The 72,089-nt window shown below is 45.0% G+C and overlaps 1 protein-coding gene across 1 annotated transcript; it reads left to right on the forward strand.

The window, feature by feature from the left end:
• Positions 1-18,394: 18,394 nt before the first annotated feature.
• CLXN (calaxin) lies at positions 18,395-34,322 on the forward strand. Its single transcript, XM_062189601.1, has 7 exons — positions 18,395-18,517; positions 23,500-23,658; positions 24,312-24,416; positions 25,709-25,860; positions 26,135-26,239; positions 29,133-29,218; positions 34,258-34,322. The coding sequence occupies exons 1-6, from the start codon at positions 18,460-18,462 to the stop codon at positions 29,190-29,192; spliced, it is 639 nt and encodes a 212-aa protein (XP_062045585.1). The 5' UTR covers positions 18,395-18,459; the 3' UTR covers positions 29,193-29,218; positions 34,258-34,322.
• Positions 34,323-72,089: the final 37,767 nt, after the last annotated feature.

Below are 72,089 nucleotides of genomic sequence, written 5' to 3' on the forward strand. Positions count from 1 at the left end.
GCAAAAACATAAGACACTGAGGCATAAGTTTTTTAAAGTATAAAATATTACAGAGAGAATTAAAGAAGACTAACACAAAAGGGTTATTCCAGGTAAATGCTTCATAAGATTCAATGTTGCTATGGTCTCAGTTTCCTTAAAATTAGCCAATAGATTTGACGCTATCTCAATCATAACTACAGCAGGTTTTTCACATAAAAACTGACAAATTGACTCCACAACTGATTTTGAAATGAAAGTACACTCAATCACATTGCTCACTAAGGAATAATTTTTAGTGAGATCAACAATAACATTTAAACTTTTTATTTCTAGCTTTGTCATATTTCCACGTGTATGTTTTATGATGTACAAACACATTAATATAAAATAAATGTCTATGAACATGCATAAGTATCTGAACAATATATTTGGAAGTGTGGGCACTTTGTTTCTCAAAGGGATGTCAAGGAAACCATAAAAGTGTGGAGACCCAGAACAATTTTAAATGCTGAAAAGTATATTAAGGCAGCTTTTCATGAGACTATCATAAATTAGAGAATTATTATTATTCCATTACAACTTCCAAAAACCTCAGGCTTCAAGCACCTAACATGTAGTTCTCCTTTTTAAAACATAATGGGAATTTGCTTCTGGCTCAAGTGGAATAACAGGGATCAGATGTGCCCTCCTGACTGACTTAAATGAGCAGAAAAGCAGGCAAAATGCATCCAAAATGCTTCAGGCTTTGGACAGGAAACAGCAGAGGATACTGGTTCCAGGGAGAAGGCAAACAAAGGGCTGAACCCTACTATGGTCACAGCTCACTCCTTAGCGATAGTTCCCTGGCCAAAGTGCAAGGGCAGGCAGGGCTCTCTGTGAGTCGAGCCACAGATTGACTCTGGAGCCCAGGATGGCTAGAAGTTGGGAAAAGTACTGCAGATAAGTAGGTCACTTTGGTTTTTGTCTGACTCTTGATCTGTACAAGCAGGATAGTGAATTATCCAGGACTGCGAAAACAAGTATCAAAAAAAGACAGTAAGGGGCCAGCACTGTGGTGCAGTGGGTTAACGCCTTGGCCTGAAGCACTGGTATCCCATATGGGTGCTGGTTCGAGACCCAGCTGCTCCATTTCCTGTCCAGCTCTCTGCTATGGCCTGGGGAAGTAGTGGAAGATGGCCCAAGTCCTTGGGCCCTGCACCCACATGGGAGACCCGGAAGAAGCTCCTGGCTCCTGGCTTCGGATCTGCACAGCTCTGGCCATTGCGGCCATTTGGGAAGTGAACCATCGGATGGAAGACACCCCCCCCCCCCGCCTCTCCTCTCTCTGTATAACTCTGACTTTCAAATAAATAAATAAATATTTAAAAAAGACAGCAAAAGCAGAGCTCATGCAAGGTTAAGAGTATTTCATGGTCTCACAATACCTCACCAAATGAACTTTAACTGGGGCATCAGCTGGAGTCCTTGCAGCAGCATCACCTTGCAGTGGCAGAATATTTGCTCTAAATAAAGAACTGCTTTGGATTTATTCCAGCAAGGTATCAAAGAAAGTTACAAAGAATCCAACAGATTCCAAGTAACATAACTGGATGCAAGAACAAAATCCAACCCCATTTAAAATAAACGGAAAAGCCAGCATAAAAATAATAAAAGATTCACAACAGTTAGCATCTACTCAAATTGACTGGAAATGAAAATAAAAACATAACATAGCAGTTACAGGAGGCACATTTACTTTGAACTTAGAGGGAAACCTAGAATATTAAAATCTCGCATAGAAAAAAGGAAGTATCTCTTATCAACATTTAAGTTTTACCAAGAAAACTAGAAAAATAAGAGCAGAGTAGATCCTTATTAAGAAGGAAGAATGAAACAATAGAGTTGGAAGCAGAAATTATTGGAACAGGAAATAAAAAGACAATAGAGGAAATCAAAGAAACCGAATGTTAGTTCTTTGAAAAAGTTAATGGAAATGATAAACCTCTAAGAAGAGTGACTGTGAAGAAAGAGACACAGATTATCACTAATACAGATTAAAAAGGAGACATCACTATAGATCCTACATTCATTAAAAGGGCAATATTGCTATGTTATGAACAATTTTATGCCAATAAGCTTTACACCTTATGTGAAATGGACAAATTGCTTAACACACTCAAACTACAAAAGCTCATTGAGAAGCAAACAGATAGCCTGAAGTATCCTACATCTATGTGTTAAAAATTGAAGTTTTGGTTTAAAATCTCCCTATAAGAAACTTTGGGATCAAATTTTGTCAACCATGTAAGGAAGAAATCATTCCAGTTCTACATAAACATTTACAATAAATAGAAATCAAAGGAACACTTCTAAAATCATCTTATGAGGTCACCTTCAACACGATACTAAAGCCTATTATGTTACAAGAAAACCAAACTGTAAACTGTACTTCTCAAGGAGACAGGTGCAAATATTAACAAAAATACAGCAAAACTGTAAGCAGGTGTTTAGCCTAGTAGTTAAGATGCCCATGTCTCCTATCAGAGTACCTGGGGTTGACTCCTGGCTCTGACTCCTGACTCCAACTTTCTGCTAATACAGACTCTGCTATGCAGCTCCCTGCCGCCCGCATGGGATTGAGTCCCTGGCTTCCAGCTTTGGTCGCAGTCACTGTGGGCATCGGGCATCTGAGTAATGGAACAGCAGATTGGATAAATCTGTGTGTGTGTGTGTTTGTGTGTGGATGTGAGTGTGTGTGTGTGTGTGTGTCTCACTCTCTCAATTCTCTGGCTTTCTAACTCTCCAATAAGTAAAAATTTGCTACATATATATTTTTAATTGAACACAAGACTGTATAAACAGGATAACACATTATGACCAAGTATTTAGTTTAGTAATACAATGTTGTTTTTACATTAAAAGATTAATCAATGTGATATTTTATATCAGCAGACAAAAAGAGAAAAAACTTATGATCATTTCAATCCATATAGGAAAAACATGAAGAATTTAACATTTGTTCATGATAAAAAGTATCAATAAAATAATAATGGATGGGATCTTTTTTTTTTTTTTTTTGACAGGCAGAGTGGACAGTGAGAGAGATAGAGACAGAAAGAAAGGTCTTCCTTTACCGTTGGTTCACCCTCCAATGGCTGCTGTGGCCGGCGCACCGCGCTGATCCAAAGCCAGGAGCCAGGTGCTTCTCCTGGTCTCCCATGGGGTGCAGGGCCCAAGCACTTGGGCCATCCTCCACTGCACTCCCGGGCCATAGCAGAGAGCTGGCCTGGAAGAGGGGCAACCGGGACAGAATCTGGCACCCCGGCCAGAACTAGAACCCGGTGTGCCAGAGCTGCAAGCAGAGGATTAGCCTATTGAGCCGCACCACCGGCCACGGATAGGATCTTACTCATATTTATAAACACTATAATGAAAAATCTAAGCCTAATTAAAAAAAATTCCTTCCCTTCTTCTCCCAAAAATAAGATGGCCAGGACGACTATGCAACACTTCTACTCAACGTTGTATCACAGGTTGTAGCCAGGATAACAAAAGAAGACAAAAACAAAAGGGATACAGTTTGAATAAAAGAAATAAAACTACCTTTTTACTTGTAGACAATATCAACAATACAGGGAATTTTTAGTAGTATAAAAGAATTTAATTGGAGGAATATGTGAGTTGAGCACAGTTCCCGAACATATAATCAATATACAAATAACAATTATGTTTCTGGTACTATCAAAGAACAAATAAGTCTGCTGAATATTGCATTCATATCAGCATGAATAACTCAGGAATATATGTAACAAAAGGTGTGTATGCCTGTGTATTTAAACATTAAAACTATGTTCAGAGAAACTATGACTTCAATAAATGAATATAGATATATACCATATCCCTGGACTATAAAATTCAATATTGCTACAATGTCAATTCTGTCTGAATTATTACATATATATAATGCAATCCAAATCAAAATGTCAGCAAGCATTTTTGAAGAAATTGAAAAGCTGATTCTAAAATTTGTATGCAATAAAAAAAGGTTTCTATAATCAAAACATTTTTTAGAAAATAACTACCCTAAATAATTTATACTATCTGATTTAAAGACTCACAATGAAACTACCAAAATCAGTATAGTGTGATAATGGCATAGGATAGGCATAGAGATCAATGGAACAAATAGACACCCCAAAACTAAACCCACACTTACATTTCAATTGACAAAAATGTCAATATGGAAATGGAAATGGAAAGTGGATCACCTTTTATTTAAAGTATTTAATAAGCATCAACATTTACTTCAACATATACAAAAGTTTTGTGTATGGACCAGAGATCTAATTCTAAGAGAGATTCTCTACCCACTGGTTCAATATACAAAGGGCAGCAACAGCCAGGGCTGGGCCAGGCTGAAGCCAGGCACCAGGAACTTCTTGCATATCTACTACATGAGTGACAGAGGTCCATGTGCTTGGGCCATCTTGCACTGCCTTCCCAGGGAGCTGGGCCAGAAGCAAAGCAGCCAGGACTTGAACTGGCACTTACATGGAATGCCCAGCATCACAAGCTGTGGCTCAACCTCTTGTGATTCTTTGGGATTTGGGTAAAAATCTTAAAAATAATTGTAGTGCATGTTGAAGTTTAAAATATGGGAAAAGATGGTGTATTTATTTTCCATTCCGTATTACAATTTACCATAAGTCTAGCAGCTTATAACAACTTCTGCTGATTAACCCATGTCCTGGTAGGCTCATCTGGGTTCTTTGCTCAGGATTTCATGAAACCAAAGCCAAAGTGTCAGCCACTTGGAAGCTGCAGGCAGTGGGGGTGGGGAGTCTGCTTCCAGGCACAGCCACGTTGTTGAAGAATTAGTTTCCCTGTGGCTGGAGGGCTGACTTGGTCATTTCCCGGACGTGCAGTCAGTAATGGCCTATTCAGTCCTTCCTGTGCTTTTCATCTCTCTGATCATGCAATGGCAGGTAATGGACCTATCAGGACAAACTCCTTATTTTAAAACCAATTGATTAGTAACCCGAATGACATCAACAGTCAAGGTATTGTAAGGTAACATGGGGCCTGACACCTCTCTGTTCTCCCCACTCCCCCAGAGGTCCCATTCTTTCATAATAATACACATCACATCTTCTCTCATCATCACATCAGAATATGTGAACAAAACAAGCCCCCCACACTTTAGCTTTTAGAAAGTGTTGCGTGGACTAGCAAATCCCAGGGGCCGAGCTCCTTGGTGTCAACAATGCACGGAGCACAGTCCTCCCAGACTCACATACACACTTTCCATTTTACCCATGTTCCAACATGGAAGGTCAGTGCCCCCCATGCCAGAGCAGTCATAATTCACTGGAGCCTCACATGGCTCACTTGGCTCACAGTGGGCTCCCAGAACTGTTATTACGGATGAATGAATGAACGCGACCAGTGTAACACATGGAAACTACTGCCAAAATTTGTATCACATTGTAGGGAACCAGACCGGAGGAACCGTGCCCCTAAGATGGCGCCGACTCCCTGCTTCCGGGTTCTTCCTCATCTCAGGGAGTTCCCGCTCTTGCTCGCTCCTTCCCGCCTTAGATTTCCCGCTCTAGCTCGCTCCTTCCCGCCTTGCCACGAGATTGTCCTATCCCCGCGCTTCTAGCCTATCACCTGATTTGTGACGTGTATTGTGCATATAAACCCTTGCTACGCGGGTGTAAGGGAAGTTCCTGCCCAGAAGAGATCGAAGCTGGATCTCCTGCTTGCCGAGCAATAAAGGAACCCCGTGCAAAGTGTTCGGTCTCTGTCTCTTGCTGGACGAGGACGGCGCCGAGCAGCTGGTGGCCCGTACGGGGAACTTCCTCTACGTTGCCCGGTAAGTAGAAGGTAAGCGAGGTCAGTCTTACCGTCTGGGCCCCGCGAGTGAGGTATATCTCGTGGTTGGAGGGTGGACGCACCCTAAGATAGCGGACGTGTTTCCCCGCTTTAAACTGAAAGAATAGCGGACGTGTTTCCCCGCTTTAAACTGAAAGAATAGCAGACTTGTTCCCCCGCTTTAAACTGAAAATAAGATAGCGGACGTGTCTTCCCGCTTTAAACTGAAAATGGGAAATTCATCTAGCCATTCAATGTTGCTTAATCCGTTAAAAGCATTATTGCGTAGCAAAGGGATTAAGGTTTCTAAGACCACACTTGTCAGGTTCCTTGGAAGTGTTGATTTCTTTGCGCCGTGGCTCACCCACGAGGGCCAAATAACTCTTGAGTCTTGGGAGAAATTAGGAAAGGATCTCCGGCGCACAGTTAACGATCCCCAGGAACCCGATATCGACCCCGTTGTTCTCCCCTTATGGGAACTACTGCGGGCGTGCCTCCAAGAGGAGAGGTCGGTGGGAGCGGACCGCCCGACTCTTACGGCGGTTCGCGAGGCTCTCGAGGAAGTTCGTTCTCAGAGCTCGGACGGCGCCCGGGACCTCATACAATTTAAGGACACGGGATGCCAGACTTCCTCACTGGCCTCAGGCTCCGAATGTGGCTCCGCCTCCTCTGAGTCTGAGGGGGAAGGGGACGGCGATCCTAAATCCCCGCCTCCTACGTATGCGCAGCTGCGGCAAAAGTTAAAAGATGCCTGTTTACGCCCTCTAGTGCCTACGGCTCCTCCTATCGATGTCGTGCCCGCCCATCAGATTAAAGACGCAGCGCCTCCTACTGGCGGTCATGTAGGCGTGCCTCAGCCCCATCTAACACCCGTGCCGCCATGGCCATTAAACGTCCCAAATGTGCCACCTTTTTCAGGCAGACAGTTTCATCAACAAGCCTGGAAACAGTTGCGAACTGGCGCTCCCGCTGCCCCCGCTCAGGCTTACCCTGTTTTGGCTTTGGGCACGCGAGAGGCCCGGCACGAACCATTGGACATGACAGTATTAAAACAACTTAAGGCTGCGGTCCATGACTATGGACCCACAGCCCCATTCACATTGTCACTCCTTGAATCAGTCGGCCAGTCCATTTTAACACCTAGCGACTGGACCCAATTGGCTCGGGCCTGTTTAAGTCCAGGCGGCTTTCTTTTGTGGCAATCTATGAATACAGAGTGCTGTCATGACCAGGCAGATGAAAATGCTGAGGACGGCCACCCTACGTGGAATGCTGATATGCTTTTAGGGCGTGGACCTTATCAGGCTGACCAGACCCAATTCCCTAGACAAGTATACAGGCAAATTTCCAACTGTGCCCAACGTGCGTGGAGGCAGGCGTCCAATCCAAGTGACTCAGCTAGCCACCTCACCAAGATCGTTCAGGGCACGGCCGAACCCTTCGCTGATTTTGTCGCTCGCATACTTGAGGCTGCGTCGCGTATTTTCCCTTCCGAGGTTGACGTTCAGCCACTGGTCAAACAAATTATTTTTGAGCAGGCTAATAAAGAGTGCAAAAACATTCTTCGACAATATAGACATAAATCTCTGGACTCCTGGTTAAAATACTGCAGAGATACCGGTGGGCCACTTACTAATGCGGGCCTAGCTGCGATGCTGGCAAAAGTCAAAGAAAACAGTCCAAAATCTAAATCGACCCGACCCCCCATATCTTCAGGACTTTGCTTCCAATGTCATCAACCGGGTCACAGAAAACGCGATTGCCCCAATCTCAGCCATGGGTATTCCACGGCACAGCCTTCAGGCATAGAGCCTTGTCGCCGTTGCCGCAAGGGCCCTCATAGGGCAGAGGTATGCCGTTCTGCTTTCGATATCGATGGCAACCCACTTACAGGTAGCGCCCAGGGGCCAAAAAACGGCCAGAGGGGGCTCCCCAACCCAGCGAGGAGCCCCCAAAATCAAATCTACTCTCAGGTTCCACCTCCCGTGTCTGCGCTACACCCAGTGCACCCTCAGCCCGTGCCACTCACGGGTCCGCAGGCCTGGACCTCCGCGCCACCTCCCCTCTCCTCTTAACTCCGGAGATGGGGGTACAATTAGTGGAGAGCGACTGCTCCGGTCCTCTGCCCCCGGATTCGGTTGGATTAGTGTTGGGTCGGTCCTCCGCCGCCCTCCGAGGGCTAGCTGTGATCCCCGGGGTAGTTGACTCTGATTTCACTGGTAAAGTAAAGATCATGGTTCAGGCCCCTCAGGGACCTTTAGTAATCAATCCTGGAGACCGTATCGCACAAATGTTATTACTGCCCAGTCTTCACTCTTTAATCCCAGCTAAAAACCACGTTCGCGGCGCTGGTAACTTTGGGTCCTCTGGCATTAATTTTACCGGCTTACATATGCTTTTAAATGAACGTCCCACTTTAGTGTTGCAGATTAATGGCAAGGACATTAAGGGACTTTTAGACACAGGAGCCGACAAATCCATTATAGCAACAAAGGACTGGCCTAGTACATGGCCTACAAATGTGGCGGAACAAACCTTGCAAGGACTTGGTTTTGCTCATTTCCCAAAAATCAGTGCAGCCTTGTTGTCATGGCAGGATAGCGAGGGTCATAGAGGACAGTTTTCTCCATTCATTTTACCTCTACCCATTTCCCTTTGGGGGAGAGACGTCCTGGCCGAAATGGATGTTGCTTTGGTCACCACTTCCCCTGCAGTACGATCTATGCTACAAAATATGGGTTACGTCCCAGGCAAGGGACTCGGTGTCCAGCTCCAGGGCCACCCTTCCCCCATTGAGCCAAAACAAAGACCAAGTAAAGTTGGCCTGGGTTTTTCCTAGGGGTCACTGTTTCGCCTCCTAAACCAGTGGAGCCTTTACCCATCTCGTGGCTAACGGACGTACCCGTCTGGGTTCCACAGTGGCCCCTATCTCAGGAGAAACTGGAGGCAGTCAACACTCTGGTCTTGGAGCAGGTCAACGCTGGTCATTTGATCCCATCCACCTCTCCATGGAATACGCCTATTTTTGCCATCCGCAAAAAATTAGGTCAATGGAGACTCTTACATGATCTTAGGGCAGTCAACGCACAGATGCAGCCTATGGGCCCTGTGCAACGTGGTCTTCCTCTGCTTTCGGCACTTCCCAACCAATGGCCTGTTATTGTAATAGATCTTAAGGATTGTTTCTTTTCCATTCCATTGGACAAAAAGGATACCCCACGTTTTGCTTTTACTGTCCCCACCCAGAACCAGGAACAACCGGACAAGCGTTGGGAGTGGACAGTCTTGCCTCAGGGTATGACTAATAGCCCCACCATGTGTCAAGTCTATGTAGCCCAAGTACTAAAACCTCTTAGAGACCGATATTCCGACTGCAGGTGCCTACATTATATGGACGACCTACTGTGTGCAGCCCCCACAGCAGAGAGGCTCCTGGCCTTATACAGTACACTCCAACAAGTGCTGGAAGGGGCAGGGCTGCATATTGCACCTAATAAGGTGCAATTGTCGTCTGTAGTTTCTTATCTTGGGGCTATAGTCGCCCCTACTCAAATTAGACCTCAAAAAATTCAAATAAAAATCAATGCTATCTCCACTCTAAATGACTTACAAAAACTTTTAGGGGATATCAATTGGATTAGGCCCTACCTTAACATTCCTAATGCTGCATTGCAGCCCCTCTTTAATATACTTAAAGGAGACCCGGATCTTGCTTCCCCCCGAACCTTCACCTCTGAGGCCAAACAAGCACTGTCAATTGTCAACGATGCCCTTAGTAAAGCTGCCCTAAAACGTTGGGACCCTGCGGGAGACCTTACTCTTTGGGTCCTCGACACCCTTAAACAGCCCACCGCGGTCCTATGGCAGGATGGGCCTCTCCTCTGGATCCATCCCTCAATGTCATCTACTAGATCTATTAGTTACTATCCCGTGGCAGTGGCGGAGATAACTCTCCTAGCCATTCAGAGGGCTATCCAACATTTTGGACGCGAACCATCCACCATTGTTGTCCCCTATTCCATGGAACAGGTACGTGTGCTAATCGCTTGTACTGATGCTTGGGCGGTTTTAGTCTGCTCCACTTCCGCAACTATTACAAACAGAACACCCTCTGATCCTTTGCTAACCTTTGTTCAGTCTCACCCAGTTATTTTTCCAAAGTCCACATCCCAAAAGCCCTTACAGGGAGCCCCAGTAGTGTATACCGACGGTTCTAAAACAGGAGTCGGTGCATATGTTGTTTCAGGATCTGTGCCAAAAACATTCCAATTCGCTACTAACTCCCCCCAGGTAACTGAACTTCTTATAGTTAACCAAGTCTTCTCTGATTTCCCCGGACCTGTCAATATTGTGTCTGATTCACGCTATGTGGTTAATTCTGTGTCTATCCTTGAGGCCGCAGGACTAGTCAATTCTTCATCCTCCGTAGCGACAGTTTTCCTCACCCTGCAAAAATCTATTTGGAATCGGTCTGCTCCTTTCTTTATTACTCATATTAGAGCTCATTCTTCCTTACCTGGACCCATGACCACAGGCAATGCTATAGCTGATCAAGCCACACGCCCCATTTGGATACTCCAATTTTCTTCCCCAGAAGAGCAGGCTATCCAGTTTCATTCAGAGTTCCATGTAAACGCAAAAACCCTTGCCGCCAAATTCGGTCTTTCTCGTGCTGCCGCTCGCGATATTGTTCGCCATTGTGCCGCATGCCCTACTTTAACCCCTGTGCCTTCGGTGGGGGTTAATCCCCGAGGATTACTACCAGGACATATCTGGCAGATGGATGTCACCCACATATCCGAGTTTGGGACCTTAAAGTATGTTCATGTGTCAGTTGACACCTGTTCCCAAGTAATTTTTGCTTCTCTGGAGACGGGTGAGCGTACCACCCATGTCATTAATCACTGCCTTGCTGCATGGGCAGCCTGGGGCAAACCAAAAACTTTAAAAACAGATAATGGTCCTGCATACACAAGTAAATCATTCCAAGATTTCTGCACCCGTATGCAGGTACAACATAAAACTGGAATCCCTTATAACCCTCAGGGACAGGCCATAATTGAAAGGGCTCATCGAACCCTCAAGGCTTTTCTCTTAAAACAAAAGGAGGGAATTGCCACGGGCAAAACCCCTCGAATGCGCCTCTCCCTTGCACTGTTTACTATAAACTTTTTGAATTTGACAGATCATTCTATGTCCCCCGCTGAGAGACACATGTTAAAGGAGCCATCTTCACGAGGCTATGTCCGTTGGAAAGATGTCCTCACGGGAAAGTGGTACGGCCCGGATCCGGTATTATGCTGGAACCGAGGCGCGGTCTGTGTCTTCCCACAGGAATCTGGAAGAGAACCTCTCTGGATACCGGAAAGATTGGTCAGAAAAACAGCCCCGCCGCCACAAGATACACCTCTATCACCTACGGACGACATCTCCCCCGAGATAACCGAGATTACCACGCTCTCACAGGACGACAAATTGCAACAAAACAACGAGACGTCCCTGTGTACTTCGCTGGGTGAGCTCCTTCATCAACAACAAGTTGGAGAGCGTCAGACATCAGTTCCGCGCGGCAGCGTATGCTGCTCTCCATCACCGTGATCCGGATGCATATGCCATGCTGGCTCGCATGACTTATGACCGGGTCCATACCAGCGATTAAAACCCTCGTCCCCCCATCCCTACTCACGCCTCACATATGGACAATGCCTCCATCAGGCACACACCTTCCTCGAGTTGTCTTGTTCCCCCTCTCATTCATTGGGCTGTATCACCCATCCCTGACGGGGAGCGAAAACTGGGTATGCGAGACCAAAGGTACTGCAGCAGGAGTCCACCCGGGGGTTCCGGGGGTCCTGGGAGAGCATATGCATATGCATGCAGGTTCAATTCCCAGCCTGCCCCAGCAAAAGGGAATAAAAACTGATCCCTAACGGAGACATCAGGGGTTGTGGCCAGGCCCTTGAAGTTCCGTAACTAACGGATCACAAGCACGCTGGGTATGCACCTCTACTCTCTGCCTAGTAAATATTCTCCCGGCCCTCATGAGCCAGGGCCGTCGGGGATGTGATTTGTGCAAAAACAAAAGGAGGGAGATGTAGGGAACCAGACCGGAGGAACCGTGCCCCTAAGATGGCGCCGACTCCCTGCTTCCGGGTTCTTCCTCATCTCAGGGAGTTCCCGCTCTTGCTCGCTCCTTCCCGCCTTAGATTTCCCGCTCTAGCTCGCTCCTTCCCGCCTTGCCACGAGATTGTCCTATCCCCGCGCTTCTAGCCTATCACCTGATTTGTGACGTGTATTGTGCATATAAACCCTTGCTACGCGGGTGTAAGGGAAGTTCCTGCCCAGAAGAGATCGAAGCTGGATCTCCTGCTTGCCGAGCAATAAAGGAACCCCGTGCAAAGTGTTCGGTCTCTGTCTCTTGCTGGACGAGGACGGCGCCGAGCATCACATTAAAAAAAAAGCTTTTCCTGAAACAGGCTGAGGTGATATTCACAAATATGAAGACAATAGCATTGACAAAAACCTTTCTGCAACTGAGTGTGAAATAACCTTTTCTGATTTTCTGAAATTTTTAGCGTTACAAAGAAAATGCCCTAAATGTAAACTCCCTGTTAGAAATTCCAAGCAGAGCCAAGAAGATGGTTTTCTGTAAACACAGTTGCATTTCTCACTTGTTAGACAAGGGTGTTCTGAATGGCTTCGTAGGCAACATTAATTTTAATGAGAGGCTGAAAAAAAAAATCTCAACAGACTTTGTAGATGGCAGCCTCCTGGGGCAATGAGAACAGAGCAGCGCCTGCTCCAGATACAGCCATTTGGTATTCCCCACCAGCACGGAGAAAGCTGAAACAAAAACATCCCAAATTGCTTCCTATAGCACACCATAAATCTACAGTGGGAATCACGGGGAATTTGAATGACTGAAGGATAATGTAGCCATGTTAAATTTGCAGATAAAATCTTGGCTTTGCTTAACCAATTTGAAATGTTGAGCAAATATGAAAAGATACAACCAAGCATGGATATGAAATTTCAGGTTTTTGTGGGTCAAAATGGTCAACAGTTGACATTTTCATCAGGTTCAACCCAGGGAGGGAGCAGTGAGAGTGTATGGATGCCAACTTTACTTTTGTTTTCCAGAATCACAAAGCTTGACAGACCCTTAAAGAAAATGAAATCCAACTTTCTCATTTGAAAACTCATGCTAATAGGAGTCAAGGTAAATAAAAGTATTTAAAAACTCTCCAATATCACTGAAATAATAAGCTGGAAACGAATTTCATACTGCTATGAGGGAGTGCCCACAGCAGGAGTGACTCTGAGTGATTCCAAGTTCCCAGCGAACCCCATGATCTAATACAGCCACTTGAGCTCCAGACTTTACATATACAGAGGCTGATCAGAAATCTTTTCAAGCTTGGCAGAGGCCAGATTTTGAAGAACTGTAGAACCAGTGCTGTGGGCATGAACTTTAACTTGCAGGCATTGGGAAGCAGGAGGAAGCCACGGATGGAATATTCTGGCAATCCTGTGGATAGTTTTAGGAAGCACAGGATGGAAGACGAAGGGCTAATGCAGAAATGAGGCAGGAGCAAAGAGGATGGATCAAAGCAAGAGCTACAGCAGCAACAGCAGCTAGCATCACCACAGTCTGAGATGGGTAGATGGGAAGAAAGGATAGAGCTACTATGTTACGGAAAAGCAACTCAGGAGCACCAGGATGGTGATTTCCTTCCAGTTGAATGAGTGATAGGAAATGGAGAGTTTTTGTTGTAGAACATCTACACAAGTGGATTTAGAGAAAAAAGGTGAAGTCACGACTCTGTGCAAAGACAAGGCAGTGCTGTGGCCCTGTGGATTAAGCCACCAATTGTGATGCCAGCATCTCATATTGGAGCACTGGCTCGAGTCCCATGAGAAGCAGTGGAAGATGGCTCATGGGTCCCTGTCACACATGTGGGAGATCCAGATGGAGTTCCAGGATTCTTGCTTTGGCCTGGCACAGCCTGGGGCTTTGCATCCATTTGAGTAGTGAACAACTGGATGGAGGAGCTCTCTTTTTCCCTCTCTCTCTTTCGCTCTCTCTCTCCCCATAACTCTGTCTTTTGAATGAATGAATGAATGTATAAATAAATGTTTTTTAAAAAGTAAAATGGAACACAAAAGACAAATGTTCACAAATGAAAAGGAGTTCTGTTGAACATGGCTGGAAAGGTTAGAGAGAGCTGGGCTAAGAAATGAAGTCTCATAAAAGGGTAGGATTGTTTGAGGGAATTCTGGGGTTCTCATTTCGTAGAGTGACCAACACTACAGAGTTGGGGAAATGATTCGAAAGGCCTGGATGCAAGTACTCTGACAAGGCACTTCCAGGTCAGCAATGGCCAAGAGGTCCAGGAAGGGCCTGGTCTGGCCTGTGGGTGAGTCTGTGTCCTACTCTGTAGGGTAGGTGTGTGGTGCCACAGAGTTCCCAGGTGAGAGGCAGAATGGACAAGGCCCCTGTCAGTCAGAAAGGAACAGAAGTCTGCCATACCCAGGGTAGCTCTGCACCTACCGCAGTGGCCACGACCCTGAGTGCACATGTTCACAACCCAAGGTTCTATGGATTAGGCCCAGTGAGCGCTGCAGAATTTCTTGGTCAGCTCTTTGGGGCCTAGAGGAGCCAGATTCTGTCCACATGCCACCTGTGTACACTATTACTACCACAACAATTACTCAGCACAGCCACATCTTAATGTACAATTCTGCAAATTACATGTAAAATATAAAAATCACCACCTTAGGGCCAGCGCCTCAGCTCACTTGGCTAATCCTCCACCTGCGGTGCCAGCATCCAGGGTTCTAGTCCCGGCTGGGTCGCCGGATTCTGTCCTGGTTGCTCCTCTTCCAGTCCAACTCCATTTGGCCCGGGAAGGCAGTGGAGGATGGCCCAAGTGCTTGGGTCCTGCACCTGCATGGGAGACCAGGAGGAAGCACCTGGCTCCTGGCTTCGGGTTGGCGCAGCGTGCTGGCTGTAGCGGCCATTTGGGGGGTCAACCAATGGAAAAGGAAGACCTTTCTCTCTGTCTCTCTCTGTCTAACTCTGCCTGTCCAAAAAAAAAAAAAAAAATCATCATCACCTTAGGAAACCCTAGGCATTTGCTTATCCACTGTTCACTTGACTATGCCTAAAACAAAAGTCTTGAAAGATGCTACCACTGGTGATAGTATTTGGGGAGAAAGTTCAGTGAAAGGAACTCTTCTCTACTGTCCAGGTCCTTTTAAAGTCCCCACTGTGAACTCTGTGCACCCTCCCTCTGTAGTGCTCCTCACCATCTATGGGGCTTTTGCACAGCCAGTGCTGTGGGGGAACTGAGGCCCAACTTATCCCTGCAGGGGCCAGTCCCCTCTTACCCATTCTCCATTAATACACACTGTCCAACACAGGTGGTGTTGTCAAACTTCAGAGGAACAGATAGAAGATGGAAAGATACAGAAACGCAGTGATTAAAATAGACTTAGAGAAAGAGAGAGAGGCTTCATGCAATGTATAGTCTCCTGTGGAGAAGGAATTAGGAAAAGCAAATTAAATTGTTCCCTAAAAGGCAAATGGTCCAAAGGTCCCTAGGGAGAGAATGACTGGTAGGAAGGGATTCCCTTGGCATCAGGAAGCTGAGAGAGCTCTTTGAACAGATGCATTGTGCTGGGCTGGGGTGAGGTCTACGCAAAAGGTTTGAGGAAGATGGGTTCAGTGGGTTTGAAGGGCAGAGAGAAGCTTGTCACTGTCAAGTTACTGCAAAGGGGAAAGTGGCCAGAGATAGCAGTGGACACTCCACTTGCAAACAGTTGGCTAAACTTCACTCTGCGTTTTCATCGGTATGTCTATACAATAAAATTATCGAAATTGAATTTAAATTACATAGATAAAAAACCTTTCTATTTTCCCTTTACCAAAGTAATTTCATAATAGATTTGTAATATACTTGGAAATCAACTCTATGATGTCATTTCCTAAACAACTTCCAAATGCCTTCATCATAAAAAGTCCACGTTAAATAAAACGCTCTCATGAAGTCAAGGTCCAAGCTGTTTGTCATGGCAACATTCCAGTGAATAGCAAGTCAAAGGGAAGATTGTTTGGCACACAAAATTAAAGGAAACATTATAGCATTAACAATCACTTTGATGTACTTTAGTATTGACAAAAGTATCCATCTCTAAGTTGCTTAAATTTTGCAAAATTTTATGATCATTTCACACACAGTAAAATTTGTGTACAAAATGAATTAAATACAATTTGTTATTATTCCATTATTGGTTGATTTGATATGAGGTAACCGTACAGCCTTAATTGCCTTACTTCTAAGAAAGCCCTTGGGGGAAAGCAATCCCGTGTCTACTCAGCACTAGAGCTCAAAACTACAAACGAAATTTCAACTTGCCTTGAAATGTGATCATCCAACTCTATGAGACCTACAACTTGTGGCCGAAGTCTAAAAATATCAAGTTCCCAAACTTTGCAAGAACACAATGAAAGCTCTGAAGTTCACTCATAGGTTGACAAAACACGCCTCAAATAAATACTATGCTCTCTCAGACAAGGATTCCCAAGATCATGCAGTGGGCCCCCTCTCTTAGAGCAGTGACCTTTGCATGGCAATGCATTTGGGCTTTTTGCTTTTCCTTCAGTTGCCAAAAGAAGAGCACAGAAGAAAGGACCTTATAAGAGGCAAGTTGGTCACCACGACAAGAAATTTGTGCCTATGTTAATCTCAACAGTCTGTGATATTGCCCCCTACTATAGTGTCCCCACTATAAGGCAACATAGCAGATGTGTCCACAGGCCTGAAGCTTGTGAAGTGGTAAGATCCACACACCTGTAGATGTTCCCCCGCAAGAGCCCAGTGTTTGCTTCTTCTTCCCAAGCCGACACACCTTCCGTGTGCTCACCGCCAGTGGAGACCTGCTCACTCGCCCTGTCAGCAGGGCGAGCATTTAGCACACATCACCAGTGGTTCTTAACAGATTTACCAGCTGGAGATGGGAGAGGGCACATAGCTCCTATTATTGACTGACAACTCTTTTGGCTTCCTGCCTCTGGAAATCAGCACTAAAAGACTCTCTTCAAATTAAACATTTACTACAAGTCTGGAATCTAACAAAATCCACTAGGGGTTCACAAGTAAGTATGTTTAGATTATGTCCAGTCCTTCTCATTTGCTCTCTACCATTTATTTCACGGTTGCTGGACAAGTGGACCCATAGGATTACTGTTTAACCAGAGGCCTGTTGTAAACTCATAATCACGATCATTTCATATTGCTTAGCGGGTCTCAGGGAGTTTGCTTTAGAGTAATACAGCCCCTTCCTTCCCCAAGCATCCACAGCCCTGGTTTCATTCCTTCATTCCTCAAATAAATGAAACAGCAAAGGAAAATCAGAGACCTCAACATTGGAACTATTTCATTGGGGATTATTACTCCTGGTTGGTAGATTTCTGCCCTCAGTCTAAAGGTGACAGTATATACACTATAAAAGAGTTACATTCCCAAGGCATCTGCCCCACAAGAGTTTAACAGGCAGGCAATCTGGAGAACACTGCAGTTTCTGTGCCCCGTCCGAGTTAGACACGCCTTTCTCACTGCTGTCTTGAAGAGGATATCCCATCTGTGGTTAAGAAAAAGCAGCAAATCCTCCCATACTGCAGATAGAAGGACTATCCTTTGTTGGTAGGCGCAGAATCTGTCTTTAAAAGAGAAAAGGATCATGTTGACCAGGATAGTTTCCAGAAAAGCAAGGCTGGGCGATCCCTCACACTCAAGTGGCCCTTGTCAGCCTGTTTTTCAATTTGGAAGACTGTCCCTTTACTTCATTGTAAAACTGCCAGTGGCTTCGCCTATGTTCCACGTCCCACGAATGAGATGGGGGTAGAACCAGAGAACCATCCTGCTCCCGTGGCCTCTGGCTCTCAGAAACCTCATCAGATGCTGGAAGATATCACGTTAAGACTCCTTCCTGGCACTGTAGCACAAAGGCTCATAACCTAATAGAAGGCGCAGAAGCTCCTCGTCCTCTTGCACAAGGCCAGGAAAAACAACCTGTAAGTTTACACACCTGCTGTTAACTGTAAGGCTCCTTGCAAGACCTCCTCCAGGTCTCCCTGAAGACTGAAGCCTCCCCTATACATGTGACTTTCACTATCCAAAACATCCCTCGCACAGAGCGCACACGGTAATGATCCCTTACGCTAACGTCAAACAAAGGGGCTCTGAACCCAAAAAAAAAAAAAAAAAACCAGTGAAAACTGCAAATTAAAATTCCAGCGTTAGCAATCAAAAGGCAGTACCTAAGGCTCGCTTAGTGGGGCCGCGCGCACGCGCCAAGGGCTCTGGTCTGCAAACCAATCAGCGACAGGCCCAGTCGTTGCCATGGCTACATAGCCTAGTGGGCGTGTCTGTGGCAAGTGCGCCTCAAACCGGGAGCCAATCAACGGTCGGTCCAGACGTTGCCATGGCCACGTTGTTTGTTAGGACTGCGCAAGCGCTCACACAGAGAGAGCCGGCGGCTCCAGCCCCTGCACTAGCTAGGGTCAGGGTGGCCGCGTCCTAAGGCAGGAACTATTGCGACCAGATCCGCTGAGCGCCCGGCATGAACCGCAAGAAGCTGCAGAAGTTGACGGACACCCTAACTAAAAATTGCAAGCATTGTAAGTAAGAACCACGTGCTGGACAAGCCGAGTTCTGGGCCTGCTCCCCATCTTTGCCTATGTGAGGATGGAGCGCCGTCCACTCCGCAGCTGAAGAAGTCTGGAAGGGAGCCCCGGGGTGCTGGTTTCTTGGGGTGGGCACCCACTCCCGGGGTCTCAGGAATCCATATACATCCTACACTCCCCTACATGCACTTACTTGCTTCTCAAAGCCCCATCTTAATTTTATTTCGCATTATAGAACGTGACACGTGTGCCCACAAGACATGTGCTTTTAGCTCCAGGCAGGTTGTAAAATAAGTACTAAAAATCACCAGACTGGAGAACAGTGGCACAACTGAGGTAGACCACGGCCCCTCACCCTGCAGGTCCAAGTTCTGGAGGCTCACCAAGAGACCCTCAGGAGAAATGGTTTTCTCAGCGACACAGACATCTGCGTCTCAGAGCAAGAACACTGTGAGTCCAAAAGAAGGTGACAACTGAGAAAAATAAAACTCCAGCATTGGCAATCTAAACGCAGTGCCCGGCTGGAAACCAAAGGACTAGCAATGCTAAACACAAGGGGACGAATCAGCTTCCGCCTGTAGCCTTCCACTGTGTTGCTGGGAGTGGGCTGCTAAGTTAAAGGAGACCTTACAAAGGTCACTTTTCAGAGATAGAGCACTTGAACAGGGCAGTTCTGGAATCTCAGAGGCAACTTGATGATTGTATTCAGACTGAAAAACAGAACTGTGCCCGGGCAAGGGAGTCATGATTGGTTTAGATGAGGAAGATACTGTGTGGCAAGCAAGTTTAGAAGTTGTGTACTGGTTGCAGAACTGTGGGCCACTTAAGGGCACAGAAGAAGCCATGAGTCCCAGGACAGTCCTGCTGTGCAGAGGAGGAGTGCGCATGTTTTCCTGTAGTTCTACAGATGACAGGTCTGGTTCCTTCTTAGTCATCATTAGCATCTCATGCAATGAGCAGTGAGAAATGCCCACTTCATGGGGTGGTGTCATAAAGAAAGCCATGGTGCACATAAACATCTTACAATTCTTAGAAAAAGGGTATTCTATAAGATGTTTTCCTTTTTTTTTTTTTTTTTTTTTTTTTTTTTTTTTGACAGGCAGAGTGGATAGTGAGAGAGACAGAGAGAAAGGTCTTCCTTTTGCCGTTGGTTCACCCTCCAATGGCCACCTCGGTAGGTGCGCTGCGGCCGGTGCACTACGCTGATCCGAAGCCAGGAGCCAGGTGCTTCTCCTGGTCTCCCATGGGGTGCAGGGCCCAAGCACTTGGGCCATCCTCTACTGCACTCCCCGGCCACAGCAGAGAGCTGGCCTGGAAGAGAGGCAACCGGGACAGGATCGGTGCCCCAACCGGGACTAGAACCGGGTGTGCCGGTGCCGCAAGGCGGAGGATTAGCCTAGTGAGCCGCGGCGCCGGCCGTTTTTCTGGTTTTTATGATCTGATGAGTGTTTTGTTCTATTATTTTTCTTAAAGCACTTTCATTTCTGGAAAAACACCAGATATTTTTCAAATATCTGGTAAACATTTTTGATAAATACTCACAAGCAATGCAACAACTGCTGTATATAATACTGAATTTGACTTAGTCTCTATTTCAAGTTTGCAGTGCATTGTCAGCAAACATTCTGTGAACAATTGAAAGATGCACTTTTTAAAAAAGATTTATTTATTTGAAAGTCAGAGTTACACACAGAGAGAGAAAGAGAGGCAGAGAGAGCGAGACAGAGAGAGAGAGGTCTTCCATCCATTGGTTCACTCCCCAAATGGCCACAACAGCCAGAGCTGCACCAATCTGAAGCCAGGGCCAGAAGCTTCTCCTGGTCTCCCATGTGAGTGCAGAGGCCCAAGGACTTGGGCCATCTTCTACTGCTTTCCCAGGCCATAGCAGAGAGCTGGATCAGAAGTAAGGCAGCCAGGACTCGAACCGGAGCCCATATGGGATGCCGGCGCTGCAGGCAGTGGCTTTACTTGCTAAATCACAGCACCAGCCTCAATGAGCATATATTTTTAAAGAAAAGTGAAAACAAAGCAGGAAAGAGTCAACTCTTTTGATTTTTGTCCTTACATAAAATTTATAAGCTGAGCCTTAAGAACTTTTATGATTATGAGTAAAAAATAACAGTTGTACTGTAGACATAGTTAGAAGTCATTATAATAATTTTAAATTTTCCTAGAGAACTTTTCCCCTAAAGTCAGTTTCTTCTCAGTTGCAAATGGCCATGCCACCAGGATGGAATGGAAATGGATCAGTTTTGTGGTATCGGAGAATGGACCTCAGGTGGGCCTCTGGCTAATCTGCCATTCCACTGATAGGATAGAGCGTTCCTGGACACAGAAAAGCCATGCCTGGATATCCCTTAATTTTGCTTATCCTTGTTTTCTAGAACCTAAGAAGCATTTCAGCAAAAGTCATTTTCTTTTGGCTGACTTTTGATCTATGGGTTATGAAGTAATGCTCTTTAGTTTTTACTTCAGCTGAGATGGAGAAATGTGTCATCGAGGACATCATTCTTCATGCAGGATTTTCATCCCCAAACACTAATGCATTTTGTTGGTGTTGGTCCAGTTTTGTTTCTCTGTGTGGTTTAATATGTAAATATATATACACATAATGTATCATTTTCATCATCTTAAGTGTGGCATTAAATATAGTAATTTCCCTTACCCTCTGTGAATATGTTCCAAGACCACCATACATTCCCTGAAACCATGGTTAGTATCAATCTCTGAATATGCTATATTTTTACCAGTACATCCCTGTGATAAAGTTTGCTGTAAATTAAGCACATGAAGGGATTAACAATGATAACTAATACAAAAATAGAATGATCACTCTAATACAGCAGTGTACTACAATGAGGGGTATTTAAATTTAGGAATTGTTTATTTCTGGAGTTTTCCATTTAAAATTTCTGATCATGGTTAAAAATGGGTAACTGAAACTGTGCGCAGTGATGCCATGGGCAGGAGGGAACTACTGTTCATTCACACTGTCATGTAACCGTCACCACCATCTACCTCTAGGACCTTCCCTCTTTCGCAAATGTAAGTCGGCACCCATTACACTCTAACTCTCCACTCACTCCTCACAACCCTGGTAACCAACATTCTACTTTCTGTCTCTATAAACTTGACTACTCTAGGTACCGCATATAAGTGAAATCATTCAGTATTTGTCATTTTGTGTCTGTTTTATTTCACTTGGCATAATGTCCATAAATGTTCATCCACATTGTAGCATGTGCCCTTCATCTTTAAGGCTGAATAATATTCTGCTGTGTGAATGCACCACATTTTCTTTAGTCATTCATCAATCACTGATCCCAGGATGCTTCTATCTTTTGGTTATTGAGGTTTATGCTACTGTGAACATTATACAAGTATCTGAGATCCTGATTTCAGTCTTTTAAAATACATATTTGGAATTGCTGAATGATGTGATAATTCTTTGTTTAATTTTTTGAGGAACTATCATATTGTTTTCCACAGTAGGGAACGGTTCTTTTAAAATCATAACCATTACATTCTTTTGTTTATATACTAAATCTTTCCTTTTCCAAAGTTTTCAATCTTGCTCTTTTTTAAAAAAAAGTTTTATTTAAGTTTTGCAAGTTTCATGTATTTCATATATACAGATTTGGGAACGTAATGATATTTTTCCATCCTACCCCTGCTCCCACCCATGCTCCAGCCTTGCTCTTTTTTTTTTTTTTTTTTTTTTTGACAGGCAGAGTTACACAGTGAGAGAGAGAGACAGAGAGAAAGGTCTTCCTTCCATTGGTTCACCCCCCAAAATGACCGCTACCAACCTTGCTCTTAAAATGTGGCTCTCCCAACAAGGAATTACACTCAAGCCCAGCCTGTCCTGAGGATGAGGTGTGACTTTGCCACTCTTGTGCAGTGTCTTGTCTTACATTACACAGATTTTGCCCATTTTTTTTTAAATAATAATTTTGTCTGGTTTTGAAACAAAATTCCCCCACACCTATACTTCATATTTAGAATCACTTTTATGTTCTTAATGCCAGGCAATAACCCTTCCACCTACATACCTCAAATGGCAGTTGGAACACAAATAATTAACTCGGTGTTTATAAACACCACCCTTTATACAATTATGTGTGCGGGCAAGTAGCTGTGTGTCTATCTATCCGTCAAGTGAAAACGTTCTTGCCCCGGAGTACTACTGAATGGTTATATGTTAATTTTCAAAATCTAGCTTGTGAATTCACTAAGGTTATAGTAAAATAAAAATTTTTAATTAGATCTCAGGAGTTCAGAATCTATTTCCAATGAAAAGTGAACTTGTAGAGCTCATGAACACTATAATCAAAATGCTGTAGAAATTGTTACCTTTTATTTTATTATATTTTTAAGATTTATTTGTTTATTTACTTGAAAGGCAGAGTTACTTAGAGAGAGGGAGAGACAGAGAGTGAGAGATCCTCCATCCACTGGTTCACTCCCCAAATGTTCTGAACAGCCAGGACTAGACCAAGCTGAACCCATGAACCAGGAGCTTCATTCAGGCCTCCCATGTGGGTATCAGGGTCCCAAGCACTTGGACTGTCCTCTATAGACTACATGGGCACATTAGGAGATGGGTGAGAACAAGCACACATGTAAGGTGTTGCAGGCGGTTGCTTAACCAGCTCTAATGGCCCTGTAAAGTTTAGATTGACACCACAATCTTTATTCAGGTGTCTTGTCTAATATTATTTTTTCAGAGCATTTGTTTACTTGCATCTATTTCATATCCAATTCCTATTAGGAGGGAATACTACTTCGTTTATTTTAGTGGATAACAAAGCGTTGCTATCTTCTATTATCGATCAAGAATCTCAACACAGGAGAGATTTCTGTTCACAGCTACATATGTGATATCATTGATTCTGTTTGTCTATAAATTCAGTAATGTAAAACTGGTGAGGACTTAAAGATGCTTTGTGTCATATCTTAATTTTATTTATTCACAGTTAATAAATTTGAAGTAAGCTGTCTTATAAAGCTTTTCTATAACTTGGTGGGAGATGTGGCAGAGCGACCAGGTGCAGTCACTGGATTAGATCGTAATGCCTTTCGCAACATCCTGTATGTGACATTTGGGATGACAGATGACATGATTATGGACAGAGGTAAGAGACAGCAAGTTTGAGGTAGCTACATCCAGCCACAAAAGTTGGGGAAATCATATTCTTGATAGAAAACTTAATTCACTTGAATATAAAAAGTTAATTCTGCAAAGAAAATAGAAAAGGAGGAAGTATCCTCTATTTTATGCATTTAAGAAGGAAACAAAATCAGATTAACTAGGTATCCCTAACATTGTATCAGAAAATAAAAATATTTCTATTTCTAATAAGTAAGCATAATAATAAATAGGTTGCAAAGGACATTTGAATTCCCTTACCCACAGAAAATATTCCAACAAAAATTAAGACACAATTCCTTCAGTTAAGTAATAGCAGTACTTTGCTTAAGTAACAAAAATACAAATTACTTATTACATCCAAACATCTAATATAATTCACATATTTAATATTCCAATATATGTTATTAATAAATAATTAATGTATTTAGATATCCAACTGTTCTTTGATCTCAAAACACAGAGAAAATTTAAATGTTTAAATGAAAGAGGTTTCTGTGTCTCTGTTTCTTAGTGTCCTCCTGTATCAAGTGAGGACATTGGACCACCTGATCTTGAAATGCTCTCTGAATTTTAAAAGTGATACTAATGTGGACTCAGTACTGAGAATTGTGATGTTGCACATCTCTCTTTCTTTAGTATTCCGAGGTTTTGATAAGGACAACGATGGCTGTGTAAATGTATCAGAGTGGGTTAATGGATTATCACTGTTTCTTCGAGGATCTTTGGAAGAAAAAATGAGATGTAAGATTGCAGTCATCCTATTGGTTGTACATTGTAATTAATATATCTAGAATATTTAAATCAATGCCCTCTAATCCAGTCAATGAAGTAAGTTTGATTGTAGAGTATCTGGTTGTTCAGTTGACTGGAATCCCCAGTAGCTTCTTATATGGAGTGAATTCAGGTCAACAGAGTTGAAAGAAAATTAGTGGAAAGGAAAACCAACAATTTTGAGGAATAATTTATGCTAAAAATATATATTACTAGATATGCTAATTATATGTGTATCCATTTGTGTATTATGCATTTTATATATTTAATTACTTGAGTTGAAACCATGAAACCAGAGCATTGATTCAAATGTTCTGTTTACAGTCTTGATTCTCAATGAATTCTGATGAATGCTACATATTTCAGTAAGTTTTCCAAGAGTTTCAAGATAAAAAGCTATTGTTTCCTGGTATGCTTTTTCATAGATGAGTGTAAGGAAACCATTTCTAAGAATTTTTGAACTGTATTCAACCAGTGAACCAGTGTACATTAACATTTGTTGTGAAAATCAGATTGTGCCAAGCGTTGTGGGGTTGATAAAGCATCAACAAGATGGAAATGTCAGGGCCGGCACTGTGGCGCAGCGGGTTAAAGCCCTGGCCTGAAGTGCTGGCATCCCATATGGACGCTGGTTCTAGTCTTGGCTGCTCCTCTTCCGATCCAGCTCTCTGCTATGACTTGGGAAAGCAGTAGAAGATGGCCCAATGCTTGAGCTCCTGTACCCACGTGGGAGACCCAGAAGAAGCCCCTGGCTCCTGGTTTTGGATTGTCGCAGCTCCAGCCCTTGTGGCCATCTGGAAAGTGAACCAGCAGATGAAGGACCTCTCTTTTCTCTCTATTTCTACCTCTCTCTGTAACTCTCACTTTCAAATAAATAAAATAAATCTTTAAAAATAATTTCTAAAAAGATGGAAATGTGCCTGAGGAATGTATCTAAGAAAATATTATTTTAGTGATACTATTAAATTTATAATTTATTGATTGATTGATCTGAAAGGCAAAGAGAAATGATCAACTTCTCTTTGACAGTTTCACTCTCCAGATGCCCACAACTGCCGGGGCTCAGTCTGGGTGTCTCACATGGATGGCAATGACACAAATGCTTGAACCATTATGAGCTGCCCGCTAGAGTGCACTTTAGCAGGAAGCTAGAATTGGGAATGGAATCAGTACTTGAACCAGGCATTGTAGAACTTGTCCCAAGCAGCACCTTAACTCTTGCACCCAACATCACCCCTTGCTTGCTTTGTTTTGTTTTAAAGATTGCTTTGAAGTGTTTGATTTGAATGGAGATGGATTCATTTCAAAGGAGGAAATGTTTCACATGCTGAAGAACAGCCTTCTCAAACAGCCATCAGAGGAAGATCCTGATGAAGGAATTAAAGATTTGGTTGAAACAACACTTAAGAAAATGGTAATTCCAGATGATTTAGAGTCTGATGTTGAAATATATAAGACAGATAAGGGATGGAAATAAGAATTCAAATTATAATTTTCAGTTTCTTATTTAGTTAACTGAAACAATTGAATTTATCTTTATTATAATGATTTTCCATTTTACTGTCTAATCTCATTTGCTGGCACTCTTCTACTATTAGCACTTGACAATTAAAAGAATATTTATTTTGCTAAGTATTTGTATGTTAACTGGTGCATTGCTGGTCCCCTCATCCCCACACTGGCCCCAGGACCATGATCACGATGGGAAGCTGTCTTTTGCAGACTATGAAAAGGCTGTGAGAGAAGAAACCCTTCTGTTGGAAGCTTTTGGACCATGTTTACCTGATCCAAAGGTAGTGATACCACTTTCTCTGAACCATTCCCAACATATAATCTAGGAGAAACCACAGGGAACTTTTTATTTAATTTTGTAAATTTCTATTTATTTTATTTGAAAGACAGAGACAAAGAGCTCCCATTTGCTGAATCACTTCCCAAATGCCTGCAACAGCCAGGGCTAGGCCAGATCAAAATCAGGAGCCCAGAACTCAAGCCAGGTTTCTCACATGGGTGTTATGGACCCAAGTACTTTAGCTGTCAACGACTGCCTCCCAGGATGTGCATCAGCAGGAAAGTAGATTGGAGAGCCAGACTCAAACTCAAGTCTTCCAATATGCACATCCCAAGTAGCATCTTACCTGCTTCACCAAATTTCTGCCCTTGCCCATAGCATTCTGGTTTCATTCTGGTGGGTGATAAAGTCTACTGAGGAAGAACCTGCTGGTTTATATCACAGTACTTTTGTAGCCCAGTATTGGTTTTTTTTTTTTTTCGTTATTAACTCATTCATTCATGTTAGAAATAATTAATGAGGCTTAGTGTCCGCCAGAAGCACAGATGAAAGGCTCTGTGACTATCCTTAACGGCTCGGATTTGCCTGGGAAAATGCAACATAAAAACAATTACACAACAGTGTGATAAGTGGTATTATAATGATATGTAATGACTTTTATGGTGCTTCAGCTATGCCAGGCAATGTCATAAGCACTCTGCGATATATCACCTCATTTAATCCTTTTAACAATCCTGTGAAGCAGGTAGTACTAAGTGGAGGCTCAGAGAGTCGAAGCAGCTTGTCCAAGTTCACTCGCTAATGGGTGGCATCCCTGGGTCCCATGGTGCTGAGTCCACAGAGATATAGGTAGTGTTGTGAGAGTAGAGCAGACGGGCACCTAAACCAGCTGTCTGGAATTGTTGGTAGGACATGGAAGGCTTGTAGGAAGAACTGGGTTTCGAAGGTCAATATGACCTGGTCAAAGTGGGCGAGAATAATCTAAGCAAAAGGAATGGTGGATATCCACAGAAGGAGAGAGGGAGGAGGAGAGAGAGCAAGAAAGAGATGCAAGTCAGTCTGTATCAGGAGGGCACACGGTGTGGGATGTGGCTGGTGATGAGGTTATGGGTGTGCGGAAGGACCAAGCCCTGAGAGCTTGATACTTGCTTTTTGTCATGAAGGTGATAAGCATTCACTGGGGGATTTAAGGCAGGTGGAGTGATCTGTATGTAAATATAACTCGTCTAGTTTGTATCTCCAGATGCCTACTGAACATGTCCATCTTGATGGTCACAACTAACTCTCACTTTCCTCCTAAACATTCTTCTCCCTGAGTTACCCCCGGTCTGAATAAATGGTATGCTCACACACTCAGTCACATAGTCAAAAACCTAGGAGCCATCATTAATTTCTATCTTGTAGCATGATTAGCTACTCCTCCAAAATATATACTCAAATATAACCTCTTCTGCACACATCTGTTGGCTACTAACCTACATCAAGCTGCCTTGATGTGTCACCTAGCGCAGACCATCAGCTTTCCTGCTTCCACTGTTAGTCAAAGGTAAATGCTGCCATGCCTTGCTCAAAACCCTCCAGTGAGTTCTGAAGTTGATACAGTGAGCCCTTTCGCTCCATCCACATCTCTTACCATCTCTCTTTCTCTCGCTGCTGGAGCTGTGTCAGCCATCTTGCTCTGCCTCCATCCGTGCCATTGCACTTGCTGCTACATCTGTCCAGAAGTCCTTTCCCCAGACCCTCATATGTCTCAGTCTCTCATTTCCTCCATCTCCACTCAAAGGCCACCTCCTCATAGAGCCTCATCTTGACTCTTCCCCCAACCTTGTATTACTTTTCTTCTCAGTTATTTTCATTACCTAAGTATATTTACTATCTTCTGCCTCACTACATAGATGTAAGCTCCCTGAGGTCAAGAGCTTGGTCCTCATTTCAGTGTATTTCCCTACAGCCTTTGAGTAGATGCCTAGTGATGGGTAGGTGGATGGATGGATGCATGGATGGATGGATGGATGGACTGAGTGCCTGGTGGGGAGTTCTGGAAATCTTCTCAAGATCTACTTCATTATTTACATTTACCCAACACATTGAAATTCTTCCTTCTCTAATTAAATCTTACCATTCACCTTTAAAATGTTTTCAGATTGTTCCATCCAAAAAGTGCAAAGGAGAGAGAAAATAAAAGGAGAAAACAAGAGAGGAGAAGGGGGGTGAAAGAGAGAAAGGGTGGAAAGGACATTACCTTAATTCAATATCGACTGCTGTTTTCTGTCAATGACTTTCTTCTCACAATCAAGTGTCTTGAAAAATTATCCAGATGTAAAACCTGTAGTACCACCTTCTCACCCACCCCTGAATCTACTACTGTCAAAGTCACCCCAACTTCCTTGTTAAAAAATCTCACAAATGCTCTTGGGTTCTTGTCTGATGGGATCTCATCCCTTCCTCACCCTCCCTACCTTTAGCTCTCAGACTGATTTCTGCTATTTAAGGAAGCAACTTTGCCCCCCACCTAGGCCTGGCTGTGTCCTCATTCATCCTGCTTTACTCCTGAGTCCACCTTGTGCTGAGAGTCATTGCAGCTCTCACTGCACTAACTTAGGCTCCCAGTCTCCGGCCAGTGTCCCCACTCACCTGGGGTTCCTGGAGGCCTAGAGCAGGTGCTTGTGGTCTTGTTCCTCTTTGTGGCTCAAAACCAAGCACTTTGCTTGGAATGTAATCAGAGCTGATGAGATCTGTGTGTGAAAAAATGCATAAAATCCATAAGGTCTTGTTGCCGGCTCTCCCTCAGCTCCCCTGTGTCTCTCCATATCACACTAAGGAGCATACATAACATTTTGTGTAGTTCTGTCTTTTTTAGAAATCATACTGAGTTGGACACTTTTATTTTACAGAGCCAGATGGAATTTGAAGCGCAAGTGTTCAAAGATCCAAATGAATTCAGTGATATGTGAATGTCTAAATGTCTGTGTTGTCTCAAGTGAGTAAAAAAAAAAAAAGGCACATATGCGTTGTTTTTTTTTTTATTTTTTTATTTTTTGCTTGGCTCAGAAAGATGATGCTGAATTTTGTGTTTGGGGGTGAGAGGTGAGATTCACTTACACATTTGATTTAACTCTGGTGTGAAGTGCAAGTAAAATATTCATACATGGAATGCAAGAAGCTCCTCATCAGATGTTGTTGAGTTTGGCAAGACACATTACCATCACTAGAGGTGTTCCAGCACAGGGACAATCCTTGTAAACACATAACTGTCAGAAAACATCTGGATTCAGTCAGTGAATGGACAAATTATATAATCATGAATTATACATATCAATACTCTTCATGTCATAAAGGCACTAGCTAGGTATACTGTACACTGAAAAGTCATTGAAACTACTAAATTTTCTGAGTCAATAAATAATTAAGATGGTTTCAAAAGAATAACAATACTGGTGTGTATCATTGAAACACCTTTCTGCTAGTCATTGAGGGAGATACATAAAATGAAAGATCCAGGGACCGATTAAGATATATATATATATATATATATATATATATATATATATATATATTGCAGTTGGCCACCAAAGCTCCCACCTCCTCTGGCTCCCAGTGTCTCTCCAGCCTGACCTTCCTTTTTGTTGCATGCCACAGCCTGAGTGCTCTGAAGGACCAGTGTCCCTGCACTATGACAGTTCCCCCTTGGACACTCTGCCATCAAGGGGTACTATTTGGGCCCAATGGCTGTGACTCCTGAAGACAGAGTTGCCTCTCCCACACCTGACCATGTGCAGGTGCTGGTGACATCAGATGAAGCATGAGAGAGACAGGGATTGATTAGGGTGATGTGAGTTCCTTTTCTCCCAGTCAGTAGACACAGTGAAAAGGAGTACATTGTTCTACACATATACAACATGGGCAGGTCACTTGGGGTGAGAAATTCTCTTGTTACTACTTCTGTGTTATTAAGCTTAAGTAAAAGACTATATTGTGTAAGACCATCCCAAATAAATGAAATAAATATTTCCACAAAATTTTTAGAAGCTTATTTTACTGTACAAATGTTCTCTTAACATTTTAGGATCTTATACAAATGGGCTTTGACATAATTATTCTCTCTGCAGTAGTAGATATTGAAACACGATACTTTTGGGTTTCTTTCTCCATTTTTATTGAAGGATAATGGACAAAAGTGTATATATATAAGGTATATGATTTGATGTTTTGATATACATAGACATTGTAAAACATTGCTGCCATTAGGCTGATTAACATATTTGTCTTTTAGTGTATGTCCAGTGTACCCTCTTAGCAAATTTCAAGTGTCTAATACAGTATTGCTAACTATAGTCACATTGCTCTTCATTAAATCGCCAGTATTTCATCATCCTGCATAAAAAACTTTGTGCCCCTTGACTAACATCTCACGTGTTCCCCTCCCCCAGTCCTGGGCATCCAGCAGTCTACTTCCTGCTGCTATTTTAGATTCCACAGATAAGTGAGATCATGCAGTATTTGTTTTTTCTGTGTCCGGCTTTTTTCACCTACATTAATGCCTTCCAGGTTCATCCATGTTGCCACAAATAACAATTTCACTATTTTTAAAGGTGCAATAATATTTCACACACAAACACATATCTTTCTATATATATGTATATCCAATTTTATTTATCTGTTCATCGATTGATTGGCACTTAGGTTGTTTTCATATTGTGGCTACTTTAAAATAATGCTAAATGAATATAGGGATACAGATAGTTCTTTGCAATGCAGATACTAATTGCACTTCCATTGGAAAGAAGTAAGATTGCTGGAGCATATGATAATCCCATTTTTAATTTTTTGAGGAAACTCTATACTGTTTTCCATAATAGCTGTACTGGTTTGTACTGCCTCAATCGTGTACAAATATTACTTTTCCTACCCATCCTCGCCAACACTTACCTTTTGCTGTTCTGGATAATTACCATTCTAAAGGCATGAGGTAATATCTCATCATGGTTTTGATTGGCATTTCTCCAATGATTATTGATGCTGAATAATTTTTCATACACCCTTTGGCCATTTGTATGTCTTCTTCTGAGAAGTTGGCTGTTTAGGTCTTTTCTTATTTCTTAGCTGTTTTCTAGCTATTGGGTTGTAGGGGTTCCTTGTATTTTTAGACATTAAACAGCTATTAGATACATAGTTTACAAGTGTTTTCTCTAATGGTTACCTTTTCACAGTTGATTGTTTACTTTGTTGTGCAGGTTTTTTTTAGTTTGATTAAATCATCTATGCTTTTTTTTTTATTTTGTTTCCTGTGCTTTTATGTTATATCAAAAAAAAAAAGGCCCATAACAAAGTTAAGAAGATTTCTCCCTGTGTTTTCTTCTAATAGAATTATAGTTTCAGGTCTTACAGTTAAGTTCTTATTTCATTTTGAGGTGATTTTTGTATATGATGTGAGCTGAGGTTCCAATTTCATTCTTCCTACTTGGAAATCCAGTTTTCCAGCACCATTTGTTAAGAAACTATCCTTTCCCCAATGTGTATTTTTGGTACCTTGTCAAAGATAAGTTTACTGTAGATTCCTATATTAATTTTGGGTTCTGAATGCTGTTCTATTATTGTATATGTATGTTTTTGTGCCAGTACAATATAGATTTGATTACTGTAGCTTTGTGGTATACTTTGAAGTCAGAAAATGTGATGCCTTTAAGGTTGTTCTTGCTCTAGATTGTATTGGCTATTTGGAGTAATTTGTGCTTCCATGTGGATTTTAGAATTTGTTTTTTCTATTTCTATAAAGATTTCCATTGGAATTTGGTAGGGATTACATTGGGTCTGTAGATCACAATGGATTATAGAGCCATTTTAACAACATTAATTCTTCCAAGCCATGATTATGTAATGGCTTTCCATTTATCTGTGCTTTCTTTAATGTTCTTCACCATTGTTTTTATACTTCTCAGTGTAAAAGTCATTTAACCTCTGTAGTTAAATTTCCTACTAGGTATTATATTCTTTTTCTTGCTGTTGTGAATGGGACTTATTTTCTTCATCTCCTTTTCCGATAGTTAATTGTTTGCATCTAAAAATGTGGGTGATTTTTATGTGTTGATTTTATATACTATGACTTTATTTAATTCGATTATTAATGCTTATAGATTTTTTTTGAGTCTTTAGGATTTTCTACATGCATAATGATGTCATCTGCAAACAGATGATTTTATTTCTTCTTCCTCAATTTGGACATATTCATTGCTAATTGCTCTGCCTAGGACTTACAATACAAAATTGAATAGAAGTGGCATCTTTGCCCACCAGTTCCTGAAGGGAAAGTTTTTAATTTTTCTCTATTGATTGTAATGGCAGCTGTGGGCTTTTCATACACACTTTTATAATGTTTAAGTAAGTTCTTGCTATACTTATTTTGTTGAGAATTTTAATCATAAGTGAATTGTAAACTTTAAAGCTTTTGCACCTATTGAGATTCTCATGGTCAATTCTTTTATTTCTTGTTGTTAATCTGTTACATATAACATAGATTGATTTGCATATATTGAACCATCCTTACTTTCCAAGAATAAATTTCACTTGTTCTTGTTGTATGGTCTTTTCCATTGAAATTTTTTTGAAATTGAAAATTATTGAATTATTTGTTAGTATTTTGTTAAGAATGTTTATATCTGTGTTTATCAGGAATTTTTGTGTGTGTGTTGTCATTGTCTAATTTGGAATCAGGTTGACATTGGCTTCATAAAATGAGTTTGGAAGTGTTCTGTGTATTTTTTGGAACAAACTAAAAAGGATTTATATCAATTCTTCTTTGAATGTTTTATGGGGCTCACCTGTGCAGCGTCTGTTCTGGGACCTTTCTTTGTCAGGAGTTTTCTGATGTAGGATCCGATCTCCTTATCTGTTAATGGTCTGTTAAGGTTTTCTATTTCTTCTTAATTCGGTTTTGGTAGGTTTTATGTTTGTAGGAATTTATCCATCTCTTCTAGGCCATCCAATTTGCTGGTGTATAATTTTTCACCCTCTTTTATAGGCTCCCTATTTAATTGCTATGCCTGATGCGTGACAACGCCAGTCCCCTCCTTTATGGTGAATGTTGTAGTCCCCTTGCCAATGTCATGGACCACTATGAGCATGATTTAACTTTGTCATATAGAGAATTAATCTTATGTATCTGAGCCGGCGCCGTGGCTCAACAGGCTAATCCTCTGCCTTGCAGCGCCGGCACACTGGGTTCTAGTCCCGGTTGGGGAACTGGATTCTGTCCCGGTTGCCCCTCTTCCAGGCCAGCTCTTTGCTGTGGCCAGGGAGTGCAGTGGAGGATGGCCCAAGTGCTTGGGCCCTGCACCCCATGGGGAGACCAGGATAAGCACCTGACTCCTGCCATCGAATCAGCGCGGTGCCATTGGAGGGTGAACCAACGACAAAAAGGAAGACCTTTCTCTCTGTCTCTCTCTCTCTCTCTCACTGTCCACTCTGCCTGTTTAAAAAAAAAAAAAAAACCCTTATGTATCTGTTTCTAATTTTTTATTGTAGATTGATTATGACATTATTTAAGCCTTATAAAAATGGTAGCCAACAATTACTTCTAGTGCATTTTAAGGTGATGCTTGCACCTGACTGTATGAACACGAAGCTCTTCTCAAGATCTATAGAGCATACCTTGTGCCTCCTCATCATAACCTGCCCACATCATTTCTTCTCATACTACACCTGGATTGCTAGAGCATCCTCATTTCATCACTGCAGCAACTCATAAATTAGTTTAGTCCTGAAAATGCACTCACTTGATAGCAGGGGCATCTGAATACACTCACATCACCTTTATGGAAGAGCCCTTTCTTAGGCTTGCACACCCAGCCCTCACCTCTCCACTGCTGGGCATGGTCTGACTCCCACACTTCTTGGTACAAGTGGGTGAGCCCAGTCACTTGCCTGCCTTTGGGGTGGTGGGTTGGATCTCTGGGTAAGTGATTATAATAGGGAAGATGCAATGTAGCCTTCCTCTCACTGACTTACCTTTCTCCCTTCCAGCACCCTGGTGCACCAGCAGAAAACCCAGCTGGACCCCTTCAAAAGAGACACCACATAACCTTGCCAGCAGCACAGAAAGATTCTGTTTGGGAAACAAGTGTTTTTTCTTTTTTTTTTTTTTTTTTAACTACAGGATTTAAAAACCACCGCTGAAAACTGGTAGCCCTGCATTCTTAACCCACAAATATCTCTCTGCACAAGACTGCACTTGTAGGAAACCAGGCCTGCAATTGCTTGCACCATAAAATCATCCAAAACATCCAGTAAGTTCCCACTTTGCATGACAGCAGGAGGGTTAATGTATTCTAGCCGGTTGTCCATGTGCTCCCCCCACACATGATGTAAAATGACCATTCCGCACCATATGCTGGTGAAGTCATCCCCACCCCTCTGTGGACTCATGGTCTCAGCTCCTCTCTGGGCTCTGCCTGGTTTAGTCTTTTTTAATTAAAGAAGGATGTTAAAGGGAACTGAACTCAAAACTATGTTGAACCTGTGAAGCCAACCATCTGGAAAGTGTCCCTCTGAGCTTCTCCAGATTCCCCACTTTTCCAGATCAACTGGGTCCTACTTTCTTACAGAATCTTCCCCTAACTTCTACGCAGTTATCTTGGGACAAAGGCTAATTCTTACAGAGCACAGCCAAGAGAGGGCTTGTAATTTCATTAGACACAGAAAGACTATAAAATGCATATAATAAAATAGAAATTTATCACACACATATATTAATTACAATTAGCATATTGTGAGGATGGTTTAGTAACACATCAGAAAGAGGTAGAAGTTATATATTTGCATTTTCTGATTCAGCGGCTGCTGTCTGTTGGAGAGGGAAGCACATGACCACTTGCAGGGCTTTCCAGTCTTAAGTAACCTTTGTGGGAGGAACCAACCCAAACACAGATCAAGTCAATCAGAGTCCCATTCTCATAATATAAAGCTCAAGGAAGCTTGTTCAGTTCCATGAGAGAGTAAAAATGGGAGGAAATCTAACAGGGTGAAACTAGATGCACTTCTTTATTGGAAATGTCTTTATCAGGGTGTCACTACCCTGAACAGCATTTAACTGCTCGCGATTCCATCCCTGGTAATTTGTGGCTTGCTGTGTACCTTCTGCCTCCTACCTAATCCGCCAAGAAAATATTCCTCCCCCTAAGACACACATCCTCTTGTTTATGTTGACCTCTCCCCTGCCTGTTCAGCTCCACACTGCTGCTATTATGTGGCCCCAGCCAGGCTCACACAGACTTCCCTGGGATGAGAGGCTGTCAAATTAAAGGACATTTGAATAAATCGGGTGCAATACAGACTGTCCTCCCTTTAACCTGAAGCACGCCTTCCCGTCTCCTGCCCATGGCTCTGGTGTCCTTATGTAGAGAAAGGGAGCCACAAGCAGCCTGTCCTCTGGTGAGGACACTGCAGCTCTGAGCCCGCAGCACCAAGGGAGAGAACAGTGTGGAAATCAGCAGGGGGGTTTGCAGGCCTCTCTGTAAGTCCCTGCCTCCTGGGAAGCACACAGCCCCGGAGCACAGGGCAGTCCAGAAGTTTAATTAAAACCATTTGGTCAAGTCTTCCTTCATCAGTCCTTCAGAAGTGCAGTGGAATCAGAAAACAGGATACAACAACCCTCATAATCTCTTTGTGCTCTTTGTAAGAGAAAACATTTTATTGAGGAGATAAAGAAACAGGCAGATGGACAAAGATCTTCCATCTGCTGGTACACCCCTCAAATGCCCATCAGGAACTCCATCCAGGTCTCACATGTGGGTGGCAGGGACTCAACCACTTGAGCCATCACCTGCTGCCTCCCAGGGTGTGCACTAGCAGGAAGCTGGCATCCGAGGCAGATCCAGACTTGAACCCAGACCCTCCAATGTGTGATGCAAGTTTCCCAAGCGTCATCTTAACCCCATGCTGAGTGCCTGTCACAATCACCACTCTGAATAGGGTGTGATATGAACACCCAGTGAGTGTTCTCGTTCAAGTCACTACGCTAAGCCGTCTACATTATTATCTCACCAATTTCTCACAACTCTTCTAAGTGGTAGGCAAACAATATTGATTACTTCCAACCCACAGACAGAGGACACCAGCTTGAGCAAAACCCAGTGCTTGCTGTGTGACAAACAATGCCGAGATTCAGACGTCATCTAGTTCTCACCTCGAGGTCTTCTGTCTAAAGCAACATCAGTTCTTTTGCCCCATGGTCCTGAACTGTGTGGTAACCAAGGGCCTCCAGCTTCCTGGAGAACCTCCAGAAGGCCCTCAGGGCTGTGGGCGGGGCCACCATGTAAAGTATGTACATCCTCGGTGAGGTCATTGCCACCCCTTGTCTGTCCATTCTTCCTGTCCAAATACAGCTTGGGATTTTCTTTCTTTCATTGGAAGTTTCCAGTTTGGATGGGAAGTCTTGCAAATTTGGTACTAATAGCAATTTGGACATTAGGCTGTGCCTTGCCTCACCCACAGCGCAGGTGTCCTGGGAATGGTCTCCAGGTTGTGACACTCTGTGGTTCCAGGTCAAGGGAGGGAGGCAGAAGTGAGAGTTTCAGCAGACCATGGAGGAGAGGCTGAGCCCACCACCAGCGGGTGAGGGGTGAGGGGAATGGCAGAGACCGGACCACTCAACTGAAGAAGGACAAGGAGTGTTTCCTTGGACCACGCTGGGTGGAGTCAGAAAAGGGCTCTATCTGGAGAAGATGTCAATGATAAAAGGCCACGTCAGCAAGAGCCAAACCCAGGAGTCAGCCACGGCCCTTCCCAGACGCCACTGTCCATAGATACACAGTGGATCTTGGCTTAGCACCAGGTCTGAGTCTGCAGCCCAGGCCTTAACTGGCCTATTGCTCTGACCGCCACTCATTGTCATGCGATGGCCTTGCACAGATCCCAGGAACTTGAAAGTCTGGTATCAGTGAAAAGTGACTTACAGAGGCAGGGGAACCCCTAGCACTTACCATCCACACTGGGGTGATGCTGACAGTGAAAGGACATGTTCATAACAGCGTCAGGACTGTGTGACCGGAGATTGTCCCAGGCACAGCAGGATGTGTGGTCATCCACTGCTGGGCTAAAAACTACCCCACAAATCACACTGTGAAATGGAACTCCCGCCTGCTCTCTCCGCCTCCACCTCCCAGGGCTGTTGTAAGGAAAGACTGGATGCAAAATGTCTGTTATATCATTTCATAAATGGTAAGGTAATATAAATGCACTGATTATTGCAGGTAAGCATTGGGCCATGGTCTGAGTGCCCTGACCTGGAGTAGCTTTGTGCTCCATAGGAGCTCATATCTAATGGTTAGAGTCACCAACACATGGAAATGAGAGGCACTGGCTTTGCGGTTGTGCCTTGCGCTAAATGTGTGACATAGATCAAGTCTCTTAACTTCAAGTAAATTGAACACTATTCCTCAAATATCTTTCATAATTGATTTTACTTAGAGAAATGAATCTCATGGAACTAGGGTAGAGCTCCAGTATAAACATTGCTAGAAATTTCATGAACATTACCCTCTTGGATCAGTGTTAGTGAGATGGCCCCACCCCAAAACACATACACACCCATCCTCCCCATCACACGCTTGAAACACATAGGCACAGAGCAGGCATTTGCTGCACTGCTCCATTTTGGAGTGCCTGGATTCCAGACCCAGCTCCAATTTCAATCCAACTTCCTGTGAATGTGCACCCTAGAAAGATTACTGATGATGACTCAAGTGCTCGGGTCCTTGCCACCCACATAGGAAACAAAGATTGAGTTCCAGGCCCCTGGCTTCAGCCTGGCCCAGCCTAGGCATTGTAAATATTTGGGAAGTCAATTGGCTGATGGAAGACCTCTGTTGTGTGTCCATCTCTGCCTTTCAAATAAAATGAAAACAATAAAGAAAAAAAATACACAGACACACGCGAAAGTTTATCCCATTAAACAGACACATCAGAGCTCTTCTGCTTCTTTCTCTTCCCACCAAGATGCTACCAACACTAATCCAATTGGCACCACACTCCTAATAATCATGGTTCTAATCAGTTGCAGTTAAGACTTAATGTGTGTGTTATGCAGACTTTCAAATGCTGAAATATCAAAGAGAAGCTAATGGGATACGTGAATTGTACGCAAGCCTAAAAGCCTAAAATTCCATTGGGTGATCATGAACTGTATCCAGGTTACTTGAGCTCCAGCTGACCACATTCCCACCAAGCCCAGCTTGCCGGGTTCCCAACGTGGACAGTGTAAATCTGATGAAGGCAACACAGGTTGCTTCCCTCTTTGCATTGCTCATTCCTTGCTGCTGTGTTTTGATTTATGTAAATGCAGAGAGAAGCTCAGAGCCCTGGGAAAGCTAGTGGGTCCCTAACTCGGAAGTGAGGGCACTCTCTTTCCTCCCAAGGAGCTCCAAGATCATCCTGATTGGATTTATGTAGAGTATGTGCTGGCCCAATAGCTGTAGGCCCTAAAAGACAGCAAAAAAATATGCTGAGGGGAATTGTCCCTCTCTCCAAGAAGCATAGGACCTAGGAAATCGGAGTGCCTGTTAACCTGAAACAAATAAAAACTAAGGGAGGAAGAAACAAAAATCAGACCAAGAAAAGGAAAAACAGACAACAGGAAGAGGAAGAAGTAGAAAAAGAAAAAGGTGAACTTAGTAAGGGAAAGTTTTCATGTCATAATTCTTTCTTTTGAAGAAAACAGGTAAACAGGAGACTTAAGGGGTGGGAGGTGCAGAACTTTTTCTTTCCTGGCCCCTTGATCATAGGAAACCCAGTGGCAGGCACAGAGTGACAGCGCCACTTCACCAGTCTATTGAGAAGGGAGCAGTGGGGAGGTAGACTCCCGGGCAGGGCAGGATGTGGAGCAGGCCAGGGCCTGCACCAGCACCAGGTATGTGGTGAGAGGCAGGCGCTGGCCCGCGGCAGGTGCAGCGCAGCCAGTGCCCGGCGGCCTCAGGAAAAGCAAACCTGCAGGTGCAGTCGGGACATGTCCTGTGCTCCCCAGCCACGCGTTTTTCTGAATAGTTGTCCTATCTTCATTGTCTGCCTGCAAGACTGGCTGGCAGTGGGAGGGGATGCAAGGGAGGGAGTGGTGTGCTAGAGTCTGTGATGCTGGCGACTCTGAGGACACTCCCAGGCTGCTTCAGGAGTGAGGGGTGGCCGGTGGAGGCCGTGGGTGCCACAGGCGGCAAGTGTGGACTCAGACTTTGCCTGAGGAGCAGTGATGGTGAGCCCCAGCTCCACGGCAGTCCCAGGTTTCCTGAATGGCCACCCTTCTGTCTCAGCCTGCTGTCCCAGCCTATGGTGGCCATAGGGCAGTCCTCCCAGCTGGCCACTGCCCACTGTCCTCTACCCCTGAGTCTCTTCCACCTTCAGCTGCCACTGCTCATAGTGACACTCTGAGCTTCCCAGTGCTCACAGTCCAAGAACTTCCAAACCTGGCCCAAATTCTCTTTGCGCCTCCCAGGACAAGGCAGGGTTTAGGACACTCCTGCCTGTAGGCACTTGGAGTTCCCTGTTAATCACCTCTCAGCCGCTCCCCAGGCTGTAATCAGAGGCTGCTTTGCAAATAAGCAGGGATCATATTCAGCTGCAAAGAGGAGAGAGCAACAGAGCCAAGTGTCTTAGTTCCGCTCTGAGTCCTCAGTCCAAGGGGACGCCCACCCAGGTGGACTCCAGGGCTGGGATCCCTGGAATGAGGGAAATGTGAGGGCCTTGTATCTTTGCAGAGAGTGAATGAAGGTGGTGGGAGCTGCTGTCGCACTGAAGGTGACCAGTGGAGCCACGTGGAGGGGACAGAAGGGTGAGGCACTGCTTCCACCCTGGACGCTGGCCCAGGGCAGGGGGCAGACAGCCAGGAACGAGAAGGATGGGACACAGCGGTGCCACCAGAGCGAAGGTTAGAGAAGACAGCAGGGAGCAGGCAGATCCCTCCCCAGTGGTACCCCAAAGAGCAGCATGGGTCCCGAGATACCCAGAGCCCTAGGGCCTGAGGGGCCAGACAGCCAAGGAGAATGAGGAAGTGAGGGAGGAGGGCTTTGATGCAAGAACACCAGCCGTGGCTGCCTCTGTCGCCCCCCGCGGAGGCAGCAGAGCTTCGCCCATAGCATTCAGCATCTGGATAGGGTGGGAACACAGGAACCGCAGCATCTGTGCCAAGGGGGCCCGGGATTGTCCAGGCTGAGAACCTCCTCCCTGGCTGCCTGTGGCCCTCACCCCTCCCCAAGTGGCAGCCTCCGTCCACCTGAGGCGCGCAGGCGGCTGCTCCAACCGCACGCCCTGTCGGGACCTGTTGCTTCAGGGAAAGAATGCGAGAGAACACAATCCCTTCAGACGCTGAGAGGGGTGAGAGAGCCATGCCAGGTGGGCGGGGGGGGGGGGGGACAGTTCTAGCATAAAATCAGAATATAGGGTAAATTAAGACCTGACCCTAGGACCCGGAGAGAGAGAGACAGAGAGAGCCCCCACCCCTTATTTTAAGAGAACTGAAGCTTCCTGCTCCTCAATCCTGCAAAGACAAAGCTCCTTGTCCCCAGCTGCAGGTGGCTGCTGCACGGCGCAGGCCACTCCTTCCTGCCCAACCTCAACAGGCCTGCAGCTGCCTCCTGACCCTGGGCCCTGAGACCTGTGCTCTTGAATCAGCTCTTCAGCTGCAGCCGCCAGAATCCACCCAATTCACCTCTGGTGGGGCCACACCACGGATCAGGCTTCCTCCACCAAAACCCTTCTGGCAACACAGCAGCCCACCCAGCACCAGCACCCTTGGTGTGCCCCCAACAGGAGAGGTTGAGTGGTCTCTGCAGTCAGGCGGGACTGTATCCTATTTCCCGGACCCTCCCCTGGGACCCTGTCAGGTGCCTAGGCCACCTGTGCACCACATTACACAATTGCACTGGGTGGAGGGAGCATCAGAGTACCTGCCTGTGAGCACTCTGAGTGGGACCTGGCACACGTGAGCAGCTCAGTACAGGTTAGCGCTCATCGTTACTACACGGAGATGATCGATCCTATAAATATCTGCCTGCTCTGGCTGCCTGGCAGGGCTTTTTGACCTGTCTTCCCCTTCAGTGTCACCTCAGGAAGAGCACTGGTATCGGTCTCTGCCTTGGTCACCCACTGCAGCATCCAGGTGGCGCTGGGTAAGTGCCGCTGGCTGTCAGCCCACCTGCCTCGCAGTTCTGAGCAGGCTTGGAATTCCTCCAGGGATCTGCGTCCTGAGTGGGCATGCCTGGAAGAGCCAAGGCAGGTGCAGTTCAGCTGCTGCGAGGAGGTGATTAAGAGATTCCTCCTTATATGAGGCACAAATCCCTCCCCTGCAAAAATGCTCAGCGAAGAATAGGAGCCTCTGCTTCCACGGAACATGGACTGTCAGTCAAATCCCCATGCTTGTTGCCCGAGAATCCAGAGGTGTCCTCCTTTATAAAAACAGTGTCCCAGGATCACTGACTATCTGGGGAAAAAATCCTTCCCATACCTATGAGAGTATTTAATTGTTTGTGGAAAACAGAATTAAAAGATAAGTTTACCGGGCTGGCACTGTGGCACAGTGGGTTAAAGCCCCAGCTTGCAGGGTCAGCATCCTAATTCGGGCTTGAGTCGAGTCCCTGCTGCTGCACTTCTGATCCAGCTCCCTGTTAATGCACCTGGGAAAGCAGCAGAAGATGGTCCAAGTCCTTGGGCCCCTGCACCCACATGGGAGACCTGGAAGAAGCTCCTGGCTCCTGTTTTCGGATCGGCTCAGCTCCAGCCATTGCGGTCACTGGGGGAGTGAGCCAGTGGATGAAAGACCTCTCTCTCTGTAACTCTGTCTTTCAAATAAATACAATGTATCTTTAAAAAAAGATGTTTATTTGAATACAAAAATATATTGAAGCCAATGCATGCAATGGGTCTTCATCAAGGTCATGGAACTGTGCATTGGGAGAAAAACTACACAGATTTCAAAAATGTACCCCAAAACAAATTTATCATTCGATTTCATGTTTCACAGAATTTTTGAAGTGCCCTTGACTGTTAACCACCCAAGTGCAATTTATTGGTGTGTGAGTTTTAGAGTATTTTATGACCTGGTCCCCATTTCAATTCTTGGCTGGGCAGGCATGTGTTGGCATAGGGGGTTGTGCGTGCAGGTACACACACATTGCTGAAGCCATCCTTGTGCCGGCTGGGCCCCCTCCTCTGTGAATCTGCACACACCCTCTCCCCTGCTTGTTTCTGTGCTCCATGCTTGCTTTGCTGATAAATCCTCCAGACTGAAGTGCATGGGCTGATGGGCTGGCCTTGTTGACCATTTCCAGTCAGTTCACAGGAGACTGTGAGAAAGTTGACCCCAGATAATAAAGGTGAGCTGGACACAGTCAGGAGATCACAAGCAGCAGCTCTGCCTCCAGGGCTTTGAGCGCAAGCGTCAGGCCCAAGGCTGCCCCTGAACACGGGTTGCTGAAGGTCAACCTGCCCAGAGGCAGCCCTCCGGTGCTGCCGGCTGCGGGAGTGGATGAACAAGCTGGCTGGCTAACGCATTCTGCTGAGGGCGTGGAGAGGTAAACCCTGAGTCAACCAGGCCTCACAAACCTTGTGTGCTCACACCCTGTTAAATCCTTACCAACAGTTCAAGTGAGGGTCCTGATCCGGGACCACAATCGTCGTAGGCACCCCCACGGAAGAAGTGCACATAGCTGTCCTTCAACAAACAGCAAGTCAGATGGAAGTGAGCAGAAAATAGGGGAAGTGAAGTGAAAAAGACTGGCAACAAACAACAGAGCACAATCGAATAGTGAGGAACGAGACGGGGCAGCGTGAACCTCACCCTTATTTAGAGGTTCTTGGGTGTGTGGAAGAGCAGAAGCCAGAGGAGGTAGTACTTATGATGGGCCTGGGGCAGGGGAGGAGGAAGCAGAGCCTCCTATTGTAACCATCAGGCCAGCCAGCAAGCTGTGTGGCAAGCAAGAAGGATGTCCTGTGCGTGCCATCCGCGTGTGGTACAGGGCCAGGGACGTCCTGGTACGTGCCATCCACGTGTGGTACAGGGCCAGGGACGTCCTGGTACGTGCCATCCACGTGTGGTACAGGGCCAGGGACGTCCTGGTACGTGCCATCCACGTGTGGTACAGGGCCAGGGACGTCCTGGTACGTGCCATCCACGTGTGGTACAGGGCCAGGGACGTCCTGGTACATGCCATCCACGTGTGGTACAGGGCCAGGGATGTCCTGGTGCGTGCCATCCACGTGTGGTACAGGACCAGGGATGTCCTGGTACATGCCATCCACGTGTGTTACAGGGCCCGTCCCCACACACCTGAGGGTGCACGATGTGGAAAGAAAGCTCTCAGAATGCAGTACCTGCTTTGGATTCCCTATCCCCCGCAGTGTGAATACCATGGTGGCTGGCTGAGGTAAGCAGAGGGTGGTCTTGCATTGCCTTCATCCCTGCATGGATTCCCACATGGGTTTCCCTTCAGAAAAACTCAGGGAGCAACAGCCCACAGATGCCTGAGGCCTTTGGGTGCACAGCCAAGCGGCCCTCTGCCCTGGTAATTTGTGGCTTACTGGGTGCCTCATGCTGCGATTTAATCCATCAGGAAAATATGCCTTCCCCAAGACACACGGCCTCTTGTTGTTCTGTACCTCCCTCCTGCCTCCTTGCTCCTCACTGCCCCGATTGTGCCCAAGGCCCAGCCACGCGGCACACAGAGTTCCCTGCGTGCGGGTTGTCAGGCGAAAAGACACTTGAGCACACATCAGAAAACGGCTCTTTCTCTGGTCCTTCCCTGAAAGGGCGCCTTTATATCCCGCCCTCTCTGTGCCACCACGTGTCCACAGACAGGGACCGCAGGCCCCAGTGACCGCCCACGTGTGCTGCCACAGAGCCTTCTCCCAGCCCTGGAGACCGAGCTGATTGCCGGGGAAATACACCTGCCTGTGTGGCAACATCCAGCAAAGCAGGAAGCTAGACGGCAACTGCTGTCACTGGAGATTATTTAGAGTATTTCACTACTTGGGTCAGCAAGGGTAGTGGTGCACACATAATCATTAAGAGCAAAGTCCCCTGGTGTCTAATCCCCACTAGTGAATCACACAGGCGCCCTCGAGCTCAGTGGAGTGGGACTACGTGCACAGGAGACAAGCCTATGGCCCCACTGTCCCCCGAGGGCACTATTCACAAGTTATGTGCCACCATTTATTTCTCAGTATGTCTTACCCAGTCTTTGTGCACAAGCCCATCCTAGAGAAGTCTCTCAGAGCTGGAAAAAGTTACTCAAATGTTCTCTTCTTTAGAGATTTAGTTATTTATTTGAAAGGCACAGGTACAGAGAAAGAGGGAGAGAGATTTTCCATCTGCTGGTTCACTCCCCAAATGGCCACAATGGCCATGGCTGGGCTAGGCTGAAGCCAGGAGCCAGGAGCTCCATCCAGGTCTCTCACAAGGGTGGCGGGGCCCAAGCACTTGGTGCATCTTCTGCTGCTTTCCCAGGTACATTAGCAGGGACCTGGATTAAGTGGAGCTGCTGGGCCCCAAACAGGTGCTCATATGGGATGCTGGCATTGCATGCTATGATTTAACCTGCTGTGCCACACACTGGCCCCTACTAAAATTTTCAATATCCAGTAATAAGCAAGCTTTGGTTTTATGAAAACATCTGCATTGGTTCTGATAGAGAAGAACAACTGGTCACATCTCAAAAGAGTCTGTGACTCCAAGGAATTCCTATTTGGATGAATGATTGTTTTCATTTCTCTTCCTAGATCACCTACTGGTATAAAGAGAATATAAACCTGTAGAGGAGGGGGTCTTCAGAAAGTTTATGGGAAATGCATATTAGGTAAAACTATGCATGGATTTTGAATGTTTTGCACCAAAATAGATGTATTTCTTTTTAAAAAATTAATTGATTTATTGGAAAGAGAGAGAGAGAGAGATTTCAGCTACTGGCTCACTCCCCAAATGTCCACAACAGCTGGGGCTGTGCCAGGACAAAGCTGGGAAGCTACAACTGGATTCCAGTTTCCCATGTGGGTGGCAGGGACCCAAGTACCCCAGGGAGTACATTAGCAAGAATCCAGATCAGAAACTGAACTGGGACTTGAACACAAGCCCCCCGACATGGGATGCAGGTGTCCCAAGCAGTGACATTGACTGTGCCAAAAGTCCACTCCCAAACTTTTAATTCCATTTTCTACTACATTTTTGAGAGGCCCTTGTACATGGGATCACTTGGCTTCTTGAAACATAGAAATCAGGAAGGAAATTGGTGGACAGCAGATTAGACAAAAGCAAGTTAGGTCTCACACAACCTGGGGGAGGAAGGAGGGCAAAGAGAATGGCCCCCTGATCATAGGAAACCCAGTGGCAGGCACAGAGTGACAGCGCCACTTCACCAGTCTATTGAGAAGGGAGCAGTGGGGAGGTAGACTCCCGGGCAGGGCAGGATGTGGAGCAGGCCAGGGCCTGCACCAGCACCAGGTATGTGGTGAGAGGCAGGCGCTGGCCCGCGGCAGGTGCAGCGCAGCCAGTGCCCGGCGGCCTCAGGAAAAGCAAACCTGCAGGTGCAGTCGGGACATGTCCTGTGCTCCCCAGCCACGCGTTTTTCTGAATAGTTGTCCTATCTTCATTGTCTGCCTGCAAGACTGGCTGGCAGTGGGAGGGGATGCAAGGGAGGGAGTGGTGTGCTAGAGTCTGTGATGCTGGCGACTCTGAGGACACTCCCAGGCTGCTTCAGGAGTGAGGGGTGGCCGGTGGAGGCCGTGGGTGCCACAGGCGGCAAGTGTGGGCTGAGATGTATCAGAAGAGCAGTGACAGTGGGGACACCCCCTAATACTAAGAGGGCACACGTCCCTCCCAGAGTGGGGATGTTAGATTGGGACCCTTTCCCAAACACACATTCAAATCCAGCCCTTCGCATTCTCCACAAGCTTCCCACCTTCTGCCACTATTTCTATGTTATTTTGTGAGCAAATGTGCACTACATGAAGCTATCCAAACCTTAAAAGATAAAAGTACAGTGCAATGATGCCGTCCTTGTATTTTCCTCTCTTAATCTACTTTAGCACCATGAAGAGAGGGTGGGGCTTGAAATCCAAGTCCACAGGGGAGACTGGGCATGGCCAGCACAGTCGCACATCACCCTGCTGTCACTCTTGGCTGTGCTTTTTTAAATTATTGCTTTCTCTTTTTTTCTTTTTCTACCATAATGTAAACCCATGAGAACATAGCTCTTGCCTGTCCTGCTCCACGCCGTTTTGCCCTGGCCTGACACACAGTAGCTGTCAATCTGTGACTGCATGTGAGTAAAGGACTAGATCCCCAGGTGTGAGATTACTGGACAATCTCTTTCCTTACTGGTTCACAACAGAGTTTGTGTGCTCAGCCTAAGATTTTGTAGGAAAGCTGGTGTGCCACCATAGTGCGCTCAGCAAATATAACAGAAGGGCTGCCTCAGCTACCCAAGTCCTGATGCACCCTGATGGCTTAAGACTTACCACAAAAAATCCAGACCAGGAGTCGGTGTTTTTATCCCATCCATCATTGTAAAGGATTCAGTATTGCTCATTTTGGCAATCATGCAAAATTGAAAATGCCCTCTTAGAGAACTGGCACGCCTGGATCAGTTCCTGGGATAGGTCCTTCTTCTAGAGAGGAGTGAGAGCCGACTCAAAGCTTTTACATGAACTCTACATAGGTAAGTTTATGGCACTGAGTATTTCCTCAAAAACTGGAACCAAGGTAAACAGACTGTAGTTGAAGTTTACAGTAGGTTTGGTTTGATGTCAACAAAGGGTATGTTAACGATAAGGATAGAACAAGTTAGGACAATCCGTTAAGAAATAAGCATCCTTGTGAAACTCAAAAGTGAAGCTATCAGATAATTTATGAGTCCCAAGATTACTCCCCTGCAGGTGTAGTAACTGCAGGATTCCATCGGGATGATGATTCTGTTGAGCTTCAGCTCCTGGGTAAAGTCAGGATCCTGAGGGTTTGGAAACTCAGTACATGGCTGACTACAAACTCAATGCTTTGAGAGATGCATGATCAGGTCAGCAGGATCTGAAATTATACAGTAAAAGTAACACTGACCCTTCCTCCTCAGGAGGTGGGTCACAACCGTAGACACGGACAACGTCTGGAGAAGGTATGAGGGCACAGTGATGCTTCCCCAAAGGTTGCTCAGATTAACGCTGATAGAACGCACTGGGTTTCCAGAGCACCTTTAACTCGTTTTTGCTCTATGACACTGACACCCTGGCCTCCCCAGTTTCCCTGGCACTCCTCAGTGCTGTCAGGAAAGGCCTGTCCTTGCCCATCCTCCTCTGCTTGGAGACTCCTGCTGGCCCTTCACCTCAAATTCAACCTATTTTTGTTCTCTGCCAGAAGTCTGGCCCGATTTCCCTGCCCGCGCCTCTCGCAGCATCAGAGAGCATTGCACTGGATGTCACTGAGGCTCGGGATCCTAAATCACCTTGGTACCCTTATCTGGCATAGGATAGCTCCCCAATAAAGTGATTGGAGGGTAGAGTGTTTTCAAACTAAACTCATGGGCTCAGAAATCTGGAAATGGCCCCAAGTTCCCCAGAATTCAGCTCCTCTGCCTTTTGTGAGTGACGGATGTCTGTGTAGACATTGCATTCTCAGCTAGCCTCTCAACATGCTACTACACAGGGACCTGGCCTTCATGGGAATGCATTCCTCTCCACAATCTTAATCTCAGTTGCTTTAAACACAGAACACACTCTCCAGAATGCCCGCCTCTCAAACGCCAGTTTCATTCCACTTTTACTCTTTGTTTCACTTTCTCATACACATCCTCAATACCTCCTTCCTAATGCTCTCACCCAGTTTATCAGTTTGCACTGACCTTGCTTCCTCCTGGGTTCCTGATCTTCCTGGCCCCTTTTCTTCATCTGGGTAATTCCTCTCTCCAGGCTTAAAACTCCAAATGAGAGGCTAAGCAAGTTCTCCGTTCAGGGGCAGCCACGTGTGAACAGCTTGCCTCCATTGCCCCTTTCACTCACCACGCAGTGCAGCCACCACCCCTCAGTGACTCTGGTTTTCCTACAGCTGACCACCTGCATGGGTGCTCCCCACATGGCCTGTGGGGAACACAGATTAAACGCAAGGGCGTGCCATGCAGGAACGCAGTCGGTGGCTGACATCTTCCGGAAAATTCCAAGACATGATTCACATCAGCACCCGCAGTGAGTTATTTTATGAGTCCATCCTCCTTCCCTTTGTCGACTCAGAGTCTATCTATACTTGAAGATGTGCGTCAAATTCTACTCCTTCCATGACACATTCCCAGCCCCAGGTTTCAAACAAAGCTTGAAAATGAGACAGGTGGATGGGAACTCCCTATTCCCTCCTTCGGATCTTGATGCCATTGCGGTGGTGTGTTTTTTAATAATGTATTTATTTGAGAGGGAGCGAGAGAAAGAGAAAAGAGAGAGACGGCTCTCCCATCAAGTGGTTCACCTCTCTCCTGACCCCAAAATGCTTGCAATGGCAGGATCAAGCCAGTCAAGCCAAGAGCCAGGCAAGGCACTCAATCCAAGTTTCTGGCATTCATAGCAAGGATTCACATCCTTGAGCCATCACTGCTACCTCCATGGTCTGCTTTGTCAGGAATCTGCATGGAACTAGCACTCAGATATGGATTACAGGCATATTAACCAATACCTTAACTGCTAGGCCAATCGCCCACCCCACCATCTTTGCTCTATCTCCTGATTTGACACAAATTGTTTAGATCTAAGAGACAGGGGCTTGTACTCCCCACTGCCTCCAAGCATATTTATATTTCGGCATGAAAGATGCAGGATCTTGATTGCTATAGATAAGCATTTTATAAATATTGATTGATTAACTGATTAAGAAAAAAGAACAGACTACTCACGGATTTAAAGGAGACACCTCCCAGGATGCCGAAGACCAAAATTTGTAGTGTGTAGGACCATCCACCATGGAAATTACACCCATTTCCAAAACGATGTTTGTTGGCGGGCCACATACTGAGTCAGATGGCTGGCAGGGCTGATTAAAGAACATCCTTGCCGCAACTGGGATAACTGCAGAATTTTTATTATTCGTGTGGTGTTTTTAATACTTTGCTAATCATTTTTATATCTACGACTTCATTTGATCTTTACAACCCCCCTGGAAGAAGGAGAGGCAGATGCGGTGACTCACGGATGAGTAAACTGAGGCACAGAGAGGTCAGGAGACTTCAGCTCCAAGCCTGGGACAGAGAAAGGAACGTGGCAAAGATGCAGCGCTGGCTCTGGAGACTCCACAGCCTGGTGGCATGTGCAAAATCCACATGGGACCAAGCAGAAGGGCATGATGAGAGTGCTCCAGAAGCAGAGGGCAAGGCAAGGTAGCCCCAGCTGCCGGGCACTCTGATCCCAAAAGCAGCTCCATACAGAGAGGGCTTGATTCCAGGGACCTGAGCTCAGGCACCCAGACCTTCCCAAGTGCTGCAGGATCTGCAAGGATGAAAGGGACTTTGAATATGAGAGCCACAGTAATTATGTCTGCTTTCATGGAGCAATGCCTGCTTTTGTTGTGCCATGGTGCAAAGGCCTAATTATTCAAACGCAACCATTAGTTCCCACACAGCCAAGATGAGATGATGGCAGATGTTAGAAAGATAGCATCTTCTGGCCATCTGCCCACACCAGGCCCAGCCACCAGCACGTTACAAGTGCAAGGGCAGCTGCGGCCAGGAGTGTCCACTCAGGGAGGACCTGGGGCCTCTGGAGGGAAGGAGGGGCCAGCATGATTGTGAGGGCTCCAGGTAAACTAGATGCAGCAGGGACTGGTTGGAACGGAGTGACCCCGGTCACGTCCTGCAGGCTGTTTCCACACAGCCCATCAGGTCACCAACACCATGTCAGGAACCCATTTCAAACACAAGGTTGAAAGGAAGTCATTCATTTCACTGGAGATGAGATGTACCCAGAAACCTGCCCAACTTCTTGCCACCAGCACCAAGGCACAAAAAAGTGCCTCTCCGAGTCTGTAGGTATACTATTGCTCAAACTTGACTTCTCCAGGCGCAGGCACTGGCCTGCCTGCATTCTTCCTATCCCAGCCCTTCTATGAGTAACTGCTAGGAAAACACAAAGGGCTTTAAAAAGTTCAAAGAATTTTTTTAATGAAGTGACTACATCATTATCACCACCAACCTGCTCAATATTTAAACCTGTATAAACTGAAACCAAAAAAAAAAATCTATTTTTGAGAGGAGAACAGAAGTAATTTTATTCTCTGCACCAGCCATAGCAACAAGACTTCCTGAAAACAGACTATCTCAAGGTTTTTTTTTTTTTTCCTATGCATGCACACACAGGCACACACACAGATACACGTGTATGCACCACCACACACCTGTCTCTGTAACGTGCAACCTGCCTGGAAACTTGAAACCTGGAAAGAAAAGACAGAGTTTTCAGGAAATACTCCTGGACAAAGATTTCTGCCACCCTATTCTTGAATCATATTTCCCTCTGGCTTCTTCTTTCGTTAAACAATAGAAGGAATATCTCCCATTAAAAACTGCGGCACGGGGAGGTCTCAGGTTAACCAAAGGAGAAAGTGAAGACAAAACAGGATCTGTCTTAACAGAGATGGAAGCCATACTGGCAAGGACTTTGATTGGACCATGACACGTTCTGCTGTCTGTGGGGACCCCCGCAGGGGCGAGAGGGAGAGAAGAGGTGAAGGCTGCTGGGCTTCTGCAAGCTGCCCCTCCATGGCAGTGCTTGGACAAGTGCTGTGCTGCAAAGGGTCCCCCAGCTCAGGGCGTGGCTTCTCCTCCCCAGGTGGAGATATAAAAAGCAAACCTGGGAGTGGATGAAGTCACAACACATGTTTCTTTGCTAGGAAAAAGGAAACAGGAGCTGCAGAAGGACCTGCACAAGTCCAGGGAGCCCTGAAAGTGTGCCTCCTTTTTAAAAAGCACAGAAAAATCCACCCTTTTTAATTTAATTCATCTGAGAAACTGAGACAGATGGACAGAGAGGGAGAGAGAGAGAGCATGCTCCCATCTGCTGGAACATTTGCCAAATGCCCATGATAGCTGGGGCTGGGCCAGGCTGAAGCTGGGAGCCAGGATTTCAATCCAGATCGTCCATGTGAGTGGCAGGAATTCAGTTACTTGAGTCATCATCACTGCCTCCCTGGGTCTGCACTGGCAGGAGGCTGGAATCAGAAGCCAGAGTCAGGCAGTGAACGCAGGTACTCTGATGCGGAACACAGGGCCTTAACTGATGTCTTAACCACTTGGATAAACATTCAACTTAGAAAACAAGACTTTCTCGAGAAAATCTCAACTGTGGGATGCAGCAGTAAACCAACCGAGTGGCTAGCTACACACCAGCTGGAACAGGAGTGTCAACCTGTTTCATGTCTGGAAACAGCCCTGGAGATAGTGCTGAAGTCACACTTCCAGGAAAAAGAAGAGAATTTCAGAAGCTGCAAAATGGTATCCTGGGGCATGAGGATTGGGGAAACAGTGCACACCTTGTAAATCAAATGCCGGTCCTTAGTCAGGGAAAACAGGCCTGGCAAAGGGCTGGCCCTGCAGGAGGGAGGCCAGGCACTGTTATGTCCCTGGGGTGCAAATGAGAATGCAAGACTGGATAACAGTCACAAGCCATTCAGCTCACAGCCAGTGCACAGTAGTTCTGACCCATGGTGCTGCCTGCAGAACCAGCTCTCAAATAGGGCACCAAACAGCTCCAAGAAGTGGTAGCCTCAGGTGCAGATGAGTAGAAAATGGACTGAGCCACATGAGTCAAGGTTAATGTCTGTGTTAAGCAAAGCGAGCTCCCTACCTCACACCATCGAGTGTCCCAGTGTGCTCCATCCCTCATGCCACTATCAGACCTATCAGTACTCGTCTTTCCTTATGAGCTTCTTCTTCACAAAGGCATTTGTCTATTTATGTTCTACAGGAAAAATGTTGAAGCCAGGCCAGGGCCACTCTTGCAGGTGTTTGTAGTCACAGGTGAGATGGGGCTACAGATTTTTCACCACCATGATAAAGACAGAGTGAAGACAGGACACTGCCCCACCTGAAACAGCAGCTCCAGGCTCAGTGTGTGGCTCACACCCTCACCGTCTGCACGTGGCAGTGCTCCGCCTTGGGGGAAGAGTGACCCTGAATGATCACACAATTGATGCGTAGGAGCCAAGGCCAAGTCCATGCTCCCATGAGGGACACAGGATGCTCTTGTCCTAATGGACATTTCCCACTGTAGGCATTTACAGGAAGAGGCCAGTCTTGGGAATGGGGTAGGGGAATTTGCCCTACACTGTGGCGGGGGGCAGCAGGTGCCAGGACTGAGGTGTCTTGGGATGGAGGAAGGCAGTCAGCTGAGAGGAGGGAAAGCCCAGAATCCGTCTGTGACTGGGTATGTCTGAGGGCACTTTGGGGATTTCTAAACTTGTCTCACAATATTATAAATGCACAAATAGAACAGGATTAAAGGAAACACATTATATTGAAACAAGTAGTACTCATGTTCTCCTTGGTTAAGAATTTATTAGAGGGCTCGAGGGACCTAAAATTTGGCATAAAAATAAGTGCGGGCCAATATGCACCCTGGGCAGCAGCAGGTGATGGCTCAAACAGGTGCATTCCACCTACACTGGAAACCTGGATTGAGTTCCTTAGACTCCCTGCATTGACTGATGCAAGTATCTGGGGAGTGAACCAACAGTTGGAAATTCTCTCTCTCTCTCTCTCTCTCTCTCTCTCTCTTTCTCTCTCTCCCTCTCTATTTACCTTTCAAATAAGAACAAAGCAAGTCCATGGGAGAAAGGTGGTATGAGTTATGATGTTCTAGTCTCAGACTGTCTTGGGCCTGGCATTTGTGATGAGGGACAGCTGGTGCCTACAGGACATCCAAATCAAATGGCCCAAGGCCTCTGAGGGTAGACTGCAAGACCTTTAGATTCTGTCCTACACTCAAATGTCCAAGAGCAGGCTATAAAGCTAACTAAAGCAGGATTTTCCCCCACATCGACATCTGCAGAATCACACGTCTAATCCATTGCATGGGATAGATTTGCTGAAGTAAGACATCAACATAATATTTTACATTTGGACGAGTCTTCTTCCAGAGTGCCCACATCATAAATAAACCCAAGGATGTTTCCACAGAGACAGATAAATATAGGGTGTGGAGGACTCAGCTACAATTTTGCTCTGGGTCTTCGTGGTGGTTTTGCCATGGCCCTGCTTGCCATTCGCTTAGAAGGCACTGGTGGAGCCCGAGAGCTGTGGTGCCCCACCAGCAGAGCTCAGGAGGAGGCGGCTGCTGGGCAGCTTCTGCTCACCTGCTCCCGCGGGGCGCCGCGTCTCCGACGGCACCTGCCCATCAGAGGCGTTGTCATTCTCCTCAGAGCTGTGTACACAAGCGGGTCCGGGCCTGCTCCAAGTTGCCTGCGGTGATCACAGACTCAGACGCACGGCGCTGTGGAGGAGCCCAAGGAGGCCACACCCTGCACCCCGGACTAACACCGGAGCCTGGCCTCCCCACTCCTCCTCGCTGCCCCTGGGCCTGGGTCACAGGGGCCATCGGGGCTCTAGGCCAGAGGTGTGCCACTCCCAGACCTCACTCTCTACCACAGCCCCCTCTGCCAGCACCTGTTGCTGGCAATACCCAGATAAGAGAAGGGGGAATGGGGTAGTCTGTGACCTAAGGCAGAAGGATTCCAGCCGTGGGGCCTGAGATCCAGGCAGCGACTTCCTGGCCCTGTGATGCTTAGCATACTTTGTCCCCAGTCTGGTTAACCAGTGGTTCAGATCGCTGTCTCCCAGAGACCCACAGCATGCAGGGAACACACACAGACTCCCGTGGCCAGGGGGAGCTGCCACCAGGCCTGCTCTACCCTGAACTTGCAGGCATATCCTCCTCCACACACAGCCTCACTTTCAGAGCGTGCAGAAGCCTGACCGAGTTGCCAGAGGCAAGGGCTTCTTCTGCTCCCAGGGATTCTACATGTGGGTTAATGGGCTGAAGGACTTAGGAAGAGGGGCTGCAAGGAAGAATCCTCCCCAATAATGAAGTCAAGGCAGTGTTTAAATATCAAATATGTCACTTCTTTTCTTTGAGAGCTGTCAACTGGGAGTAATTTTCCATTTGACAGGTCCAAAGGTGCGAGAACAAATTTCTCATCTCTGAAAAGCAGATGAAAAACAATGATGAAGGAATGAAGTCTAGGACCAGGCACACTCAGGGAGACATTTTGCCTCATGCACTTTTTTATCTGCAAAAAATTCGATTTTATTATCCACCTGCTTGGGGAAACGCGGACCCTCAGAAAAAGGTGAAATCTTCTTTCCTGTTGCTGATTTTTTTAACAATCCAGGAAAATTTTATCTCAAAGCAGCCCTAATCCAGAGCTGGAGCAAATGGTGACCTTTGGCTCATAGGACTCACAGGTGGCCGCAGGTGAGCCACAGACACCTGAGGTTCCTTATGAATTATGGCAGTAAGCACTTGGTCAAACCCTGGCTCTGAAACCTTGGCAAAGGCCACTAGGCTTTCAAACATCCTTTTGTGCTTCGAAGCTTAAGCATTGACCTCATGCTTCCAAGCTACTTATGTTAAATCTCATGGCCAGACACCTTGCAAGAAGATATTGGGAAGGAGGTGTGTCCTTGCCCTTCCCCTCCCAAAACACACACAGGCCAAAGCATGTGAGTACCCCTCCCCTGCCCTCCCTCTGCTGCCTGGCAGAGTTGGAAGCCTCGCCCTCACAGCTCTGCATCGGGAAAGCTCTTCCTCCTCATGCCTCTTCTACACTGATCAGGCGCACCTGCCCCTGTTACCCCCTACACAGATGAGACAGGTGACGAAAATGAGGTCGTCAGATGCTGTGCCTCCGAGTCCCATTTCTCCCCCAGGTCACTCTGGAGGGCAGCCTCTCAGCCTCCCTGTGTTCACAGACCCCGGTCTCTCACTCATGATGATCTCACAGGCATGGTTTTGAGCTGCAACTGAGTAATTCACAGCAGTGTGTGATGCGCTTAGAGTCGTAGCTGCTGCTAGCTAACATCAGGGTCATCTTTATGTTTCTCAGGCTACCATCTCTCAAAAGCATTTTCTCTCAAGCTGCTTTGGTCCCCTGAGATACTGTTTCCATCCCTTTACGTTGCTTGCCATAAAAAGGCCTCATTACTTTGGCCGGAGTTTAAACAATCTCACCTCCTTTTCATCAAGCCCACTTAAAAACCACAGTCATCAAATGAAATTTGTAGAAATGTGGCAACCGCCCTGGGAAGCGGACACTGCCAGGATGCCGTGGCCTTGCGTGTGTCCAAGCTCCCAGCACTTGTGTGCGATGATTGTGTTGTTTGTGGTGTGTTTCGTTTCAGGCTGCAGGAGGAGGAGGTGCAGAGAGAGAAACAATCGGAATTATTTTCCAACAGTCACTGGTTCTAGAACAGGCACCTGTTCCTACAAAAGGTTCCAAGTTCCACCTCCTCAACAATAACTGCAATATGTGTTCTCTCCACATACAGACCAATTAAAGTAAACTACAGGATTCTCTGGGGGAGAGCACATCTGGGCACTCCTCTCACAGCATGGGAACTGAGCAATCAAGCTCTTCACACTGATTGAAGCTGCAGGTTTAACAACGCCAAGGAGGGCTGGGCGGTCTCCCCATGAATTTGTTAATTGTGTTTATTGTACACATGGTCTACCTGTGTCTTTGAGGCCTGGGATCATAAAGCATAAATGACAGTGCCTCCCCTGCAGTGCGGTGTTTCTTACAGGTCAAGGTTGGAGGGGATTCTGTCAGCAGCACCACTACCCGGGGTCCTAACCCTTCTGAGCAGGACAACCAGCTGAGGGAATCCTTCCCTCAAATCAGCAGCATCCAGCCCACGGTTGAAGGGGAAATATGATAGCATAAATACAAGTAGATCACCAAAGAGGAAAGTGATTTAAATTTGGGGGAAATATTTATCTTTTCAGAAAAAGGAACAAAGATAGAGTACTTGCTTGTGACTGCTAACAGCACCTGCACAGAGCTGTGGCTATAGCTCCAGGTGCAAAGCAACCATGTGCCACAGACTGTCCCAAATGCAGACTTTGCCCCAAATGCAGACTTGGGAGGCTCCTTTCCACCACCATCCTAGCCCAAAATGTGTTTGCATGGAAATTGACCAGGTCTGTGGCGATGTCTCCATCCCAGAGTCAGGGTTCCCCTTGTCTGTCTTCCAGCTGACAGCCAGTGAGGTTCATCTGCTCTGCACACCCCTCACTCCCCTACATCTGAATAGTCGGGAATGCAGGTGCAAGCCCTGGTGCCTGGCATCTGGCATGTTTGCACGCAGGACACACACAGCCATTTGCATCCATAGTTAAGTAGCTAATGATTTGTAAGGGACAAGAACCAAAAGAAGTGGGTACAGAACAAACTATTCTATGTTAAGAACAGAAAACTCCCTAGAAAATTTCCACATACCTTTGAGACTCAAAGATTTCACACTTCGATAATATTTTCTGTATTCTCTTCATATCTGCACGCACTCACCGACATTTACCCATCTAAGTTCTACATTCTTCTATTAACCTCTCCATTAGTTTTACCTTTGTCAAGTGGTTTAACTCTGAATCAAACATTATTGTAATCACAGACTATAATAACTTCAGGTGCAAATGACCACAAATAGGTATATGAGGATATCTTATTTTACAAGAACTTAGAAGGGCTCAGGCCTCACTCACATGGAATTTACAATCTGTGTTTTGTGGAACTCCACATTCACTGTCAGTGTGCAGCCCACTGTATCAACTATTCATAATTGCCTCAGCATATTGTCTCACTGTAGCAACATGCACACCTGTATTGATCCATTCCAGCAAAGCCACCAGACAGGTTATGAGATGCTGAGGTTAAGTCCACAAAAGGAATGCAACCAAGAGATCCTGTGGAAAGCCAGATATGCAATATATTCAGCAAATAAAATATTACCCCTTTAGCTTTTCTAAAACTAAACTTCTATTTAATTTTAATTGTTGTGCCACTCACCAACCCCAACTGAGTGATTATCAAAATTACTGTAAAAATCTATGTTTTTACAAAAGTCAATAATGTGTTGGATCTGGCTCCTAATGGCTCACAAGAAACACCTATTAAGCTTTCAGGAATTTTGTGAGCTACTTGTTAAATTCTGCTGTTATTAAATATCAAATTACAGAAGCATAAGCTAACGAACTTTATTAAAGGCAAAGGGAATAAGAACTCAAATTTCACTGCTTCCTATATATCGTACTATGTTTTGTGCTCCTGAAGTCATTCACAGCTATCCTATGAGTGTGGTAGAAGTTACACTGTGTCCAGTCTATCTCCTCACTCAGTGGTATCTCAACTGGCCAGAGTGGTAATATTTACACCATAGGATTTGGCATGAATCAGAGATTGATTTATTGTTTTGTTGGCCATCTAAACCTAGCAAAGGGAAGGAGAAAATGCTTAGAGTAAACTGCAAAGTGCATTGTGTATATAGTTGTTACATTGTGCACTATTAGGACAAATTGAGAAAATATTCTTCCAGTGTTCAGAAGCTTTTAGCCAGTTTAGCAAAGAAATCAGACATGTTCCAGCCAGCATTGTGACTTAGTAGGTACAGCCGACACCTGCAACAGCTGCAACCCATAAGGGTGCCAGTTCGAGTCCTGCTGCTCCACTTCCAATTGAGCTCCCAGCTAATGTGCCTGGGAAAACAACAGAAATAGTCCAAGTGCTTGGGCCCTTGCACTCACATGGGAAACCAGATGAAGCTCCTGGCTCCTTGCTTCAGCCTGGCCCAGCCCTGGCCATTGTGGCCATTTGGGGAGAGAACTAGCAGACAGAAGATCTCTCTCCCTCTCTCTCTGTAACTCTGCCTTTCAAATAAATAAATAAATCTTTAGAAAAAAAATCACACATGTCATTGAAAAGCAAATAAAGTTCCAACATACATCTTCCTTGTTTCATTTTTCCCGTACTTGTTTGCATAATTATGAAACTATGAACCAACATGCATGTCAGAATAACATTTGCATATCATCTGCCCCATTTGTATGGTACAAGTAGAAGATTTTGGCAAGAATCAATGAAAGTATGCTGTATGAATCAAATGGAATGTATCAAAAGGAATAATATATATTTATGATTATTTATAAATTGCAACCAATGTATCTTTATACAAAGACAACTGATGATAAAATTACATGAGTAGGCATGCACACTTTATTTCCTGCACAGTTGGTTATTAAACATTGATCAGTACCTCACAGCTGGTTGTTAAATCCTCACCAACACACCTCTCATTTGTATGTGTCAAAATTTTAGCCAATCCAAAGGAGAGCCATTTTCCTAAACGTTTTCCCTCAGGAGACAGTAAGCAGTGTATTTATGGAAAGAAACAGCTCTAGTTAAGAAGTAAATTTCCTTTGTGATATTTACCAAATGATAATTTGCAAAAAATGGTTTGGATGCCTACATTCTGGTGTTCTTGCTAACAAGAAAGTGACATTTCTGTGTGTCTATTTTAACTAAAGAGTACCACTTACCTTCTGAAGTGCCTTTGCCTTCTGAAGTTTCTGTTACCACCAACCACAATCTGAAAATATTAAGTGGAAAATTCCAGAAATAAACAATTTATAAGACTTAAATTGCGTTGCATTCTGGATGACACACATCATCTCTGTCCAGCATACACACACTGTCTATGCTACCTGGCCCACAGTCACTTAACAGCTGTCTCAGTCATCAGATAGACTTTTGTGGTATCACAATGCTTATATTCAAGTAAACCCTTATTTTACTTGCTAGTAGCTCCAAAGCAGAATAGGAGTACCAGCTTTTGGATATGCCAAAAAGAAGCTGTAAAGTACCATTATGAAAAGGTAAAAGTATAAGATACTTTGAGACAGGGAGAGGAGACCACTTTCCCTCAACTTCAATGAAAGGACACTGTCACAGCTACTACATTTTACTATTAGTTATTATTGCCAGTCTCTTACTGTGCCGATTTGTAAGTTAAACTTTCTCACAGGTATGTATGTATCGGAAAGAATGAGGGGAATATGAAGTGTGCTACTATTCACAGTATCCACTAGGGACCTTGGCACACATCCTCTGTGGATAAAGCAGGAACTACTGTATGTCTTGCCTAAATATTTAACCATGTAATATACCTCAGGATTTCAACTTAAGAATTTCTAAAATTTTACTTTCTTAAATATACATACACAGGGTGGTACTTCAAAAAGCTCCTGGAAAATGGGATTAAAAGTTCATTTGGCTATAAAACATTTTTGCAATCCATGCATATGAGGAGTCTTTTAAAAGTGCATGAAAAGGGGCTAGTGCCATGGCGTAGTGGGTAAAACTGATGCCTGTGATGCAGGCAGCCCGTATGCACACTGTAAGTCCTGGCTGCTCCACTTCAGATCCAGCTCTGTGCTAATGACCTGAGAAAACAGTGGAAGATGGCTCAAGTACTTGGGCCCCTGCACCCACATGGCTCCTGGCTTCAGACTGTCCCAGCTCCAGCCCTTGCAGCCATTTGGGAAGTGAGCCCGCAGATGGAAGATTCTCTCTCTCTCTCTCTCTCTCTCTCTCTCTCTCTCTCTCTTATCTCCCTCCCTTTCCCTGCAACTCTGCCTCTCAAACAAATAAATAAATCTTTTTATAAAGTACATGAAACATGCTTACTATGAAAAAAAATGTGCTTAGACACCACGCACACACACACACACACGTCTACACACATTGTGCTATTTCGGAAGAAAAAGAACAGGGATTTTCCAGTGTACTTAGTGCCCAGGTTCTTCCCAGGAGGGCAGTCTGAAGCATCAGTCTAGAGGGGCATCTGGCCCTGCAGGGAGCACCTCTTTGCCCAGTCCATGTGGTGCCCTATGCAGCTGGCTCTGTAGTTGTCTTCCACTGCAGTGGGGAGACAGAGCCTCAGAGCCTCCAGGGTACCCAGCACCCCCTGGTAACAGGTGGTAGAGCAGGGATCAACTCCAAGGGACTTCAAAGCCCAGCTGTCAGGAATGCTGCTGGAGCCCAAAGGCTGAGGGAGGTGGGCGTTTCCAAAAGTGGGAGGAGGACCTGTGCGTGCAGTGAAGTGCAGCAATGGGGGGAAGAGGCCAAGCTATCCTGTGTGGTACCTCCCGGGCTCCACTGATGACCTCAAATGTGGGACGAGACCATACACCATCTCTGATGTCTGTTCCGGACTGCTGCCTTCCTTCTACCAGGTGGCTGAGGGAGGAGTCATCTCTGGGTTGTTTGTTCTTTGCACAAAGGCCAGCCTTGAAGGCAAGAGGAGTCAAAAGTGAGCCCTCCTGAACAAATGAAGCCTGCTCGTTCAGATAACAACTCAGGATACAAGGATGATTCCAAGTTATTCAAAGGTCATGCTAACAGGACAAATCTATGCATTGATTTAGAACTTCCAGTCTTTAATTAGGGAGTCAAGTGGACAGGAGGCAAGGCTTGCTAATTGCTCAATCTTGAGACAGAGACAATGTTTTCAAGAACTCTTAGAACCTCTCTGTGCTTCTTAGGGCAAGCCTTTAGCCCAGCATTTAAGCCACCCATGTTCCATAATTGGAGTACCCGGGTGCAAGTTCTGGCTTACGTTCTCTATTCCAGCTTCTTGCCAACCATGCCCCGGAGGTGAGAGCTCCTGGCTCTGGGTTTCCATCTGACCCAGGCCTGGGTATTGTGGACATTTGTGGGAGTAAACCAGTGGATGGAAGATTTCTCGGTCTTTCTGTCTCTCTGCCTCTCAAGTTGGAAAAAAAAAAGAAAAGAAGAAAAACTTGGGGCCTATACGGTGGCATAGCGGGTAATGCTGCCGCCTGCTGCACTTGCATCTGATATGTTGCCGGTTCAAGTCCTGCCTGCTCCATTTCCTACCCAGCACCCTGCTAATGCATCTGGGAAAGCAGTAGAAGATGGTCCAAGTCATTGGGCCCCTGCACCCATGTGGGAGACCTACAAGAGATTCCTGGCTCCTGGCTTCGCATCAGCCCAGCTCCAGACATTGCAGCAATTTGCGGCCATTGGGGAGTGAACAGCAGATGGAAGATTCTCTCTCTCTCTCTCTCTCTCTCTTTCTATCTCTGCCTTTGAAATAAATAAATACACCTTTAAAAAAAGAGCCAGTGTTCTTATTATACACAATAGGCATTGACACCTAACTTCCCAGTTGATTGTGATAATGAAGTGAGGCAATGCTTGTAAAGCTGGGTGTGTCCCAGACTATCGACAACACTGTGTCAGTGGGATTGATGGCACTAATATATCTGAGATGACTAAGGGTCAGGTACTCTGCTATGGCATCAGGATGGGAAGGTGTTTCTGGCACACCCTCTGCCACAGGGAGTCCACCGGGCAGAGCAGCAGGCAGCAGAAGGGAGACTCACCCGCGCTCCCCTTCTGGCCAGACTCTGCCCACTGTGCCACATCCACAGCTCCCCAGCCAGGCAGTGGCCATGTGTGAGGCCACCTCTACACCCCTACCAGCATGCACCTCTCCTAAACACTGGCACAGATGTTCTAGTTGGTGGCAGTGGATGAACAGGTTGTACCCTCCAGACCCCACATTTTAACAATGACTGTGGATGCCTTAACCAGGTACAGGAAGTTGTGTGGACTTCGAGTCACACGTTAAATTCATAGGGGCACAGAGGGAAGGATCAGTGGTCACCTGTGTGATGTCACCATCCCAAATTGACAAACGACCTCTCAGTTTGCCCAGAGAGACTTGCACATGAAACCCAGAGGACTGATGAGCATTCTGGCCCCAACCAGCACCTTGCCCCATGAGCAGCATCCAATCACCTCCCCTCCAGTTTACTAGCCTATAAAATGCTAAATTTTACAGAACACAACATGTTTGTGTTTCTTCCATTTGTTTATCATGTGCAAAAAGAGAAAGATAGCAATATTTATTCAAGAGTATCCACAAGAGTAAATTCCAAGGATTATTTGAAGCTGTCCAGAGCAAAAGTGCTCATTCAATAAAACATATGCTTATACCACCTTCTAATAAAGATAAATGCTTAAGTGCACATCCTGTGGGCCCATCTGTGGAAACTGAAACACAACCTCCAAGAGAGACACTTGAGAAATATTAGGACTTTCACTCTCTACACTAAACCCATCAGGCAAAAAAATATATCAATGAGTTAAGGAGAAATGGATTAGCTGTATCCAAACCACCTGTAACCAATGACATATATGAACAATACATTAATCAGCAGTGTGCTGGCAGATGTGAAGGACAACTTAGAGGTGGAGCCCTAGGGTATAACATTTTCCCACTTCCCATAAATTCTCCGAGCGACACTGAAGTACTCTGTAGAGCTGGTGCAATTGGCTCCATCCATTGCAGAAACCATCAGCTCTTCCAATTCGTGGCTCCACAGCATGGCAGAGTGAAAAAAAAAAATGCTGAACCAAAAGCTGGGAGATGTGGCTGAAGTCCCAGTTCCGATAGCTGTGAACATAGGTGGGTCACTTCTTGGAACCCGAGTTTTCTCATCTGTAAAATGGAAACTTGCAGCTGCCCTGCAGCCTCAATAGGTTGCTCGTGAAGACAGTTTAATTCCAAAGTTCTGTGTTGTTAGAAGCTTCTGCTTTTGTCACCAAGGTACTCAGCACGTGGCGTGGAACTTCCTGTGTGTATTTCACTGGGGCATTTAGACATCTAGTGTCCCAAGCAGCAATCTAGCCTAGATTCTACAACTATTTTGTTCACTGGTAAACTGACGTAACTTGTTTGTATGCTATAGGAAACTCAGTCAACATCAAGTTACAGTAATATCTCCACACTGCCTATGGAGAAGGAATCTGGTCCCCAGCTACATGAAAACTGTGGTGATAGAAGGTGCTGCTCTGTACAAAGATGGAGACAGAGCTTCTGCCAAACCTACTAAAGCAGATCACTGGGACCTTTTAAGTCCAATTTTAAGAATCATATGAAAACTGTGAACCCCTTGGGCAGGCATTGGGCACATGAGATAAGATGGCACTGGGATCCCTGTTATCCATATTGGAGTGTCTGGTTCAAGGCCCAGCTACTCTGCCTCTGATCCAGGTTCCAGCTAATACCTCGGATAGGCAGCAGTGGTGGTGCAAGTTTTTGGGTTCCCGACACCCAGGTGGGAGTCCTGGATGGAGTTTCTGGCTCCTGGCTTTGGCCTGTCCCAACCCTGGATGCTGGATGTTGAGGGAATTTGAGGAGTTGAACCAGCAGATGGGAAAATGAGAGATTCTCTCTCTCTCTCTCTCTCTCTTTCCTTTCCTTCTCTGTCTCCCTCCTTCCCTTTCTCTCTTTCTCTCTATGCATTTTAAATTTTAAAAAGGAAAGAAAGAAAAAAAAAAGAAGGCAAATTTGAACCCCAGATTCCACTAATTCATTTCAATTAAGATGCTCAACTCAGAAACTGAACCTGGATTCCTGCTAGTCATGAGTTATTGTTCAAGACTTTCTCTAAGCCTTAATTTTTCTACATGGAAAATGGGTTAATATCTGTGCCATATACATTTTATGAGAAACAAATCTGCTTTGTAAATGACAGCAATTTAAACTTCTTTTCTACTCAGAGACAATTTGCCATTAATTGACATTTATTTACTTTGTAGTTAAAGCTTCTGAAATACCAGTGGGTATTATATATGAGGTCATTATATATGAGGGCATTTCCAAAAGCTCATGGGAAAATGAAATTAAAATTTAAAAAAAAAGAAAGATTATCAGTGTGAGCTTTTGGCCCAGCAGTTAAGACACCACTTAAGGTGCCTGCATCTACATTGGAGTTTCTGGGTTTGATCTCTGATCTGGCTCCTGACTCCAGATTCTTGTACTTGCAGACCTTGGGAGGCAGCAGTTATGGTTCAAATCTCTGCCACCCAGATGGGAGGTCTGGATTGCGTTCCTGGATCTTGGCTTTGAAGTGGCCCAACTCTGGCTGTCAGAAGCATTTGAGGAATGAACCAGCAAGTGGAACCTCCATTTGTCTGTGTCTTTCTGCCTCTCAAATACATTTTTTTAAAAATTTCAAAATTCTATTATTTTTGTGCAAAATAGTTTCTAATTCATGCATAATTTTCCCAAAATAGGCATTTTCCACGAACTTTTTGAAGATCCTTCATATGCATACATTTCAATAAAATTTTTATCAAAATAAACTTATCTTTTATTTCTATTCTCTCTGAAGTTTTTGAAGTATCTTTGAATATAGAGTTAATCAGACATAGATAAATAAAAGCAGGCCATGATTTTTGTGTTTGAATATTAATTCCTTGTGTCATGTGGAATTGAGGAGTTAGAAAATATTTCTGAAAATTGTGAATGTTGCAGGAACCCCGGGCTGTCTTCCCTTCCATTTCTCCTTGGGAGGCCAAATGGACATTTAATTCAAATGTTCCCACTTTGGGTGATTGTGCCCATCTCCCAGGCCTCAGTGTCAGAAGAGACCAGTCCAAGCCAGTGATAATGGTAGCTCCACCTTGCCTATGGGATTGTGAAGGTAGCTGATCCATTTCTGGCCAATGCAATGTAAGAGAGAATCTTATTGGGGCTGCTAAGAAAAGTGGTCATCTTTCCTAGGAAGGAAATGTGGCTCATTTCCTGCCTTTGCCCATTCTCAGACTGCATGTGATGCCAGAAAGAGTTGCAACCATCTAATCCTCAGAGCGGAGATTGGAGCCAATACAGAAGGCAGAAACCTGGTTCATAAGCTGGGAAATTGACCAACCTGACACCTGTCTCATTGCTGGGCTTTACTGTGATCACATGTTTCTTTATTATTAGAGATTTCTCTCACTCAAAACTCAATGAAATCCTTATGAATTCATGCCCATATATCAAAAATTATAAAAGTGGTGTGGTCTGGGAAGGCGTTTGGTATATCAATGAAGACACCACTTGGGATGCCCACATTCTATATCAAAGTGCCTGAGTTTGATTCCCACCTGCATTCTGGATTCCAGGTTCCTGCTAATGCAGACCTGGGACAACAGCAGTAATGGTTCATGTGATTGGGTCTTTGCCACTCATAAGGGAGACCTGGATTGAGTTTCTGAATCCTGGCTTCAGCTTGGCCTGGCTCCAGCTGTTATGGCATTTGGGGAGTGGGCCATTAGTTGGGGGTGATCTTTTTTTCTCTCTCCCTGCCATTCTAAAAATAATTAAAAATAAATAACTTTAAAAGAAGATTGTGTGTTACATCTTGAATAATTTCTTTTGTAGCAAAGTGCTATTATGGCAGGTGTCATGAAGGTGAGGCAAGTCTGCTCTCTTACACACTGAACATGATTCCATCCATAGTGTAAGGGACATTGTATCTGGTGACAGGTGCACCTGAGGACATTTGAGCCTGCTGAAAAGCTGTCTACTCTCTCACATGTGACTTCTCAAGAAATACACTAAGCAGAATGTGTGTCTTTCCTCTTACTTTATCTTTAGCTCCATCTGAGTGTGCTTCCCTTAATAAAAATTTCAAACAGACAGGAAAATGAACTCAAGAAAATGATACCACTTTGAAATACGTTCCTGGTGCAGATGTGGACTGCACTCATCAGAACGACCTCTCCAAGTAAAATCCCACCAATAAAATGGCATTGAGGGTACACTCTCATGTTTTAATGATATTTGATGAGGATGACTTCATGTGACTCATAAACTCAATTAGGTTAATCTGCTTCTAAAATATAGAAGGATTGAGGATTGTGTCAAGAAATCCCTAGTATCATACCAGAGACCAAGGGTTCAAAAGTTCAGACAAAAGCAAAAATGTATTTTTCTTTAATAATGAAAGATACAATGTCAAGATGGATTCAAATAAACACACACTAAAAATCCACTAATAAAATAAAACTTGGAGGAATATAAGGAATGCAGCGATGTGGGGATAGGAGAGAAACATTTGCATGTCCTGGAGATGCAGGAAGAATTGAAGAGAGTCCATCCACATAAAGTATGACCCACTCAGTGATGCCAAGGTCAGTGAGACCCAGGACAATCTGCCTGATCTAATGCCAGGCTTATTCCTTTCCCTTCTGTGGGCTGGTTCCTCCTTTTCCTGTATATCTGCCACTTTTTAAAGTTCCCCTCCAACTTCCCCTTCTTCAAACATGTTTTATAATTGTCCTACAAGCTATATGCCACACATACTGAAAGATGGAGAGATAGCAGGGAAAGACGAATGCCCCCCGTTTTCTGAACTAGATCGTTTTTCAGATTCTTTGTCTTTAATGAAACTCCTCCATTGGCTGCCTTATGCCTTTACTTTCAGGGATCATGGGCTGGGACAGATGGCTGTTGTCAAACAATACTTGGTCACTGCTCATCACTCTATGTTTCCCTTTCTCTCTGAGTCTCCTACAAACTCTCACCTTTCCACAGGTGATCTGGTTGCACCAGGAATCAATGGCAAGTTATAGAGTACACACTTTTACAAAATTAGAATTTCTATGTTTAGAGTTGAGTAGTAGAAGCTAAGTGTTTTACAGAATTAATGGATTTCAAAATCTACTGGCAAATATCAAGTTTGTTTAAGCCCCAGATCATCTCTTAAAGCAGTAATTATAATTGTCCCTAGGAATGCACTTGAATATTCCACACAGGGGCCAGCATCACGGCATAGCAGGTAAAATACCACCTGTAATGCTGACTCCCCATATGAGCAATGGTTCTTGTCCAGGCTGCACCACTTCTGATCCAGCTCACTACTAATGGTCTGGGAAAAACAGCAGATGGCCCTAGTGTTTGGGCCAAGTGATCTCCAAGTGGGAGATCGCATGAAGCTCCTGGCCTCTGACTTTGGTTTGGCCCAACTTTGGCCATTGTGGCCATCTGGGGAGTGAATCAGTGGATGTAACATCTTTCTCCTTGTCCCTCTGTCTCTCCCTCCTTCTCTCTATACCTCTGCCTTTAATTAAATAAAAATCTTTTTTTTTTTAAGGAGAAAGAAACAAAACACTACAGAACTTCAGAAATACCAATGCTTTTTTTTTTTTCTTTAACATCTTGTCATAGAAACAGAAATGGGGTAAAAAGAGATTTTTTAAAGCTATTAGTACAGGGGCCAGCATTGTGGGGTAGTGGATAAAACCGCTGCTTGTGAATCTGGCGTCCCACATGAGTAACAGTTCATGTCCCAGCTGCTCCACTCTGACCCAGCTCCTTGCTAATGGCCTGAGAAAAGCAATAGAAGATGGCTCAATATGACATGGTGGCAAAAAACAATCTAAATGAAAAATCCTGGTGAAGAAGACCCCAGCAGAAGGAACAGGCCATCAAGGAGAGAGGAGCCTTTCTCTGAAGGGAGAAGGAACCTCCACTGTGATATGGCCTTGACTAAACAAGTTCAGAGTCTGTGAACTCAATGGGCTTCCATAGCCTAGACAGCTCATAGCAAGAGTCTCGGGTGATTGCTGACGTCATAAATAAGAGTGCCAATTGTTAAATCAACAACAGGAGTCACTGGGTACATGCTCCCCATGTAGGATATCTGTCCTTAATGTGTTTTACTATGAAACTTAAAAACACTACTAGTCGAACAATACTCTATACCTTGTGCAGTTGTGTGAGTGCAGCCTGTTGAAATCCTTGCTTAGTATATACTAAGTTGATCTTCAATATATGAAGGTAATTGAAAATGAAACTCGATGAAGGGCGGGATGGGAGAGGGAGTAGGAGAGGGGAGGGCCACGGGAGGGAGGGAGGTTGGCAGGGGGGAAGCCACAACAATACAAAAGTTGTGCTTTGTAAATTCACATTTATTAAATTAAAAAAATAACTATATAACAAACAAAAAAAACAAGAAAAAAAAGAACTTAATACTTTACCCTTTTAGTATTTTTTATGTTCTACTTAAAACTATTGGTTGAACTCTGTAATTAATACACAATTATTCTTAGGTGTTTAATTAATGCTATAACTAGTACTCAAATAATATTTTACACTTTGTGTTTCTGTGTGGGCGCAAACTGTTGAAATCTTTACTTAAAATACGCTAAATTGATCTTCTGTATATAAAGATGATTGAAAATTAATCTTGATGTGAATGGAAGAGGAGAGGGGGTGGGAGAGGGGAGTGTTGTGGGTGGGAGGGAAGTTATGGGGGGGCTATTGTAATCCATAAGCTGTACTTTGGAAATTTATGTTCATTAAATAAAATTTAAAAAAAAAGAAGATGGCTCAAGTGTGTGGGCCCCTGTCACCCACATGGGAGACCTGAATGAAGCTCTTGGCAACAGCCTGTGCCAACCCTGGCCATTGTAGCCATTTGAGGAATGAACCAGGGAATGGAAGATTTCTCTGTCTCTCCCTCTCTCTCTGTAACTCTGACTCTCAAATAAATAAATAAAAGCTATTAGTACAAAATCAAGTATAGTTTCAAGTCAGAATCAAGCACAAATTTTCACTTCTAGGGATCAGAATTAGAAAACAAATACAAAGAAAACTAAGATTTGCAAACCAAAGGTACAGAGACATGATTACAGTGCTACCAGATAGAGAATGTTACAGTTAGTTGCAGAAATGTTCTCAGCCCAACGCCCACTTAGCACATTTGCCTTTTCTTTCCTTCATGATTTTCTGAAAAACAAATTGTTTTTTCCTGAAAACTTTCCATGCTATGATTGCTCTTTTTCTCCAGGGGTCACTTATTTACATTTTGGAAAAGTCTTAGTAACATCTGCTCAAAAACATTGGCTTTGAAGGAAGCATAATGCAAAGCAAGTATAAACTATACACTTGTGTCTAAAACCGATCCGTTGATTTCAACTTCAGCTCACTAATTCATCATGAAAAATAGCAGGATTTATTCACAGACTTCCACAAGCAGAATAACAATGGAAAATAATGGAAGTTCAGTGTAACGTATGTGTATCAGGCAGGGAGCTCTTCTCCGCACCCTGCAGAGGAATCACTCCCCAGGAGCATGCACTGGTCCCATGTCCTTATTTTAAGATGGCTATGAATTCCCCATGAATAAATACTGAGGGACAAGTGTATCATTTCAATTTAACATTAGACTGTGTAATTAGAATAATACCTTGCATTTCATAGCTTTGGCTCCGCTGAGGACTGGGATTCATTCAGATATATCGCCACATGGCTGGCACGTCACGGCCATGTCCAGATGGAACTCCTCAAGTGGAGAAGCGGCTGTGCTACAAGGGCCTCTCCTGGGATTGTTGCCCTGGTTCCATATTTACTGAGCTCCACCTAATCCATATTTCCTTCTAGAAGCTTCTAGAACTCAAGGGAACCAGCAGATTGAATCTACTCACCTTACAATAGGGTCACCTCCACTTTTAATGTCTTACACTTGGGGAAGAAGGGAGTAGCCAAAGCCCTTGGCTTTGCCACTGCTGCTGGCTTTGTGCTTGCCAGGCCCTGAAAGAGTTCAGTCCTGTTATTTGCTGACAGCAGCTGTCCCCTGAGAACTCCAAGTTTGTTTTCCTTGACATTCTTGATCAACTTCAAATATTATTATTTTATTTTATTTTTCAAAGATTTATTTATTTAAAAGTCAGAGCTACAAAGAGGCAGAGGCGGAGGGGAGGGGAGGTCTTCCATCCACTGATTCACTCCCTAGACGGCTGCAATGGCCAGAGAAGGGGGCCCATCCAAAGTCTTCCAGGTCTTCCACACAGGTGTAGGGACCCAAGAACTTGAGCCATCTTCTACTGCTTTCCCAAGACATAGCAGAGAGCTGGATTGGAAGTGGAGCAGCCAGGTCCCAAACCGGCACCCATATGGGATGCCGGCGCTTCAGGCGACAGCTTTGCCCACTACGCCACAGCACTGGCTCCAACCTTGACTATTAATTCTCAATCCGAAGCTATGTACACACTCATGATTGTAATGAATCTGCACTTCCTGTACAGGGTGTCAATGCATCGCAGACAAAGCCTTTGTAAACAGCTGGCAGAAGCGTTATTCCTAGAACGCTGGGAAGACTCAAGCCTCACAGAGCAGAACCACCCTCCTGGCAGGAGGACGGCCACACAGTCCCACAAGCTGGTGCACCTGCAAAGGGCTAGGGGCTTAAAGCCGCCATCTTGTTCTAGGGGGTAAACACAAAGTGATGGAGGGGCTCCTAGAAAGGAAGATTGACCCCTAGAACTGAAGGATAGGGAAAGGCCCAGTGTTTCTGTTGAACCATTGGGACTAATCCATCACCTAAAGAGAGGCCAGAGGGGAAGCACCCAGGCAGGCAAAAACCCTCTCATGGCAAACTAGACTTCCTACAGTAACAGAACGCCCAGCTGGGAGACAGGTCTTCCATTCCTAACTTCATACGCACGGATGTGCTACCTGCAGTTTCCCTTCTTCAGAGTGACTCCCCAGCTCTTCCAAGAGAGGCCTCACCTTCCCTCTTGAATGGAACAGGATTTTTCTTTTGCACCAAAAAAAAAAAAAAAAAAAAAAAAAAAAAAAAAAAAGTGACCTTGTTGCCTCAAGAGCACAGTGTTTACACAACCAGTATAATTTCTTTTCATTGGTGATTTTTGGCCCAGGGCTTATAATTCTTATCCTCACAATGTTTTGAATGTGACATTTTAAACCTAACTTAGCCCTTTTCTTCCAAAGCTACATTAATATAGTAGGAGGCTTAGCAGACAATCTAGGCAGACATGCCTGCAAGTTCACTTTCAGTGCCACAGAAATGTGGATTGTTTTCCTCTGCTTATGGGGATTTAGTGTTATTGCAGAGTTTCGGATTTTTATGAGCACTTAAAATTTTGGATCTGATTGGGATCTGGGCTCACATTAACTCATTTCCAATTACTGAAATATCCATCTTCTAGAGAAAATAAAAAGGTTACCAAGTCAGAATTACAAAGAGTGTGGGCATGGAGGAGGAATACATTTTTGGGTAACTCAACATGAAATTGCCAAGGAAATTGAAGTAATCAAAATAAATGTATGTAAGTGGGTTGTATGCAATCACACTGATAACAGTGTGTGATTCAATAGCACGAAGAGCATCTGTTGTATGCCACATTTATCCCATTACCTGCAAGAACCAGTGGTTTTATAAACTTGTCCCCAGAGCCTCCGCCTCAGAGATTTTGTGCTGACCATGACATAAGTAACTTCCTGACCCCGTGACGTGTGCAGACACCTGCGTGTGGAAGCTTTGCAAGGAGCCCATATTTTACTTTTCCCATTAGGCTTTCACATTTGGGATTGACAATGAAAGAGGTTCTACGTAGGCCTCTCCAGCTCTCAACTTAGAATGTCCACAAGGGCCCAGGGCCCATATAAATTGATCCCAGGCTCCTGTATGTTAGGGTATTCTTTTCTCATCTCTATACAGTTCTTTTTTTTTTAATTGTTAGGTAACTGTCCTAGTCCATTCTGTATTATTTTAACAGATTATTAACAGGCTGCATAATTTGCAAGAAAGAGAAGTTTCTTTGGCTCATAGTCCTGGAGGCTGGAAAATGAAAGATTCAGGGGGCTGGCGCTGTGGTATAGTGGGTAAAGGCGCAGCCTGCAGTGCTGGCATACCATATGGGCACCAGTTCAAGTCCCGACTGCTCCACTTCCAATCCAGCTCTCTGTTGTGGCCTGGAAAAGCAGTAGAAGATGGCTCAAATGCTTGGGCCCCTGCACCCATGTGGGAGACCTGGAAGAAGCTCCTGGCTCCTGGCTTTGGATCAGCGCAGCTCCGACCTTTGCAGCCAATTGGGGAGTGAACTAGTGGATGGAAAAGTCTCTCTTTGCCTCTTCCTCTGCCTCTCTGTAAGTCTGCCTTTCAAATAAATAAATAAATACATCTTTTAAAAAATGAAGAAAGATTTG

Source organism: Lepus europaeus, chromosome 4 (genome assembly GCF_033115175.1).
Source record: "Lepus europaeus isolate LE1 chromosome 4, mLepTim1.pri, whole genome shotgun sequence".
NCBI lineage: Eukaryota > Metazoa > Chordata > Mammalia > Lagomorpha > Leporidae > Lepus > Lepus europaeus.

Coding starts and splice junctions, on each gene's coding strand:
- CLXN (XM_062189601.1), top strand. CDS start 18,460: ATGAACCGCAAGAAGCTGCAGAAGTTGACGGACACCCTAACTAAAAAT. Junction 18,518..23,499: donor AACTAAAAATTGCAAGCATT/GTAAGTAAGAAC, acceptor ATTTATTCACAG/TTAATAAATTTGAAGTAAGC. Junction 23,659..24,311: donor TGACATGATTATGGACAGAG/GTAAGAGACAGC, acceptor CTCTTTCTTTAG/TATTCCGAGGTTTTGATAAG.